Raw genomic sequence first — 72089 nt, forward strand, 5'->3', positions numbered from 1 at the left:
CAAACTAATATACAGAATGCTTCAAGACATCACGGATGACCTCAGAAATGAAATATGGCAATCTACAGAAAAAGCCAAAGAACACACTGATAAAGCAGTTGAAGAAATCAAAAAGATTATTCAAGGACATAGTGGAAAAATTAATAAGCTGCAAGAAACCATAGAGAGACAGCATTCAGATATACAAAAGATTAACAATAAAATTACAGAATTAGACAACACAATAGGAAGTCAGAGGAGCAGACTTGAGCAATTAGAATGCAGAGTGGGAAATCTGGAGGACCAGGGAATTAACACCAACATACCTGAAAAAAAATCAGATAAAAGAATTTAAAAAAATGAAGAAACCCTAAGAATCATGTGGGACTCTATTAAGAATAACTTGCATGTGGTTGGAGTTGCACAACAGGAAGGGATTAACAGAAACTACAGAGAGAATAGTTGAAGATTTGTTGGCAGAAAACTTCCCTGACATCATGAAAGACAAAAGGATATCTATCCAAGATGCTCATCGAAACCCATATAAGATTGATCCAAAAAGAAAACAACCAGGACATATTATCATCAAACTTGCCAAAACCAAAGAAAAAGAGAAAATTTTAAAAGCAGCCAGGGATAAAAGAAAGGTCTCCTACAAAGGAGAATCAATAAGAATATGTTCAGACTACTCAGCAGAAACCATGCAGTCAAGAAGGCAATGAGATGACATATATAGAGCACTGAAGGAGAAAAACTGCCAGCCAAGGATCATATAACCACCAAAACTCTCTCTCAAATATGAAGGTGGAATTAAAACATTTACCGATAAACACAAGCTTCGAGAATTTGCAAAACGAAACCAAAGATACAAGAACTACTAAAGGAAATTGTTTGGTCAGAAAATCAATTATATCAGATACCAACACAACACAAGATTACAGAACAGAACATAGGGATATCAACACAAATAGGGAAATAACGAAAACAAATTAAGATTAATTTTAAAAATAAAAAAATGCTCAAAACAGGAAATCTTTGAAGTTATTACGTAAAAGATCACAATAATCAAAAAGAGGGACTAAATACAGGAGGCATAGAACTGCCATATGGAGAGGAAAACAAGGTGATATAGGACGATACAGGTGAGGTTTTTACTTAGAAAAATAGGGGTAAATATTAAGGTGACTACAAAGAGGTCTAACAACTCCATAACTCAAAATAAAAAACAAGAAAAACATAACAACTCAGCAAACATAAATTCAACTACTATGAAAAAGAGGAACACACAATTTAAAATGAAAAACGTCTCAGCAGAAAAAAGTAAGTGGAAAAATGAAATTGTCAACAACACACACACAAAGGCATCAAAATGACAACACTAAACACATACTTATCTGTAATTACACTGAATGTAAATGGACTAAATGCACCAATAAAGAGACAGAGAGTCTCAGACTGGATAAAGAAACATGATCCTTCTATATGCTGCCTACAAGAGACACACCTTAGACTTAGAGACACAAACAAACTAAAACTCAAAGGATGGAAAAATATATATCAAGCAAACAACAAGCAAAAAAGAGCCGGAGGGGCAATATTAATTTCTGACAAAATAGACTTTAAAGTTAAATCCACCAAAAAGGATAAAGAAGGACACTGCATAATGATTAAAGGGACAATTCACCAGGAAGATATAACCATATTAAATATTTATGCACCCAATGACAGGGCTGCAAGATACATAAAACAAGCTTTAACAGAAATGAAAATTGAGATAGACACCTCCACAATTATAGTAGGAGACTTCAACACACCACTTTCGGAGAAGGATAGGACATCCAGTAAAAACCTCAGTAGAGACACGGAAGACCTAATTGCTACAATCAACCAACTTGATCTCATTAACTTATACAGAACACTGCACCCAATAGCTACACAGTATACTTTTTTTTCTAGTGCACATGGAAAATTCTCTAGAATAGATCGCATACTAGGTCATAAAACAAAACTTTGCAAAATCCAAAAATTCGAAATATTATAAAGCATCTTCTCAGACCACAAGGCCATAAATTTGGAAATCAATAAAAGAAAAATCAGGGAAAAGAAATCGAATACTTGGAAACTGAACAATACCCTGCTCAAAAAAGACTAGGTTATAGAAGATATTAAGGAGGGAATAAGGAAATTCATAGAATGCAACGAGAATGAAAACAATTCCTATCAAAACCTCTGGGACACAGCAAAAGCAGTGCTCAGAGGCAAATTTATATCGATAAGTGCACACATACATAAGGAAGAAAGAGCCAGAATCAGAGAACTGTCCCTACAAATTGAACAAATAGAAAGCGAGAAACAAAGGAATCCATCGGGCACCAGAAGAAAACAATTAGTGCTGAACTAAATGAATTAGAGAACAGAAAAACAGTTGAAAGAATTAACAAAGCCAAAAGCTGGTTCTTTGAAAAAATTAACAAAATTGATAAACCATTTGCCAGACTGACAAAAGAAATACAGGAAAGGAAACAAATAACCTGAATAAGAAACGAGATGGGCCATATCATAACAGACCCAACTGAAATTAAAAGAATCATATCAGATTATTACAAAAAATTGTACTCTAAGAAATTTGAAAAACTAGAAGAAATGGATGAATTCCTAGAAAAACTGTACCTAGCAAACTAACACAACCAGAAACAGAACAACTAAATAGACCCATAACAAAAAAAGAGATTGAAAAGGTAATCAGAAAACTCCCAACAAAAAAAAAACCCTGGCCTGGACGGCTTCACTGCAGAGTTCTACCAAACTTTCAGAGAAGAGTTAACACCACTACTACTAAAGGCATTTCAAAGCATAGAAAAGGATGGAATACTACCTAACTCATTCTATGAAGCCAGCATATCCCTGATACCAAAACCAGGTAAAAAAAAAAAAGACACCACAAAAAAGAAAAATACAGATCTATATCTCTCATGAACATAGATGCAAAACTCCTCAACAAAATTCTAGCCAACAGATTTCAACAACATTTCAAAAAAAATAATCCATGAAGACCAAGTGGGATTTATACCAGGTATGCAAGGTTGGTTCAATATTAGAAAAACCATTAATGTAATACACCCTATAAATAAAACAGAAGACAAAAATCACATGATCTTATCAATGGATGCAGAAAAGGCATTTCACAAAGTCCAACACTCTTTCATGATAAAAACTCTCAGCAAAATAGGAATTGAAGGAAAATTCGTCAACATGATAAAGGACCTCTATACAAAGCCAACACCAACATCATTCTAAATGGAGAGAGTCTGAAAGCATTTCCCTTGAGAAAGGGAACCAGACAAGAATGCCCTTTATCACCGCTCTTATGCAACATTGTGCTAGAGGTCCTAGCCAGAGCAATTAGGCTAGACAAAGAAATAAAGAGCATCCAGATTGGCAAGGAAGAGGTAAAATGATCTCTATTTGCAGATGACATGATCTTATACACTGAAAACCCCAAGGAATCCTCCAGAAAACTACTGAAACTAATAGAAGAGTTTGGCAGAGTCTCAGGTTATAAGAATCACTTGGATTCATCCATATCAACAAAAAGAACATCGAAGAGGAAATCACCAAATCAATACCATTCACAGTAGCCCCCAAGAAGATAAAATACTTAGGAATAAATCTTACCAATGATGTAAAAGACCTATACAAAGAAAACTACAAAGTACTAGTGCAAGAAACTAAAAGGGACCTACGTACGTGGAAAAACATAAATTGCTCATGGATAGGAAGAGTGAACATAGTAAAAATATCTATTCTACCAAAAGCCATCTATATATACAATGCACTTCCAATCCAAATGCCAATGTCATTTTTTAATGTGATGGAGAAAGAAATCACGAACTTCATATGGAAGGGAAAGAAACCCTGGATAAGTAAAGCATTACTGAAAAAGAAGAAGAAAGTGGGAAGCCTCACTCTACCTGATTTTAAAACCTATTATACAGCCACAGTAGTCAAAACAGCCTGGTACTCGCACAACAGGCACATAGACCAATGGAACAGAATTGAGAATCCAGATATAAATCCATCCACATATGAGCAGCTGATATTTGACAAAGGCCCAGTGTCAGTTAATTGGTGGAAAGATAGTCTTTTAAACAAACGGTGCTGGCATAACTGGATATCCATTTGCAAGAAAATGGAACAGGACCCATACCTCACACCATGCACAAAAACTAACTCCAAGTGGATCAAAGACCTAAATGTAAAGACTAAAACCATAAAGATCATGGAAGAAAAAATAGGGACAATGTTAGGAGCCCTAATACAAGGTATAAACAGAATACAAACATTACTAAAAATGATGAAGAGAAACCAGATAACTGGGAGCTCCTAAAAATCAAACACCTATGCTCATCTAAAGACTTCACCAAGAGAGTAAAGAAACCACCTACAGATTGGGAAAAAAATTCCAGCTCTGACATCTCCGACCAGGGCCTGATCTCTAAAATCTATAAGATTCTGTTAAAACTCAACCACAAAAAGACAAACAACCCATTCAAAAAGTGGGCAAAGGATATGAACACACACTTCACTAAAGAAGATATTCAGCCTGCTAACAGACACATAAGAAAATGCTCTCGATCATTAGCCATTAGAGAAATGCAAATTAAAACTACAATGAGATTCCATCTCACTCCGACAAGGCTGGCATTAATCCAAAAAACACAAAATAATAAATGTTGGAGAGGCTGTGGAGAGATTGGAACTCTTACTGCTGGTGGGAATGTAAAATGGTACAACCACTTTGGAAATCTATCTGGTGTTTTCTTAAAAGTTTAGAAATAGAACTACCATACAACCCAGAAATCCCACTCCTCGGAATATATCCTAGAGAAATAAGAGCCTTCACACGAACAGATATATGCACACCCATGTTTATTGCAGCACTGTTTACAAGAGCAAAAAGCTGGAAGCAACCAAGGTGTCCATCAATGGATGAATGGTTAAATAAATTATGGTATATTCACACAATGGAATACTACGCATCGATAAAGAACAGTGACGAATCTGTGAAACATTTCATAACATGACGGAACCTGGAAGGCATTATGCTGAGTGAAATGAGTCAGATGCAAAAGGACAAATATTGTATAAGACCACTATTATAAGATCTTGAGAAATAGTATAAACTGAGAAGAACACATTCTTTTGTGGTTATGAGAGGGGGAGTGAGAGAGGGTGGGAGAGGCTTATTTACTGATTAGTTAGTAGATAAGAACTACTTTAGGTGAAGGGAAGGGCAATACTCAATACAGGGAAGGTCAGCTCAACTGGAATGGACCAAAAGCAGTCTCCGGGGCAAACTGAACACTTTGAAGGTCAGAGGAGCAAGAGCAACGGTTTGGGGACTATGGCTTAAAGGGACTTCTAAGTCAATTGGCAAAGTAAATTCTATTATGAAAACATTCTGCGTCCCACTTTGAAGTGTCGCATCTGGGGTCTTAAATGTGAACAAGTGACCATCTAAGATACCTCAATTGGTCTCAACCCACCTGGAGCAAAGGAGAATGAAGAACACCAAGGTCACAGGATAACTATGAGCCCGAGAGACAGAAAGAGCCACATGAACCAGAGGCTTAACATCATCCTGAAAGCAGAAGAACTAGATGGTACCCGGCCACAATCGATGACTGCCCTGACAGGGAGCACAACAGAGAACCCCTGAGGGACCAGGAGAACAGTGGGATGCAGACCCCAAATTCTCATAAAAAGACCAAACTTAATGGTCTGACTGAGAATAGAAGAATTCTGGTGGTCAGGGTCCCCAAGCCCTCTTTTGGCCCAGGACAGGAACCATTGCTGAAGACAACTCATCAGACATGAAAGGGACTGGACAATGGGTTGGAGAGAGATTCTGATGAAGAGTGAGCTACTTGTATCAGGTTGGCATCTCCTGTCTGAAGGGGAGATGGGAAGGTAGAGAGGGTTAGAAACTGGCAAAATGGTCATGAAAGGAGAGACTGGAGGGAGGGAGCAGCTGACTCATTAGTGGGAGAGTAAATGGGAGTATATAGTAAGGTGTATATAGGCTTATGTGTTACAGACTGACTTGATTTGTAAAGTTTCACTTAAAACACAATAAAAATTATTAAAAAACAAAAACAAAACAGTACTAAAACAATTTAGGTAGTGCCTGTTGGATTAAAACTGCTCACCTTTTGGTTAGCAGCCAAACTCTTAAGCACTACACCACCAGGGTTTCTAAAAGAAAATAAAGATGACCTAAATAAATGGAAGGGCATTCTATGCTCATGGATTCAAAGACTCAATATTGTCAAGATGTCAATACTACCTACCACAATCTATAAATTCAATGCAATCCTGCTCAGAATTCCAATAGCTTTCTTTATAGAAATGGAAAAAAAAAATCATTCCTCAAATTTATATGTACCTCCCAAGGGCCCCCAAAAGCCTAAGCAATATTGGGGAGGGGAGAGGGAAATGGAGCAGGACTCTTATTTCCCAATTTCTTGACTTGCATTTTTATGGTACCAACATGGTCACAGGATGGCTGTTGGAGCTCTGGACAACTTGTATGAGATCTAGAGAAACATCAAGGAGAAAGGGTAAAAGGATATTTGACTTCCCAATGAATCATCTCTCTTCCTGCAAGTCACAATTAATGACTTAACTTGCACGTTACTGCACATTTTAACTATCAAAAGATGACGTGAAATGTGAGTTTTCATTCTGGGACTATTGCTTTCCCTGAAAATATAAGGTTTAATAAAAATGTAGAAAGGAGTCTGGGTGGTGTAGTGCTTCAGCACTGCTAACTGAAAGTCCAGAGGTTCCAAACTAACTGCCTTTCCAAGGAAGAAAGATGTGAGTCTCCTTCTGTAAAGACTTATGTCTTGGAAACCCTGTGGGGCAGTTCTACTCTGTCCTGCAGAGTTGTTATGAGCTGGAATTGACTCAACAGCAATGGATTTGGTTTGGATAGTCGAGGCAGAAAGGGAGAAAATGTAAAGAAAACAACCAGAACTCTACAAATCCTATTAGTCTTCCTTCTCTTTATGTACATTTCCAAGTGATGGAATTTCCTTTTCCCACACCAACACAGATCTTTGAAAATTTGTGTAGAAACAAAAAGTGGTAATATTTTCCTCAGAAAGGGCTGTATGATAAGGGCTAAGAACTCATGGATTTTGAAGTTACCCTTTAAATATTTTATACTTTTTTCTCCATGTTCAGTACAAATCTTACCAATTTGCCTGTCTGAAACTCTTTCTGTGACAAACTCAAGACTTTTATTGGTTGGGGATACAGTTTCCTCGGGACGCCATACTGCAAAGTGGGTAGATTTAAACAACAGAAATTTGTCATCTCACAGTTCTGAAGGCTGAGAATCCTACCTTAGGGTCACTTGATTACTTCTGAGGCTTTGACTGAAAAATAGTTCTACTCCTCTTTCCTAGTTTCTGATAGTTCCAGCCATCACTGGGCTTGCAACTGATGCATCACATGGTAACCTTCATGTCTGCCTGTCTGTGTGTATCTTCTCCTCATTTCTAGGAATACAGTGGGACCCAAACTCCTCCAGCAGGACCTAATGTTAACCTAATTCACAACATCTTCATAAACCTTATTTTCAAACAAAGTCACATTCACAGATATGAGGGTTATGATTTATCATTTTGAGGGACACAATTCAATTCACAGCAGGTGAGAACTCTGATTTATATGCATTTGAATCAAGTTTTCAACGACTTGCTCTGAAATCAGCTTTCATGGCCCTCTGGGAGTGAGTTCAGATGTCATCTGAAAATTTATAGCTTACACTTACAGATCCAATAGGACTGCCTATTTTGAAGGTGATGATTTTTGTATATTTAAATTCTGTCCACCCTGGACTCTCCCTTTTGGATGATTTGACCTCAGATTGTTCCATTGTGATTATTCCCCCTAGGACCTGGAGATGCAGAATCTATTCTCTGAATTATGATAAAAGTCCAAATGAGTTTAATTATGGTAGGTCACCCTTAGTGCTGTACCCATTGAATGACTCAACAATATCTGTTGCACTTCAAGTGTAAATAAAGTGTCCACAGACTTTTGCTTTTACCACAGAGCTTGTTTGTCTATACGAGTATTTACGTGACTGTTTTTTTCAAGAATTGAAATGATAGATTCCAAAAACAGACATGAAACTAATTTCCATCCTTCAGGCAAACCAAAGTTCAACTATGCTGTATAAAGTCAAGCTGGTATAATGGACTGAGAATCAAATCTGGACTTCTACTTACCAGGGCTGACTTGGTTACAGCCCCTGCTGAGTGCCCACTCTACCATCAGCAGAGACCAACACTGAGTCCCTGATATGGCACCACTCCTAGAGACGATGAACTGGTGGCAGTTGATTAAATTGGAACATTTCCATCATGGAATAAGCAGTGTTCTGTTCTTACTGGGATAGACACTTACTCTGGATATGGATCTGCCTTCTTTGTGCACAGTTACCAGACTGCTGATTTGCCTTCTCTGCCAAAATAACCATCCATGGACTTAACAGAATGCCTTATCCACTGTTGTGGTATCCCACACGGTGTCACCTCAGATCAAGGGACTTACTTCACAACAAAGAAAGTGTGGCAGTGGGCCCATCTTAGAGAATTCACTGGTGTGACTGCGTTTCCCATCATCCTGAAACTGCTGGCTTGGTAGAAAGATGGAATGGCCTCCTAAAGGCACAATATGGTATCAGCCAAGTGGCAATACCTTGCAGGGTTGGGGCAATGTTCTCTAGGAGGCTGTGTATGCTTTCAATCAGTGTACTATATTTGGTGCTGTTTCTCTCATAGCCTGGATTCAAGGATCCTGGAATCAAGGGGTGGAGATGGAAGTGGTATCACTATTACCCTGGAGACCCACTTGCAAAACTTTTGCTTTCCGTTCTTGCTAACCTATTTTCTGCAGGTCTAGAGGTCTTAGTTACAAAGGGAGGAATGCTCCTCCCTCCTGGAGACAAAACTTTGATTCCACTGGAAGTTAAGAATGCTGTCTGGCCACTTTGGGATCCTCATGCCTCCGGACCATCGGGCAAAGAAGGGTGTTACTGTATTGGCTGGTGTGGCTGATCCTGGTTACACAGATTACAAAGAGGCAATCTGATTGATATTGCATAATGGAGATAAAGAAGAGTATGTCTGAAATATAGGAGATCCCTTAGTACTACCATGCCCTGTGATGAAAGTTAATGGAAAACTACAGCAACCCACTTCCAGTATGACTACTAATGGCCCAGACCCTTCAGGAAGGAAGGTTTGGCTCACTCCACCAGGCAAAGAGCCACAATCAGCCTAAGTGCTTGCTGAGGGCAAAGAGAATACAGAATGGGTGGTGGAAGAAGGTAGTTCTAAATGCCAGCTATGACCATGTGACCAGTTGCAGAAACAAAAACTGTAATTGCTTTTAGTATTTCTTCCTTGTTTTGTTATATGTGTATGTGTGCATGTGTATAAATGTATATATACACACATATACATACATATATGTATACATGCACATGCATACGTACACACACATACATATATATAAAACCCTGTTGCAGTCAAGTTGATTCTGATTCATAGCAACACTGTAAGACAGACTGGAACTGCCCCTGTAGGGTTTCCAAGCAGTGCCTGGTGTATTTGAACTGCTGATCTTTTGGTTAGGAGCCAATTTCTTAACCACTGTGCCACCAAGGCTCCCTCTCTCTCTTTCTCTATGTATGTACGTACATATACATATATATGTAGCAATTAACTTTGTTTTCTTCCCTCCCTTATTCCATTACTTATAAAATATAAGGTGTAATATAAGATGTAACGGGGCTAATGCGTTTTCGATTGTACGCATGTTAGTAGTATCATGTTACATGTAATATGTTTTTTCTTAGAGATTATGATATGGTTTAAGGAGATGTGTACCGTTGTCAAGTTGATGAGAGGTGGACTGTGATGGTTAAGGTTAAGTGTTCCCTTTGCTAGGCCATGATTCTCAGTGATTCAGTAGATATGTAATTATTGTCCATGATGTGATCTGTTGTGAGCAGTCAATCAGCTGAAAATGGAGTCACACTGAGGGTGTGGATTGCATCAAATATATATGGATGTCCTGGCAGAGGTCTCTCCCTCTTGATCCTGCCTCTGACTCATCATCTTCTGATATCTGGTTCTTGGGATGTGAGATAGTAGCCTGCCATCTGGCCCACTGATTTTGGGTTTTTCAGCCCCTGCAATCGTGTGGGCAGAAGCCTCCAGCCTTGTGCCAGACCAATAGATTCGGGACTTGCCAGCAATCACCACTGAGTGAGCCATTTCACTGGTTTTGCTCCTCTAGATAACCCAGTCGACGGCAGTGGGCAGTGGGTAGATAACCTAGAATTTTGATTTTCCTTCTTGTAAAAGAAGTACAGGCTAGGTTGACTGAAGTTGGTCCCAAAATGCTTGTAGACATTGATTTCTTCAGCTCAGTAATTATTAGCTCTTAACTTCTAGGTTATTATTAACTTCTAGGTTATTTTATTATTTAGTTTTATTCATTTTGGTGGAAATATACAGAGCCAACATGCCTTATTTCAACAGTTTCTACATGTACAATTCAGTGACATGGGATACATTCTTCAAATTGTACCACCATTCAACTATACTTTTCCACATTAGGATTTCAAAACATCATTTTAGGGAACACAATTGAATCCATAACAGGTGAGAACCCTCCTTTTTATGCATTTAAATCAAGTTTTCAGTAACTTGTTCTGAAATCAACTTTCATGGTCCTCTGGAAGTGAGTTCAAATGATATCTACAAGTGCATAGCTTAAGCTTACACACCAAAAGACTGTCTGTTTTGAATGTCATGATTTTTACACATTCAGATTCTGCCCACCATGGACTCTTCCTTTTGTGTCATTTGTCATCATACTGTTCTGTTTTGATTTTTCTCTCCTGACAACCTGGTCATGTAAGACATGTTCTATGTCAGTGACTACCCTTGTGACATCTCTGGAGATGTATAATCTAGTCTTAGAATTATGATTAAGGTCCCAATGAGTTTAATTATGGTAGAGCCACCCTTGGTGTTGTATCCATTGAATGACTCAAAAAGATGTGTTGTAGTTAATATGTAAATAAAGTGTCCACAGACATTTGCCCTTACCACAGACAGTGTTTGTCTACTTGAGTATTTACATGACTGGCTTTTTCAGGAATTGAAATGATGAACTCAAAGCATAACAAAATATGGGTATGAAATTATTCTTCATCCTTCAGGCAAACCAAAGTTCATCTATGCTGTATGAAGCCAGGCCAATGTAACAAACTGAGAATCAGAATGTTGTGAAGGCTTTTTCACTATTTCACTTCCAAAACACAAACTGTAAAATATTTATATAAATAATTCATGATATTTTCTTTCACAGAATTGACTCATTTTTAAACCTCATATTAGTTGTTTGACATTTGTTTTTACAATCGAGTTCAGGCTTCTTTTGGTTTCAGGTCATTTTTTTTTTAAATAATTTTTATTCTGCTGTAAGTGAAAGTTTACAAATCAAATCAGTCTGTCACATATAAGCTTATATAGACCTTACTCCGTACTCTCACTTACTCTCCCCCCATGAGTCAGCCCGCTCCCTCCTTCCAGTCTCTCCTTTCGTGACACTTTTGCCAGTTTCTAACCCTCTCTACCTTCCTATCTCCCCTCCAGACAGGAGATGTCAACACAGTCTCAAGTGTCCACCTGATACAAGTAGCTCACTCTTCGTCAGCAACTCTCAACCCATTGTCCAGTCCCTTCCATGTCTAATGAGTAGTCTTTGGGAATGGTTCCTGTCCTGGGCCAGGAGAAGGTTTGGGGACCATGACCGCCAGGATTCTTCTGGTCTCAGTCAGACCATTAAGTCTGGTCACATATAAGCTGCTGTGATATGGCCCATCTCTTTTCTTATTCAGGTTATTTGTTTCCTTTCCTGTATTTCTTTGTCAGTCTGGCCAATGGTTTATCAATTTTATTAATTTTTTCAAAGAACCAGCTTTTGGCTTTGTTAATTCTTTCAATTGTTTTTCTGTTCTCTATTTCATTTAGTTCAGCTCTAATTTTTATTATTTGTTTTCTTCTGGTGCCTGATGGATTCTTTTGTTGCTCACTTTCTATTTGTTCAATTTGTAGGGACAGTTCTCTGATTTTGGCTCCCTCTTCTTTATGTATGTGTGCATTTATCGATATAAACTGAGCTCTGAGCACTGCTTTTGCTGTGTCCCAGAGGTTTTGATAGGAAGTGTTTTCATTCTCATTGCATTCTATGAATTTCTTTATTCCCTCCTTAATGTCTTCTATAACCCAGTCTTTTTTGAGCAGGGTATTGTTCAGTTTCCAAGCATTTGATTTCTTTTCCCTGATTTTTCTCTTATTGATTTCCACTTTTATGGCCTTGTGGTCTGAGAAGATGCTTTGTAATATTTGGATATTTTGGATTCTGCAAAGGTTTGTTTTATGACCTAATATGTGGTCTATTCTACAGAATGTTTCATGTGCACTAGAGAAAAAGTATACTTTGCAGCTGTTGGATGGAGTGTTCTGTATAAGTCTATGAGGTCAAGTTGGTTGATTGTTGCAATTAGGTCTTCCGTGTCTGTATTGAACTTCTTAGTGGAAGTCCTGTCCTTCTCCGAAAGTGGTGTGTTGAAGTCTCCTACTATAATTGTGGAGGTGTCTATCTCACTTTTCATTTCTGTTAAAGTTTATTTTATGTATCTTGCAGCCCTGTCACTGGGTGCATAAATATTTAATATGGTTATATCTTCCTGGTGAATTGTCCCTTTAATCATTATGTAGTGTCCTTCTTTATCCTTTTTGGTGGATTTAACTTTAAAGTCTATTTTGTCAGAAATTAATATTGCTACTCCTGCTCTTTTTTGCTTGTTGTTTGCTTGATATGTATTTTCCCATCCTTTGAGTTTTAGGTTGTTTGTGTCTCTAAGTCTAATGTGTGTCTCTTGTAGGCAGCATATAGTTGGATCGTGTTTCTTTATCCAGTCTGAGACTCTCTGTTTCTTTACCGGTGCATTTAGTCCATTTACATTCAGTGTAATTATAGATAAGTATGTGTTTAGTGTTGTCATTTTGATGCCTTTTTTATGTGTGTTGTTGACAACTTCATTTTTCCACTTACTTTTTTCTGCTGAGACGTTTTTCTTTGTAAATTGTGTGTTCCTCATTTTCAAAGTAGTTGAATTTATGTTTGCTGAGTTGTTATGTTTTTCTTGGTTTTTATTTTGAGTTATGGAGTTGTTAGACCTCTTTGTAGTTACCTTAATATTTACCTCTATTTTTCTAAGTAAAAATCTAACTTGTATTGTCCTATATCACCTTGTTTTCCTCTCCATATGGCAGTTCTATGACTCCTGTATTAAGTCCTTCTTTTTGATTATTGTGATCTTTTACATAATGACTTCAATGATTCCCTGTTTTGAGGCTTTTTTTTCATTTAAAAATTAATCTTTATTTGTTTTTGGTATTTCCCGGTTTGAGTTGATATCCAGATGTTCTGTTCTGTGACCTTGTGTTGTGTTGGTATCTGATATTATTGATTTTCTGACCAAACAATTTCCTTTAGTATTTCTTGTAGCTTTGGTTTGGTTTTTGCAAATTCTCTAAGGTTGCGTTTATCGGTAAATGTTTTAATTTCACCTTCATATTTGAGAGAGAGTTTTGGTGGATATATGATCCTTGGCTGGCAGTTTTCTCCTTCAGTGCTCTATATATGTCATCCCATTGCCTTCTTGCCTGCATGGTTTCTGCTGAGTAGTCTGAACTTATTCTTATTGATTCTCCTTTGTAGGAGACCTTTCTTTTATCCCTGGCTGCTTTTAAAATTTTCTCCTTATCTTTGGTTTTGGCAAGCTTGATGATAATATGTCTTGGTGGTTTTCTTTTGGGATCAATCTTATATGGGGTTTAATGAGCATCTTGGATAGATATCCTTTTGTCTTTCATGATGTCAGGAAGTTTTCCGCCAACAGATCTTCAACTATTCTCTCTGTATTTCCTGTTATCCCTCTCTGTTCTGGAACTCCAATCACACACAAGTTCTTCTTCTTGATAGAGTCCCACATAATTCTTAGTGTTTCTTCATTTTTTTTAAATTCTTTTATCTGATTTTTCTTCAACTATATTGGTGTCAATTTCCTTATCCTCCACCTCCCCCACTCTGCATTCCGATTGCTCGATTCTGCTTCTCTGATTTCCTATTGAATTCTCTCATTTTACTGTTAATCTTTTGTACTTCTGAATGCTGTCTCTCTATGGATTCTTGCAGCTTATTAATTTTTCCACTGTGTTCTTGAATAATCTTTTTGATTTCTTCAACTGCTTTATCAGTGTGTTCCTTGGCTTTTTCTGTAGATTGCCATATTGCATTTCTGAGGTCATCTGTGATGTCTTGAAGCATTCTGTATATTAGTTTGTTATACTCTACATATGGCAATTCCAGGATTGTCTCTTCATTTGGGAAAGATTTTGATTCTTTAATTTGGGGATTTATAGAAGCAACCATGGTCTGCTTCTTTATGTGATTTGATATTGACTGCTGTCTCTGAGCCATTTATAAGATATTGTATTGATTTATTGTATATTTGCTCACTGAGTCTTATCTTGTTTTATTTTCTTTCAATATACGTAGACGGGCTACTAGATTGTGCTGTCTTGATTGTTGTAGCCCTTGAATCACTTATGTCATATTACCAGCTGGTTTGGGCTGTTACCAGATATATAAGCCTAAGAGTCCATTTACTGTTCTTGAGTAGATTCTGATTTTGTGTCACCAAGTGTGTGGTGCAGACTGTTACCTGTCCACCTAGAGGAGTATTGGTGATAGTTGTGTGCACCAGATTTTAGTAGAAGCAGGGGGTCACACTTTGGGGGGGCAGGCTTCCCCCAAGTGCCAGTGAGGTAGGTGTGTCTCTATTCCTAAAGCACGTTAGTGGGTAGGCTCTGCAGCTGTACCTTAGGCACCCAATGCATATACCTCTACTGATTGGTAGGTGTCATCATCCTCAGGCCTCTATGGCAGGAGGCTAGGTTGTCTGGGGGATGCTTCAGCCCTCAGTTCCCCTTTGTGGGTCACTGAGGGCTCTGTTTAATACACAGAGATATCAGGCCTGGGAAACTTGTCTTTCTAGTAATCCACTAAAACAATTACAGTCAGATCCCTATCAGAATTGCCTTTGCATTATAATAGCCACTTTGTTGCCTGTAAAAAAAAAAATTTTTTTTTTTTTTTTTTTGCCTGTAGGGATGAAAGCCCAAGACCATGGATCTCATATGCTTGGCTTGAGCTGGTTCTGTATTTTTAGTTCAATTTCAGGAAGTCAGGGAAGGATTTTTGATCCCTGGGTTTTTTGTAGCTACTTCTCTCAGGCCAGGAGAATGGGTTAGGTAAAGACAACAACAACAAAAAAAAAAAACCCTCAGAGCACTTCACTCTCTGGCTCATGAAATTCCAATGTTAATGAAGCCACCTGGGAAGAGGAGGGGGGGATCAGATAGATAGGAGAGAGTAGCACCCAGGAATATAGACAAAGTTACTTATCTTGCTTGGTGATGACTGTTTTGTCTGAGATTCCCGAGGGGTAGCCTGTGTGCATTGGCTGGGTTGAGATTGCCCTCAAGGGTCAGGCCCACATCTTGTGCTTGTGCTGTCTCAGAAGCCATGGTCAGTTCCTCCGCTCCCAGTCCAAAGCCCAGCGCCAGAGTTTTCTGGCTGGGATGTTGCACTCCAGGCTCCAAAACCAGTTGCTGCCTCCCAGTGCCTTCTCCTCCTGTCAGCCACGTCTCTGCACTGCCTGTGTGCACTGGCTGGGCTTCCCCTGAGGTCACTTCTGGGGGCTAGGGCTGTTACCCATGTTTGCACTGTCTCAGGATGTCGTGCTCAGCTCCCCTGTGCCCAGTCTATCAGAATTGTCTTTCCACTATAATAGCCACCTTGTTCCCTGTAGAGATGAAAGCCAAAGACTGTGGATCTCATATGCTTGGCTGGAGCTGGTTCTGTATTTTTATTCCAATTTAGGGAACTCAGGGAAGGAACTTTTCATCCCTGGGTTTTTAGTAGCTGCTTCTCTCAGGCCAGGAGAATGGGTTAGGAAAAGAAAAAACAACAAAAAACTGCAGAGCACTTCACTCCCTGGCCAGGAAATTCCAATGTTAACAAAGCCGCCTGTGGCAGGGAGGGGAGGGATCAGATAGATGGGAGAGAGTAGCACCCAGCCATATAGACAAAGTTACTTACCTTGCTTGGTGATAACTTTTTTATCTGAGATTTCCGAAGGGCCAGGGGCTCGTAGCCTGTGTGCGTTGGCTGGGTCGAGATTGCCCCTGCGGGTCATGCCCACGGCTGGTGCTTGTGCTGTCTCAGAAGCCATGGTCTGCTCCTCCTCTCCCAGTCCAAAGCCCAGTGCCAAGTTTCCCGTGCTGGGACACAGCACTCCAGGCTCCAAAACCAGTCACTGCCTCCTGGTGACTTCTCCTGTCAGCCGTGTCCTTGTGCTGTCTGCCTGTGCTGGCTGGGCTTCCCCCGAGATCACATCAGGGGTCCAGGGCTGCATCCCGTGTTTGTGCCGTCTCAGGAAGCCGTGCTCAGCTTCCCTGTGCCCAGTCCAAAGCCAGGAACCAAGGTTTTCTGACTGGGACGCTGGCTCCAGGCTTCGAAAACAGTCGTTGCTTCCCCATGGTTGCTAGTTCTCAATCTCTGTCGCTCAGGTCAACTCTTTAGATCTGTGTTTAATGGTCAGGGTTTGTAGATTGTCATGTATGTGATCGATTCACTTTGTTGCAAGAGGGATACAAGGTAGCTTCTACCTAGTCAGTCATCTTGGCCCTGCCTCAGGTTTCAGGCCATTTTTGATATCCATCTTGAAAATATGAACAATTTAAAAGGTTTCATTTTTCTGAAAGTCTGAGATGAGACAGACTTCTTGCAATATGAAAATAGTTGGTCACATGGAAACATTTCTTGATCCGGATATGGTGTGTGTACCATCTTACTCTCTGTGTTCACAGAGATGACATCAGGACATGAAGATATTATCTTTTAGGACACAGGAGAAGCACCACAATCCAGAATTTGTGCTGAATGACTGCCTCATTATGCAGGTAACTGAGGAAGTGTTTTTGTACATAAGAGTCTTCACTAGGCTTTAGGTTATGCAAGGGCACATTGGTAGTGTGATTTGGAATGTCGTAGACTTTTGAAAATTCTTCTATGTGATTCTGATAGTCAGGTGTGTTAGAGATGCTTTTTGGTCAATAAAATATATGAGGTTTGACTCAATTCTGTAATTTTCCCTTGGATATTTTCATCCTATAAAGACCCAGAGTACATTTACTTTCTCTAACATTAGTATTCTTAGAAACTAATTTCAGGGTAAGTATTTGGGGGCTATTTTAATGGGCAGAGATTTGTAAATATCATTGTAGGATGAACTGTAGTGTTCTGAAGCATTGCTTGTTAATACTTGAGTTCTTAGAAAGTGATGCAAGAACCTAAGGTGCTATTATGTAAGCAAGCTATCACTTTAATTTGTAGAAATGATAGGCTGGGTAAGAAAAAAAGTGTAATTAACCATTGGATTTAGCAAGGTGAAGGTGTTTTTTACGAAGAAGAGACAATTGGGTTGCTCATTCGAAAGAGATGTAGAGTTGGCAAATAGATTAGTTAACCAATGGAGATATTATACTGTATAAATATGTGGACAGAATAATGCAAAACAGAGAGGAAAACTAATGATGTAGAATGGAGGAGACAGTTACAGGAGCACTGCTTTGAGTGCAATAAAGACTATGGAACCTACTGCACATGCAGAAGGCTTGGCCATACTTAGAAACACAGACAATCCATATATTGTGAAGAGGAGGTCAGGCAGAATTACGAAGTCTGATATTGAAGTCAATGTCAACAGAGACTTAGAGAGTATCTGAATATCATCCCTAGGATCGCTTTAAGAGATAAAAGAGCTAGTGAATATCAACAATATTTTGACATAATTTTTTTTTAATTTGTGCAGTTTTCTTTATTTTGAAATCTACCTTCTCATCATTTTCATTCTTTCATATACATCATCAGCATAAATGGAACCTGTTTATAACAACAACAAAAATGTTCCCTTCCATATTTTTCCCATACTTATATACTCATATGCAAACATTTATAAACTGATGCATTTATGTTTTTATTTTATGATAATATATTATGGGTAGTTTTATGTTCATTTCTCTCTTACTCAACAGTACCTTGTAGGAATTTCTCTAATGGTACCAGCATAGTTCTAATTCATTCTTTCAAATGCATTATTCCATTTAATGGATTTTTTTTTTTAGATATATTCAACCATAATTCACTTAAATTATTTTTCTTTCATGTTTGTTATTTAATGCCATTATAGATAATGCAGCAAAAATATACCATGAGCATATTCTTAGGTACTGTTGCCTTACTTCCCATGGATAGGTTTTAAAGAGTGTAATTGTTGTGATGAAAAGTAAATGCATTTTTGTTTTCAATAGAGTTGGCTAGATAAATATTATAAAATTAACATTTTTACTAGCAATGGAAGAGAAGGCCCTTTTCTCTATTTTTGCCAGTTATAGCTGTTAATACTTTTTTAAAAGCTTTTTTGTCAATGTGGGTGCAGAGCAATATCTGTTATTTTATTTTACATTTCACTATTTATAGGTGAGTTTCAGCATCCTATCATATGTTTATTGGCCATTTGGATGTACTCTTCATTTAATTACTTGTTTATATCCTTTGCCATTAGGTTGTTTCTCTTTTTCTGGTTAACTAGTTAGAATTATTTTAGACATATTTTGTATTAGGTGTTTGTCTTTTTGTGATTAACTAATTAGAATTACTTGTCTATTTTAGACATATTTTCCACCAAGGTATTTTTGTCTGTAGACTGTGTTTATTGTATATTTAAAAATCCTTTTAAAAAATTTGAAATGTTCAAATGTGTCTAATTGGGATTTCAGTTATTAATTAGGAAGATTCTTCTATTCCTAGAATGTAGAAAATAATTTATTTTACTGACTTGAAAATAAAGTAAATTGTACTTTATTTTAGCATTAAATCTTAACTGGATTTCTATTTTATTTCTGTTTATTGTACTAGCTATAGATACAATTTTATTTTCTTCCAGATGGAAATTAGTGTTACAGTCCCAATATTTAATAACCTCTACTTTTCCCATGCATATTTGTAATTTGTCTCTCCATTAGTCTATACGATCACTGAAGTCAGGGACCATATTTTAATAAATCAGCCTTGCAGTCTTATCATCTGGGACAGTGATGGAGCCTGGCAAATCATTAAACCTATTTGTTGAATGAATAAACAAATTATCTGGAGATTTCAAAAAGTCACTACTCATCATATATTCACAGGTAAATTTATTCTGAACTCTGAAATAAGGACACACAGAAGAACATATGGAACAAAGGAACAATGTGACTGAATTTGTCCTCTTGGGGCTCACTCAGAATCTCCAGGGTCAGAAAATATTTTTTGTTTTGTTCTTGTTCATCTACATTGTGACAATGGTGGGCAACCTCCTCATTGTTGTGACTGTGGTGGTCAGCCCAACACTGGATGCCCCTATGTACTTCTTTCTTGGCTACTTATCATTTATGGATGCTGTTTATTCTACTACAGTTACTCCAAACATGATTATAGACTTTATGGGAAGAAAATATTTTCTTTCCAAGCTTGCATGACTCAGCTTTTTATAGGACACTTATTTGGTGGTGCTGAGATTTTACTTCTGGTGGTCATGGCTTGTGACCGCTACATGGCTATCTGTAAACCCCTGCATTATATGATGATCTTGAGCCAACGAGTATGTGCTCTGCTGCTGTTGGTGGCCTGCATTGGAGGTTTTGTGCATGCTGTAGTTCAGCTTCTCTTTATTTACCACCTTCCCTTCTGTGGCGCCAATGTCATAGACCACTTCATCTGTGACATGTACCCCTTATTAAAACTTGCCTGCACTGACACTTATATCATTGGCCTCACTGTGATTGCCAATGATGTGGTAATATGTATGGTCATTTTTACGGTGTTACTCATCTCCTACGGAGTCATTCTACATTCCCTAAAGAATCTTAGTCAGGAAGGGAGGCGCAAAGCCTTATCCACCTGTGGCTCCCACATCACTACGGTGGCCCTCTTCTTTATCCCTTGTATTTTTATGTATGTGAGACCTCCCTCCACCTTACCAGCAGATAAAATTTTGACTGTATTTTACACTGTCATCACTCCTATGCTGAACCCCTTAATCTATACTCTGAGAAATGCAGAGATGAAAAACGCCATGAAGAAGCTCTGGACCAGAAAACACAAATGATCTGGGAGATAAATGCATCATCTACTTTCAGTTAAAAACTCCTCCTTCAGAAACGCCCTGTGTAATTATAAGTGTGGTAAAACTTTCTTCCCATTTAGTAACTTATAAATGATTAAAAATATTTATTATGTATATACTTCCAATGACTAGTTTTGTTCAAAATATATTTTTAAGATTTTCATTTCTTGACAAATACATGTCATTGGGGGGGTAAAATGGTTCCATTGAGGCTATAGATTTATACTCTATGTGATGAGTTATACTACAGTTAACACCAGAAATTTATTTTAGTTGATGGAAAATTTTCTGATGTCTCTTTCTTAAGTACATTTAAACCTTTTTGAGAATTAATAGGTCTCATTTCACAATAATAAAATAAGATGTAAAAACATGATTCAACCCTCCCGTCATGGATTTAATTGTGTCCTAGAAAAATGTGTGTCAACTTGGCTATGCCGTGATTCCCAGTATTGTGTGATTGTCCACCATTTTGTCATCTGATACAATTTTCCTATGTGTTATAAATCCTACCTCTATGACATTAGTAAGGCAGGAATAGAGGCAGTCATAATAATGAGGCAGGACTCAGTTTAAAATTTTAGGCTGTTTCTTGAATGAACCTCTTTTGAGATATAAAAGAGAGAAGCCAGTAGAGAGACAAAGGGACCTCATAATACCAAGAAAATAGTGCCAGGAGCTGAACATGTCCTTTGGACCCTGTACTGAGAGGCTCGTAGACCAGGGCAAGGTTGATAACAAGGATCTTCCTACAGAGCTGACAGAGAGAGAAAGCATTCTCCTTGACTGGCACCCTGAATTTGGACTTCTAGCCTACTAGACTGCGAGAACCGTCCACTTGTGGTATTTATGTTATAGCAGCACTAGATGACTAAGACTCTTCCCTGCACAGAGATAGTCCATATTAACATTTGAACTATGTATTTTTATTTTTGTATCAGTACGGTTTTTTAAATATTTAGTTTTGCTTATTTTGCTTAGTATGTTGAGGTTGAAGAGGAAGGTGGCTTCAGAGTTCTAACATTAATCACTGAGTTACATTTGGGTCAATTTTGACTTATGGCGACCCCATGTATTATATAGTAGAACTGCACTCCTTTCAGTTTTCATAGCCCTGAACTTTCAGACAGAGATCTCCAGAACTTTTTCCTGAGGCACCTCTGATTGTGCTTGAACTGATTTTTGTTACTAGTTGAGCATGTAGCCATTCACCTCCCTAGAAACCTGCTATTATTCATAATAATCATAAGAAGGTTAAATATACAAAAAGAATCAAAATGAACAAGGCAGATAGGCAGGTAAATGACTAAATCTTACTTTTTTTCCCAATTGGGAAATCATCTTATTTCCTTAAGTGGAGCAGCTTTGTTTTGCATTAAATTTTTCTAAAGATGATCCATTCATCATCCCTGAAAGTTTAAAGTAGCTGATGATAGCTTTATTATTTTTAATATCCCCATCTCCTTCTTGTTTATAGTGTCTCATGACTTTCTAATGGGGACAAAGGCCCTGCCTTTCACACATAAAAGTAGAAAAAACCCATAATCAATGAGCTTCAAATATAAAATACAGAAATTGACACTGGATTATTTTACATGATTTCAATGTCAGGAAAGATGTTGACAATTCCTACTGTCTCCATTCTCACCTCCATTACTAAGGGAATGCAGATTATTAGGTAATACAGAGATCAGAATATATTGTTCTGTTTCACAAAGGTCTCAATCATAAAATCTTTGTGAGCCTTTCTCTCTTTGAATCAGGTTTAAAATAAAACATTATCTATCCCTAATATTGTAGGAACATATGATCAAAGAAACCTATGGTTCCTGCCTTCCGTATTAGTTTGGTTTCATGAGGGGTTAAGGGCACAGAAGACAGGGCCTTTTTCACTGGAAAAAGATACGGTGTATGTGACTCTGTAAACTTATTTTTATTCCTAATATCATTACATGGATATTTCTTATATCATCTCAAACTCTTCCTAAAAAAAAAAGCATACCATTATTCACCAAATAATATTGAGATTTGGTTGAACCGGAGTTAGCATAACTAAGTTCTCCACTTTTGGAAATTTAGTTAATTTTCAAATTTGCATAGCTATATGGAGTGATATATAAAAATCTTGGTCTGTTGTCTATGTTCATAGTGTATAAGTCAGCAGAAGGCAGGGTTATTCCTTAGTTGTCTTTGTGCTTTCTTTTTCTTTCACAGTGTCTGGGACATAGAGTTCCCTCCATAACCTTTGCAAATTATTTGTGTTCATTCAGTCTTTTCACCATTTCTTCTACTTTTTTTTTTCAACTCTCTACCACTAACACACTATGTCAGTTATCAAAGATTTTTAATGTGTATTTATATTATCTGGTGGGATAATCTCCCCTATTACTCACCCATTTAAAACATTTTTATGCAATTCCCAAATATTAATTATTCCTGATAAATCTTAAAGTCATTTTATAAGGCTTAGAAATTCCTAATGTCTTGAAATACTTCTATTGTGAAAAAGGGTATATCATAGTAATCTGGATTTCTCATCCTGAATAAGAAGCATATTGTGCAGGCTTGCTTTAAAAATCTCAATAAAATTTGTAGTTAGTTCCACAGAGTGTACACACAACTTGCCTTTCTGCTTTCTGATTTACAAAGAGAATTCTCTTATTTACATTTGATTCACATTTTCAATGAGTTGATCTGAAAGGATTCAGTGTCTTTTGCTGCATGAGTTACTGCACAATCCTCAAAGTCAAAGACACAAGTCTGTACCAAACACACATAGACTTGTATCTGTCTACGCATGGGTCTAAGGTCACACATGGGTCTATATATAAACATGCAAGTGTCTGTATCTGACCACACAGGGGTCTATATCTGATCACACATGAGTCAATATGTGAACACATAACGGTCTAAGTCTGACAAACCATAAGTCTGTGTCTAGCCACAGACAGATCTGTATCCAACCATTCAGATATCTGTATCTACCATACTAAGGTCTGTGTCTACCACAAACGATGCTGTATCTGTTTACATGTGATTAAATCTTTTTAAATTTTACTGTGCTTTAGCTGAAAGTTGACAGCATGAATTATTTTCTCACTCAAATTTTATACATAAATTGTTTTGTGTCCTTGGTTGTAATTCCCACAAAGTGTCAACCCTCTCCTTCTTCCCCATTACACCCCTGGTACCCTTTGTCCATTCCAACACTTTTCTTGTCCCTTCCTGCCTTCTTATCTTTGCTTTTGGGCCGGGGGGGTTACCCATTTAGTCTCCTGCAATTGACTGAACTAAGAAGCATGTTCCTCACATGTGTTATTGTTTGTTTTATAGGTGTGTCTAAAACTTTGGCTGAAACAAGGACTTCAGGATTGGCTTCAGTTCTGAGTTAGCAGGGTGTCTAGGGGCCATAGTCTTGGGGGTTCCTCAAATCTCTGTCAGACCAGTAAGTCGGGTCTTTTTTGTGAATTTGAATTTTGCTCTACATTTTTCTCCCGCTCTGTCTGGGATCCTCTATTGTGATCCTTGTCAGAGCAGGCAGTAACGGTAGCCAGGCATCAGCTAATCATTCTGGGATCAGGCTGATAGAGGCTGTGGTTCATTAGTTCTTTGGACTAATATTGTCCTTAAGTGTTTGGTTTTCTTCATTCTCCTTTGCTCCACACAGGATGGGATCAGCAAATGTATCTTAGAGGGCACTCACAAGATTTTAAGACCCCAGGTGCCACTACTCAGCAAAGCAGGATTTAAAACCTTTTGTTTATGAGCTATGTTATGCCAATTGTGCCACATGTCCCCAGAGACCATGGCCCCCAGCCCTCAAGACCAGTAACTCTGCTCCTCGAGGTGTTTGGGTTTCTCTAGGAAGCTTCTAAGACTTTGCCTTAGTCAAGATATACCAGCTTCCCTTATATTGTGTGTTGTCTTCCCCGTTACCAAAGTTAACACTTGTCTACTGTCTAGTTAATGGTTCTCCCAACACATCCCTCTCCTCCCTCGTAATCATCAGATTGGTTTTTTTTGTATGTGTATAAACATTTTCTTGGGTGATCTCATACAATATTCATCCTTTTTGATTGACTGATTTCACTAAGCATAATGCGCTCCAGATTCATCCATGTTGTGAGATGTTTTGAGGATTTATCATTGTTCTTTATTATTATGTAGAATTCTAATATGTGTATGTACCATAATTTGTTTATCCATTCATCTGCCAATGGGCACATAGGTTGCTTCCATTTTTTTCTGTTACGAATAATGCTGCAATGAACATGAGTGTGCATATGTCTATTCTTGTGACAGTTCTTATTTCTCTAGGATATATTCCTCGGAATGGGCTTACTAGATTGTATGGTATTTTATTTCTAGCATTTCAAGGAGGCATCATATTTTACATTTCCTCCCAGTAATGCATAAGAGATCCAATCTCCCCACAACCTCTCCAACTTTTGTTATTTTCTGTTTTTATTTTTATTAGTTCCAGTAATGTCAGGGTGACATAATTTCTCATTGTAGTTTTCATCTGCATTTCTCTGATGGCTAATGAATGATGAAGAAGAGTTGAACAGACAATTTCAAAGGCCAGCTTGAGAAGACAACATTTCACTCTTGGTAGCTACTACTAACAAGTCAAAGCTGGCATCCACTTTAAAAACTATTTGTCATCCCTAACACATGTGAATGGTTCACTTCCCCCTATTGAAACTCTGACTGTTTTAAAGAGTTTAACCTCAGTTCTGACTGATGGCTCAAGAAATTTCTAATTTTATGTTCTTAACAACAGCAGAAGCATTTAAAATAATTTTGATTACGGATGCACCAATACTTTGATGACTACGCTAATATCATAAACTGGTTTGAGACAAATATGTTTCTCATAATTTCAGATTCTACTTGGTCACTGTGTTAGCTTCCACCTTTTCCTCTGAAATATGCAAAACCAAAGCTTTGTAACTGAGTTTGTTCTCTTGGGTCTTTCATGGAATCCAAGTGTTCAGAAAATAATATTTATTGTATTTTTGTTCTGCTACATTGCAACTCTTGGGAGCAATTTGCTAGTTGTGGTGACAATTGTCAGCAGCCCAGCACTCCTGGGATCCCCGATGTACTTCTTTCTGGCATTCCTGTCCTTCCTGGATGCCTGCTATTCCTCTGCATTTGCGCCAAAGATGATTGTGGACTCCCTCTATGAGAAGAAAACCATCTCCTTCAAGGGCTGTATGACCCAGGTCTTTGCTGATCACTTCTTTGCTGGAGTGGAGGTGACTGTCCTGACCGCCATGGCCTATGACCGTTATGTGGCCATTTGCAAGCCATTGCACTACCCCTCTATCATGAACTGGAAGCTCTGTGGCATTCTGATGGGGGTAGCCTGGACAGGGGGCTTCTTGCATTCTGTGATACAAATTCTCCTTATTTTCCAGCTGTCCTTCTGTGGCCCCAATGTTATCGATCACTTCCTATGTGATTTGAACCCATTATTGAAGCTTGCCTGTACTGACACTTGCATCAGCAGCTTTTTGGTCGTTGCCAACAGTGGGTTTATCTGCATCATAATCTTCTCCTTGTTGCTTATCTCCTATTTTGTCATCTTGCTCTCACTAAGAACTCATAGCTCTGAAGGACGGCTGAAAGCTCTCTCCACCTGTGGATCTCACACTGCTATCGTGGTTTTGTTTTTTGTCCCATGCATAATTATCTATGCCCGACCTCCATCTGCTTTCTCCTTCGACAAGATGGTGACCATAGTTTATGCCTTCGTAACTCCCTTGCTCAATCCTTTGATTTATACTTTCAGGAATAAGGAAGTGAAAAATGCTATGAGGAAATTATGGACCAGATTGCTGGGTTTCTGATGAAAAATAAAACATTAAACTTAAAAATTTAAATTTCAAGGGGAAAGAATTCAAAATGGGCTTAACAAAATGCTTTATAGGGGTGGGAACTTGTAAGGCAGAAAGTAATGTAATGCCACAGAAAAATATTGATGGGTAGGTCAGGAAATGCTATTACCACCCTCAGATCACTCATATCTTGGAGTTGGCAGCTAAGTATCCTTATAGGTAATTAATGGAAAGTTGAATTTTATGTTTGTTTCGAATATAGTAAAGAAAAGAAATCACTAAAAAAGAGGAATCAGATTATATTCTAAACTTCTTGCCATGTACACCATACTTTGAAAAGCCCTTAAGGATAGTAGAAAAAAAATCTTAGATATCAGGAATAGGAACTTCATGAAACTATTTTAACTGAAGAAAAAGTTCACTTTTAGGGTCCTGATCCCAGTTAAGCAGCTCTGGTGGCACACAAGGTAAGCCCTCAGGTGCTGACATAAAGTGTGGTGGTTCAAAATCACCACCTACTCTATGTCAGAAAGATGTGGCTTCTGCTTTCCTTATAAATATCACAAATCTGGAAACCTTCTGAGTCCAAACTCAGGGGATGGTAATGGTTTTTGTTGTTGTTTGTTGCTGTTGTTCTTTTTTTAAGAATCATTGCTTCCTAGCTAAAAGAGATTCCCCAGCATCCAATGTAGTTAGGTGTGATCATGTGATCAATTATGGTGAACAAAATGTAAATGAAAGTGATATATTAAATGGTAATTCTGTAAATATGGAATTGTGGTGGGAATTCAGGCAATCATCTTGGACTTTGAGGATGTGTGTTAAGGTTAGTGGAAACGCAAGACTGAAGGATTCTAAAACCCTAATGTTGTAGAGTTGTAATAGCAGCCCCATATTACTTGGCTCAGAATTCCTATATGTAAGAGGTAAATAAATTTCCAACTTGCTTAAGTCACTGTTAAAAAATAAAGTAATATCTGAATCTACATCATCTATTACAGTTATGAGCTATTCTGTTCATTAATGATGCAGTATTCCATGTTCATTTGTTCTCACAAATTTCTTATAGTTCTATAGGATCTCCAAATTAGTTCACATTAAATAGCCTTTACCCATTAAACATGTTATTTAACAGCTTAATGTCTGACTTTTTTTTTTTTGACACCCTGACATCTGAAACAAATCTTGTTCATACTGTTTTGTTATGGAGACTTGTTTTTACTAATACTACCTGGTAAATTGTATGATTACCTCTGTATTAGAATTTGAAAAATTCTCAACTGTTTATGATACTGAGTTTTAGCAAAGTAGGAATTGAAAGATACTTCAATTTGAAGAAAGGTATCTGCTTAAAAAATTACTACAAGCATCAAACTTAATGGGAAGCATTGATGTACTTTCTCCCTATTTCAATGAAATAATTTAAATTATCAAAAGAGAATTTCCAGACTCCTGTAGCTATATCTATCAATCTGACAGCATCCATTCACTTATATGCTGCCTTTTAAGTGCTACTGTAAGTGACGTATCTGTAACCCGTACCAAAGACAACCAGCGTCTCTTTACTTTTACATGGGAACTCATCTCCTCACTGCTTACACAAGGACTGTTGCCTAAGAATCTCTTCTGACTCTTATTTCATCCACGTTTCCCTCTCTACTGCAACAGTTGCATCATCAAAGAAGCAATCCATTACGTCTCTCATTGTTAAAAGTATTTTTTTTTTACTCTGCTTCCTTTGTATCTAATACCCCATTTCATTCTCCCTCCTTGGAAGGAAAAATAAATGGGATCTCTAAAATGTCCAGCCCCGCTTTCTCTCCTTCCAACCTCTTTAAACTCCCTTCAGTCACATGTAAATAACTAGAACTATCTGAAAATCCTCTCTTCAAGGTCACCACAGACCTCTGCATCATTATATTTAACAGCAGTTTTTCATTTCTCATCTTATTAAATCAATTAACATCGTTTAACCCAGTTGCTCTATTCACTTTTCCTTTACATAATCTCTTACATGACCAAGGTGCCCAAATTAATATTTCCAGCCCAGGCTTCTTCTTTGAGGTTGAGATCTGGACATCCAACTGCTTCCATGGTATTTCCATCTAAATGACAAGTTGGTTTCTTAAACTGAATAAATCCAAAGCAGTATTTCTGGTTGTTCTGGCCCAATCCCCAAACAGACTCCACTCACATCATCCTCCATCTCTACTGAGGGCTCATTTGGTTTGTTTTTCTCCCTGCCCACATCCTCTCTATCAGGAAATGCTGTTAGCTTTAACCTATATATCCCCAATTCAAAAACTTCTTATCATTTTTTAGAGCTGTCACTTAATTCCAAGCCACCATCCTCTTTCACCTCGATTATTGCAAGTCCCTCTTACTTAGTCTCCCTACTTTTACCTTTGTATACAATACCCCAGTTCTATCCTCAGCAAGACATTTGTAGTTATCCTTTAAACCCGTAAGTCAGATCATATTATGAATCTGCTTAACTGCAGTGGTGCTCAGGATAAAAGCTAAAACCTTACAATTGCTAAAGATCAGGCAGCATTAATCTTGCTACCCTCCCACCTCTCTGAACTCCTCTCTCAGGGCTGACCCCTCACTGATCCCCCAGTCCATGTGACGCTTTCTCTTCTGCTTGCTAATCACATATACTCTTGCCGTAGAGCCTTAGCGTCCATAAGTTATTTCTTCTGTCTGGAATACTTTTCCTCCCCTGAACTCTCTAAATGGCTTACAATCTCATTTTATATTCACAGATTTGAAGAACTGATATTTTACAGGAAACTACCCTTGGACCTGGACAAGCAGAACCCTGTCCCTGCTTCCATGCTTTGGAGAGCCTGCTGTAAAATGTCCAACATTCTCCAGTGCCTGTGACTGGGAAGTCTGTAGTGCCTTCTGGGTATAGCATCCCAACTTGGACATGACTCTATGGACCCCTGACCATTTATAATTTTCATGCTGCTCTTCCATACTCTATCCCATCCATGGAGTCAAACAGTATCTTCCAGGGGCTCTTATTCAGCCCCAATCAACTTATGACTGGTCCTGCTGCTGGGACCCCAGTTCCAGTTACATGGACTGGCATCCAAATGGCTTCAGAAGGCTAGATCTTTGTTTATTTTTTCCACAGGATTACACTACTTTGGGTTATCAGAGTTTTGCTGAGATGCTCAGTTCCGGGGACGGAAGTTCAGGGCTCTGGGATAAAAACAGTCCCCTGCTGATCCTTGTCCTTGGGCCTTTTGTGTGGGCCCTTATAAAGCTCTCATCTGTCCATGCTCTGACTGAGGGTGTTGAGAGTGGAGGAAGACCTCCTAAAGGAGTGTCCATCTTCATGGTACCTAACAAGAACACCCAGTTTCTCCACAGAATCCAGGCCCTGTATCAGGCAGTTTTCTGTGGATTTCTGTCCTTGAATCACAAGGAATGTATCCATGTCAGGTAGTTCTTCTGGTCAGGGCAAACCTCTAAAATTTTGATAAAAAGAAAGCAACCCTTGTTCTTTGTTCCCATAGGTGCTTGATTTGAAGGTGCTTCTGGGCCTTAACTTTTCTGATGAATCACTTCAATTTTACATCTTTTGTGGGGTATGAACTGCCATAGAAGTAGGTAGATTAAAATGTTTAAATACCGAATGAAACAACGTATTGTTTGGTTTGGCCCCTTTCTGAAGCGGCCTGATGGGGGATCTCCAGGTTTTCCCTCAAACTTCAATCACAATGCTACATTTCATCAGAGCAAACTGATCTGTCATTCATTCTTTTCATATAACATGACAAAAGAAGAAAATATTAAACAAACCAACAAAGTCCAGTTACTGTCAAGTTGATTCTGACCATGGGGACCCCATGTGTGTCAGAGTAGAGCTATGCCTCATAGAACTTTCAAGTACTAATTTTTTGGAAGTAAATGGCCAAGACCTTGTTCTGAGGTACCTCGAGGTGGACGTTAACATCCATCCATTTGGTTAACAGGTGTGTGCATTAACGATTTGTACCACCCAGGGACAGAAATCAGGCTTTTAGTTTTAAAGTCATGGAATATCAAGATCAGGTATGTAGAGAAAAAGGTAACATTTGGGTTAATCTACGTAGTTTTGCATATTTCTATATGAAATATGTTATTCCTTAATAAGCACTCATTGCTACCCCAGCCCAAGAACAGCACATGCTGTCCTCATGTATAGATGCTGTGCCTGATCCCAGAACTGAGCTCTTGCGTTTAGTAAGAACATAGGCATTTCCATCCCAGCATACACATTGTTATATTCCTGAACATAAAGGGAAGTGAAAACATCTTCACATAGAATCTCAGGAGTAGTTATGAAAGAAGGAGATTAAAACAAAAAAAAAATCCTGATTGATTTGGGACATAGAAATTTGCCAATGCTTAAGTACTTCAAACCACATTAAACTGTCTTGGAGAATCATGCTGATGGAAAATTTTCAAACCCCGGAGGGCAACTGAGAGGCAGTTCTACAGGTTCATGTCCTCTCAGGGAAACCTCTTTAAATTCCAGTTGGAAATAAAGGACAAATCTTTTCCTTCTCTATTTTTTGTTCCATGACATCAAATTGGAAACAGCACTTGAGAAGCAGTGGGGAACATTCTCTGCCTTGTGTGCCTGTGAGACTTTCTCTCTCTCTTAGATGTAGAAATAAGACTTGGAAATGGCATTCACATTTTATCCAGGCACTGAATGAACTTTTCTCCACAAAGAATAGGAGATTGGCAACACCAGAATTTTCAAAAAAAAAAAAAATGATGTATGGTGAGATTTATAATTCACATTTTTGCATTCTTAGAACTATTTAATCATCAATATAAATTAGCATTAATTAATTTACAGACAACTTGATTTTCTTTGTGTAAAGAAGCTGCCTGAAGTAGAAGTGGACTCATGGGTATTTGAGAGGTACTAAAGGATTACAAAGGTCATTCAATAGTGCTATGCATTAAAACAATTGGCATACCTACACTGTGACCAAATAAAATAATTTCCATTTTTAAATTAGTAAAACAAAGAGTCAAAGAGCTTATCAGTAAAAGCACTTGTCAGCCCTGTTCATGGTAAAAGGGGAATTAAGCATAAGAAAAAATGTTGCCAATTCCCTGTGTCAGTGGTCTGGGGGCTTGATCTCCTGTTGAATGTATTTATGCATATTGTGTTACCTGATTCTATGAATAGGCATTCTTAGTATACTCACTTTTCAGAAGTGGAAACCAAGGATTGGAAGTAACTTGTTCCATGAGCCATAACTAAATAGAAGAGCTTGGATTTGAATCCAAGCCTGTATGAGTCTGGAGTTGATGTTCTTACTTATTTCACTTCATTGTCTCCCTTACTTTTGTCCTAGGCTAAACTGACCACTATTGGGTCCTATATCTGTTGTAGAGTGATAACTTTCACTAAAGCCTTCTGCAACAGAGTTTTTTATTGTGACTTATCAGAAAACACAAAAAGGGAAATTGGCTGCAAGCACTCAGGCTACAAAGAAACCAAAATCCAAAGAAGAATAATCAATAAGTGCTTTTTGTACAATTTTGACAGGTGCAGATTCCTTACGAGTAATAGTGTTTCAAGGAGATCTTCACAGCCATTAGTGTAATTGCCTATAAGAAAATTACTTACAGACTATCTTTGTTTTAAGTAAATACAAAGAACTAAGGTCATGACTGGGTGACCTTTTCTTGTTTATCTTTTCTGACAGTTTGGTCTATTGGCTCAGGGGTCCAGGGTCTGTCATATGATAATTGCTGTCTGTGATGTGGGCTATGTGTGATGTTGGGTAGATCTCTAACTCACTTCCGGGGGTAAATTTTCACTTTGTTTTGGTAGACACTTCCACAGTCCATCGAACAAGTTAGAGCATTCAGTCCTACCCCTTTGATACAGTTTCTTAGAGTTTGAAGCCCTATGGATCCTGAGAAATAAATTGACCTGTTGTGGTTATGGCCTTCTGTGGTTAGGTTAACCCTTTATTGATAATCTTTATATTTTAAGATATGTTTGTTGACAGACCCAATGACCCTTTTGGGTTGGTTTTATGTTTTTATTTTTTGTTTGTTTCTGGATAACACCTTGCAGCTAGATATGGAGTTAACAGTGCTGGCACAATTTAGGATTGCCAAGGTCCCTGGGAACATAAGGAAAATGTTTTTTTAAAAGCAAACAAATAGATGACATAAACCTGTAAAATTGTATATTCATTAGTTTTGTTTGTCAATTCTAAGTGGCATTTAACAAAATCACTTTACCACTATAAGCCCCACAAGTATTTTTTTCGTCTCTTTAGCAAACATATAATTACGTAAATGATTTGAGTGATAAATTTCTATTACAGGTACAAAGACACATTCATCCTTCAAAGCTTTGTCTATCTACGGAAAATGGAGTCAGAAGTTGAAATAATTATTTGGTTGAGTCGTGGAAATGCTTTCCATGGGGAAAGCAGCTGGTTTATTAAGTGAGACAATAATGACCACAGTTTGCAACAACAGTTCTTTGAAATAAGCAATGCTTTCACATCTTCAAAATTGGCCCTCATCATAGTCTTGTGAGATGCTTAGGTAAGCAATATATGAACTATTTTACAATAATGTTATATAATTTTGAAATGAATATACCTTGAGGAGTTGCACTTGATTGTGTTAGGTCACATGGTTTGAACAATTGGTTAAGAATAAATTAAGTCTTAAGACTGGCTTATGTTGAATATGTTGTTTCTATTCTTCACTTCCATAGTTGTTGCCCTTTGTATATGTATTTGATATGTATTGTGTATGGTAGGGCCATTACCTTCTGATTATAAATCATCTGGAGTTTTTTTTCCCTGAGGTGTCTAATTTAAACATGAACAAATGAATCAGAAGGTTTTAACCTTGAGAGGTGTGTGGAGAGTGTAGAAAGGCCATCCTTACTCTGAAGTTCTCCCAGAAAAGAAACATTCTCACTGCTTGTTATTGATCCAGTGGAATGGACATTGGCTGTGGAGACAGAAAATCCAAGATCTACATGTTTTTTTATTTCCTGAACTCTCAAACCATAACTTAGCTGATACTAGAATAGGGATAATAAGACCTCACATGGACAGTATCCTAGACACTAGGCACTGAGCAATTGCTTTTTTCCTTGCATTATTTCACTCAGTCATCAGCAGAACACTTTGAAGTAGGTATTATTATTTTTGTCAGCTTCTGTTTACATCCTAAAATGAAGACTAAAACAAAAACAAAGACAACCCAAAACTTAATGCATCCTTATTTTTGTTAAGCATACAGTTAGGCAATGTTCCATTGGCCTTTATTTTTGATAAGAAATGAATTAATTCATCTTGAAGGCCCAGTTCAACTCAAATTTTTAAAGAAATATTTGGGGGAATAGGCATGATTTCCAGTTGCCTGTTAAAATGCATGTTAGCTATTCCTTTATTTGTAGGTAGGACAGTCTCCTGGAGAGAGATGCATTTCCCATGCGAGTCATCCTGGTTCCCATGCCATGTCAATGGGAGGCATAACTAATACATTACAGTCCTCCTTTCCTCAGAGCTTGGATGTGCTTCAGAATCTTTCTCAACATTTCACTCTAGGTAGCCACACCTAACAAGTCAAAGCTGGCACCCACTTTAAAAACCATTTGTCATCCCTACCACATGTGAATGGTTCCCTTCCCCCTATTGAAACTCTGACTGTTTTAAAGAGTTTAACCTCAGTTCTGACTGATGGCTCAAGAAATTTCTAATTTTATGTTCTTAACAACAGCAGAAGCATTTAAAATAATTTTGATTACGGATGCACCAATACTTTGATGACTACGCTAATATCATAAACTGGTTTGAGACAAATATGTTTCTCATAATTTCAGATTCTACTTGGTCACTGTGTTAGCTTCCACCTTTTCCTCTGAAATATGCAAAACCAAAGCTTTGTAACTGAGTTTGTTCTCTTGGGTCTTTCATGGAATCCAAGTGTTCAGAAAATAATATTTATTGTATTTTTGTTCTGCTACATTGCAACTCTTGGGAGCAATTTGCTAGTTGTGGTGACAATTGTCAGCAGCCCAGCACTCCTGGGATCCCCGATGTACTTCTTTCTGGCATTCCTGTCCTTCCTGGATGCCTGCTATTCCTCTGCATTTGCGCCAAAGATGATTGTGGACTCCCTCTATGAGAAGAAAACCATCTCCTTCAAGGGCTGTATGACCCAGGTCTTTGCTGATCACTTCTTTGCTGGAGTGGAGGTGACTGTCCTGACCGCCATGGCCTATGACCGTTATGTGGCCATTTGCAAGCCATTGCACTACCCCTCTATCATGAACTGGAAGCTCTGTGGCATTCTGATGGGGGTAGCCTGGACAGGGGGCTTCTTGCATTCTGTGATACAAATTCTCCTTATTTTCCAGCTGTCCTTCTGTGGCCCCAATGTTATCGATCACTTCCTATGTGATTTGAACCCATTATTGAAGCTTGCCTGTACTGACACTTGCATCAGCAGCTTTTTGGTCGTTGCCAACAGTGGGTTTATCTGCATCATAATCTTCTCCTTGTTGCTTATCTCCTATTTTGTCATCTTGCTCTCACTAAGAACTCATAGCTCTGAAGGACGGCTGAAAGCTCTCTCCACCTGTGGATCTCACACTGCTATCGTGGTTTTGTTTTTTGTCCCATGCATAATTATCTATGCCCGACCTCCATCTGCTTTCTCCTTCGACAAGATGGTGACCATAGTTTATGCCTTCGTAACTCCCTTGCTCAATCCTTTGATTTATACTTTCAGGAATAAGGAAGTGAAAAATGCTATGAGGAAATTATGGACCAGATTGCTGGGTTTCTGATGAAAAATAAAACATTAAACTTAAAAATTTAAATTTCAAGGGGAAAGAATTCAAAATGGGCTTAACAAAATGCTTTATAGGGGTGGGAACTTGTAAGGCAGAAAGTAATGTAATGCCACAGAAAAATATTGATGGGTAGGTCAGGAAATGCTATTACCACCCTCAGATCACTCATATCTTGGAGTTGGCAGCTAAGTATCCTTATAGGTAATTAATGGAAAGTTGAATTTTATGTTTGTTTCGAATATAGTAAAGAAAAGAAATCACTAAAAAAGAGGAATCAGATTATATTCTAAACTTCTTGCCATGTACACCATACTTTGAAAAGCCCTTAAGGATAGTAGAAAAAAAATCTTAGATATCAGGAATAGGAACTTCATGAAACTATTTTAACTGAAGAAAAAGTTCACTTTTAGGGTCCTGATCCCAGTTAAGCAGCTCTGGTGGCACACAAGGTAAGCCCTCAGGTGCTGACATAAAGTGTGGTGGTTCAAAATCACCACCTACTCTATGTCAGAAAGATGTGGCTTCTGCTTTCCTTATAAATATCACAAATCTGGAAACCTTCTGAGTCCAAACTCAGGGGATGGTAATGGTTTTTGTTGTTGTTTGTTGCTGTTGTTCTTTTTTTAAGAATCATTGCTTCCTAGCTAAAAGAGATTCCCCAGCATCCAATGTAGTTAGGTGTGATCATGTGATCAATTATGGTGAACAAAATGTAAATGAAAGTGATATATTAAATGGTAATTCTGTAAATATGGAATTGTGGTGGGAATTCAGGCAATCATCTTGGACTTTGAGGATGTGTGTTAAGGTTAGTGGAAACGCAAGACTGAAGGATTCTAAAACCCTAATGTTGTAGAGTTGTAATAGCAGCCCCATATTACTTGGCTCAGAATTCCTATATGTAAGAGGTAAATAAATTTCCAACTTGCTTAAGTCACTGTTAAAAAATAAAGTAATATCTGAATCTACATCATCTATTACAGTTATGAGCTATTCTGTTCATTAATGATGCAGTATTCCATGTTCATTTGTTCTCACAAATTTCTTATAGTTCTATAGGATCTCCAAATTAGTTCACATTAAATAGCCTTTACCCATTAAACATGTTATTTAACAGCTTAATGTCTGACTTTTTTTTTTTTGACACCCTGACATCTGAAACAAATCTTGTTCATACTGTTTTGTTATGGAGACTTGTTTTTACTAATACTACCTGGTAAATTGTATGATTACCTCTGTATTAGAATTTGAAAAATTCTCAACTGTTTATGATACTGAGTTTTAGCAAAGTAGGAATTGAAAGATACTTCAATTTGAAGAAAGGTATCTGCTTAAAAAATTACTACAAGCATCAAACTTAATGGGAAGCATTGATGTACTTTCTCCCTATTTCAATGAAATAATTTAAATTATCAAAAGAGAATTTCCAGACTCCTGTAGCTATATCTATCAATCTGACAGCATCCATTCACTTATATGCTGCCTTTTAAGTGCTACTGTAAGTGACGTATCTGTAACCCGTACCAAAGACAACCAGCGTCTCTTTACTTTTACATGGGAACTCATCTCCTCACTGCTTACACAAGGACTGTTGCCTAAGAATCTCTTCTGACTCTTATTTCATCCACGTTTCCCTCTCTACTGCAACAGTTGCATCATCAAAGAAGCAATCCATTACGTCTCTCATTGTTAAAAGTATTTTTTTTTTACTCTGCTTCCTTTGTATCTAATACCCCATTTCATTCTCCCTCCTTGGAAGGAAAAATAAATGGGATCTCTAAAATGTCCAGCCCCGCTTTCTCTCCTTCCAACCTCTTTAAACTCCCTTCAGTCACATGTAAATAACTAGAACTATCTGAAAATCCTCTCTTCAAGGTCACCACAGACCTCTGCATCATTATATTTAACAGCAGTTTTTCATTTCTCATCTTATTAAATCAATTAACATCGTTTAACCCAGTTGCTCTATTCACTTTTCCTTTACATAATCTCTTACATGACCAAGGTGCCCAAATTAATATTTCCAGCCCAGGCTTCTTCTTTGAGGTTGAGATCTGGACATCCAACTGCTTCCATGGTATTTCCATCTAAATGACAAGTTGGTTTCTTAAACTGAATAAATCCAAAGCAGTATTTCTGGTTGTTCTGGCCCAATCCCCAAACAGACTCCACTCACATCATCCTCCATCTCTACTGAGGGCTCATTTGGTTTGTTTTTCTCCCTGCCCACATCCTCTCTATCAGGAAATGCTGTTAGCTTTAACCTATATATCCCCAATTCAAAAACTTCTTATCATTTTTTAGAGCTGTCACTTAATTCCAAGCCACCATCCTCTTTCACCTCGATTATTGCAAGTCCCTCTTACTTAGTCTCCCTACTTTTACCTTTGTATACAATACCCCAGTTCTATCCTCAGCAAGACATTTGTAGTTATCCTTTAAACCCGTAAGTCAGATCATATTATGAATCTGCTTAACTGCAGTGGTGCTCAGGATAAAAGCTAAAACCTTACAATTGCTAAAGATCAGGCAGCATTAATCTTGCTACCCTCCCACCTCTCTGAACTCCTCTCTCAGGGCTGACCCCTCACTGATCCCCCAGTCCATGTGACGCTTTCTCTTCTGCTTGCTAATCACATATACTCTTGCCGTAGAGCCTTAGCGTCCATAAGTTATTTCTTCTGTCTGGAATACTTTTCCTCCCCTGAACTCTCTAAATGGCTTACAATCTCATTTTATATTCACAGATTTGAAGAACTGATATTTTACAGGAAACTACCCTTGGACCTGGACAAGCAGAACCCTGTCCCTGCTTCCATGCTTTGGAGAGCCTGCTGTAAAATGTCCAACATTCTCCAGTGCCTGTGACTGGGAAGTCTGTAGTGCCTTCTGGGTATAGCATCCCAACTTGGACATGACTCTATGGACCCCTGACCATTTATAATTTTCATGCTGCTCTTCCATACTCTATCCCATCCATGGAGTCAAACAGTATCTTCCAGGGGCTCTTATTCAGCCCCAATCAACTTATGACTGGTCCTGCTGCTGGGACCCCAGTTCCAGTTACATGGACTGGCATCCAAATGGCTTCAGAAGGCTAGATCTTTGTTTATTTTTTCCACAGGATTACACTACTTTGGGTTATCAGAGTTTTGCTGAGATGCTCAGTTCCGGGGACGGAAGTTCAGGGCTCTGGGATAAAAACAGTCCCCTGCTGATCCTTGTCCTTGGGCCTTTTGTGTGGGCCCTTATAAAGCTCTCATCTGTCCATGCTCTGACTGAGGGTGTTGAGAGTGGAGGAAGACCTCCTAAAGGAGTGTCCATCTTCATGGTACCTAACAAGAACACCCAGTTTCTCCACAGAATCCAGGCCCTGTATCAGGCAGTTTTCTGTGGATTTCTGTCCTTGAATCACAAGGAATGTATCCATGTCAGGTAGTTCTTCTGGTCAGGGCAAACCTCTAAAATTTTGATAAAAAGAAAGCAACCCTTGTTCTTTGTTCCCATAGGTGCTTGATTTGAAGGTGCTTCTGGGCCTTAACTTTTCTGATGAATCACTTCAATTTTACATCTTTTGTGGGGTATGAACTGCCATAGAAGTAGGTAGATTAAAATGTTTAAATACCGAATGAAACAACGTATTGTTTGGTTTGGCCCCTTTCTGAAGCGGCCTGATGGGGGATCTCCAGGTTTTCCCTCAAACTTCAATCACAATGCTACATTTCATCAGAGCAAACTGATCTGTCATTCATTCTTTTCATATAACATGACAAAAGAAGAAAATATTAAACAAACCAACAAAGTCCAGTTACTGTCAAGTTGATTCTGACCATGGGGACCCCATGTGTGTCAGAGTAGAGCTATGCCTCATAGAACTTTCAAGTACTAATTTTTTGGAAGTAAATGGCCAAGACCTTGTTCTGAGGTACCTCGAGGTGGACGTTAACATCCATCCATTTGGTTAACAGGTGTGTGCATTAACGATTTGTACCACCCAGGGACAGAAATCAGGCTTTTAGTTTTAAAGTCATGGAATATCAAGATCAGGTATGTAGAGAAAAAGGTAACATTTGGGTTAATCTACGTAGTTTTGCATATTTCTATATGAAATATGTTATTCCTTAATAAGCACTCATTGCTACCCCAGCCCAAGAACAGCACATGCTGTCCTCATGTATAGATGCTGTGCCTGATCCCAGAACTGAGCTCTTGCGTTTAGTAAGAACATAGGCATTTCCATCCCAGCATACACATTGTTATATTCCTGAACATAAAGGGAAGTGAAAACATCTTCACATAGAATCTCAGGAGTAGTTATGAAAGAAGGAGATTAAAACAAAAAAAAAATCCTGATTGATTTGGGACATAGAAATTTGCCAATGCTTAAGTACTTCAAACCACATTAAACTGTCTTGGAGAATCATGCTGATGGAAAATTTTCAAACCCCGGAGGGCAACTGAGAGGCAGTTCTACAGGTTCATGTCCTCTCAGGGAAACCTCTTTAAATTCCAGTTGGAAATAAAGGACAAATCTTTTCCTTCTCTATTTTTTGTTCCATGACATCAAATTGGAAACAGCACTTGAGAAGCAGTGGGGAACATTCTCTGCCTTGTGTGCCTGTGAGACTTTCTCTCTCTCTTAGATGTAGAAATAAGACTTGGAAATGGCATTCACATTTTATCCAGGCACTGAATGAACTTTTCTCCACAAAGAATAGGAGATTGGCAACACCAGAATTTTCAAAAAAAAAAAAAATGATGTATGGTGAGATTTATAATTCACATTTTTGCATTCTTAGAACTATTTAATCATCAATATAAATTAGCATTAATTAATTTACAGACAACTTGATTTTCTTTGTGTAAAGAAGCTGCCTGAAGTAGAAGTGGACTCATGGGTATTTGAGAGGTACTAAAGGATTACAAAGGTCATTCAATAGTGCTATGCATTAAAACAATTGGCATACCTACACTGTGACCAAATAAAATAATTTCCATTTTTAAATTAGTAAAACAAAGAGTCAAAGAGCTTATCAGTAAAAGCACTTGTCAGCCCTGTTCATGGTAAAAGGGGAATTAAGCATAAGAAAAAATGTTGCCAATTCCCTGTGTCAGTGGTCTGGGGGCTTGATCTCCTGTTGAATGTATTTATGCATATTGTGTTACCTGATTCTATGAATAGGCATTCTTAGTATACTCACTTTTCAGAAGTGGAAACCAAGGATTGGAAGTAACTTGTTCCATGAGCCATAACTAAATAGAAGAGCTTGGATTTGAATCCAAGCCTGTATGAGTCTGGAGTTGATGTTCTTACTTATTTCACTTCATTGTCTCCCTTACTTTTGTCCTAGGCTAAACTGACCACTATTGGGTCCTATATCTGTTGTAGAGTGATAACTTTCACTAAAGCCTTCTGCAACAGAGTTTTTTATTGTGACTTATCAGAAAACACAAAAAGGGAAATTGGCTGCAAGCACTCAGGCTACAAAGAAACCAAAATCCAAAGAAGAATAATCAATAAGTGCTTTTTGTACAATTTTGACAGGTGCAGATTCCTTACGAGTAATAGTGTTTCAAGGAGATCTTCACAGCCATTAGTGTAATTGCCTATAAGAAAATTACTTACAGACTATCTTTGTTTTAAGTAAATACAAAGAACTAAGGTCATGACTGGGTGACCTTTTCTTGTTTATCTTTTCTGACAGTTTGGTCTATTGGCTCAGGGGTCCAGGGTCTGTCATATGATAATTGCTGTCTGTGATGTGGGCTATGTGTGATGTTGGGTAGATCTCTAACTCACTTCCGGGGGTAAATTTTCACTTTGTTTTGGTAGACACTTCCACAGTCCATCGAACAAGTTAGAGCATTCAGTCCTACCCCTTTGATACAGTTTCTTAGAGTTTGAAGCCCTATGGATCCTGAGAAATAAATTGACCTGTTGTGGTTATGGCCTTCTGTGGTTAGGTTAACCCTTTATTGATAATCTTTATATTTTAAGATATGTTTGTTGACAGACCCAATGACCCTTTTGGGTTGGTTTTATGTTTTTATTTTTTGTTTGTTTCTGGATAACACCTTGCAGCTAGATATGGAGTTAACAGTGCTGGCACAATTTAGGATTGCCAAGGTCCCTGGGAACATAAGGAAAATGTTTTTTTAAAAGCAAACAAATAGATGACATAAACCTGTAAAATTGTATATTCATTAGTTTTGTTTGTCAATTCTAAGTGGCATTTAACAAAATCACTTTACCACTATAAGCCCCACAAGTATTTTTTTCGTCTCTTTAGCAAACATATAATTACGTAAATGATTTGAGTGATAAATTTCTATTACAGGTACAAAGACACATTCATCCTTCAAAGCTTTGTCTATCTACGGAAAATGGAGTCAGAAGTTGAAATAATTATTTGGTTGAGTCGTGGAAATGCTTTCCATGGGGAAAGCAGCTGGTTTATTAAGTGAGACAATAATGACCACAGTTTGCAACAACAGTTCTTTGAAATAAGCAATGCTTTCACATCTTCAAAATTGGCCCTCATCATAGTCTTGTGAGATGCTTAGGTAAGCAATATATGAACTATTTTACAATAATGTTATATAATTTTGAAATGAATATACCTTGAGGAGTTGCACTTGATTGTGTTAGGTCACATGGTTTGAACAATTGGTTAAGAATAAATTAAGTCTTAAGACTGGCTTATGTTGAATATGTTGTTTCTATTCTTCACTTCCATAGTTGTTGCCCTTTGTATATGTATTTGATATGTATTGTGTATGGTAGGGCCATTACCTTCTGATTATAAATCATCTGGAGTTTTTTTTCCCTGAGGTGTCTAATTTAAACATGAACAAATGAATCAGAAGGTTTTAACCTTGAGAGGTGTGTGGAGAGTGTAGAAAGGCCATCCTTACTCTGAAGTTCTCCCAGAAAAGAAACATTCTCACTGCTTGTTATTGATCCAGTGGAATGGACATTGGCTGTGGAGACAGAAAATCCAAGATCTACATGTTTTTTTATTTCCTGAACTCTCAAACCATAACTTAGCTGATACTAGAATAGGGATAATAAGACCTCACATGGACAGTATCCTAGACACTAGGCACTGAGCAATTGCTTTTTTCCTTGCATTATTTCACTCAGTCATCAGCAGAACACTTTGAAGTAGGTATTATTATTTTTGTCAGCTTCTGTTTACATCCTAAAATGAAGACTAAAACAAAAACAAAGACAACCCAAAACTTAATGCATCCTTATTTTTGTTAAGCATACAGTTAGGCAATGTTCCATTGGCCTTTATTTTTGATAAGAAATGAATTAATTCATCTTGAAGGCCCAGTTCAACTCAAATTTTTAAAGAAATATTTGGGGGAATAGGCATGATTTCCAGTTGCCTGTTAAAATGCATGTTAGCTATTCCTTTATTTGTAGGTAGGACAGTCTCCTGGAGAGAGATGCATTTCCCATGCGAGTCATCCTGGTTCCCATGCCATGTCAATGGGAGGCATAACTAATACATTACAGTCCTCCTTTCCTCAGAGCTTGGATGTGCTTCAGAATCTTTCTCAACATTTCACTCTAGGTAGCCACACCTAACAAGTCAAAGCTGGCACCCACTTTAAAAACCATTTGTCATCCCTACCACATGTGAATGGTTCCCTTCCCCCTATTGAAACTCTGACTGTTTTAAAGAGTTTAACCTCAGTTCTGACTGATGGCTCAAGAAATTTCTAATTTTGTATTCTTAACAACAACAGAAGGACTTAAAATAATTTTGCTTATGGATGCACCAATAATTTTGATGACTACACTAATATAATAAACTGGTTTAAGACAAATATATTTCTCCTAATTTCAGATTCTACATGGTCACTGTGTTAGCTTCCAACTTTTCCTCTGAAATATGCAAAACCAAAGCTTTGTAACTGAGTTCATCCTCTTGGGTCTTTCATGGAATCCAAGTGTTCAAAAAATAGAATTTGTTGTATTTTTGTTCTCTTACATGGCCACTGTTGGGGGCAATTTGCTAGTTGTGGTGACCATTGTCAGCAGCCTGACAGTCCTGGGATCCCCGATGTACTTCTTTCTGGCCTTCCTGTCCTTCCTGGATGCCTGCTATTCCTCTGCATTTGCACCAAAGATGATTGTGGACTCCCTCTATGAGAAGAAAACCATCTCCTTCAAGGGCTATACGACCCAGGTCTTTGCTGACCACTTCTTTGCTGGAGTGGAGGTGACTGTCCTGACCGCCATGGCCTATGACCGCTATGTGGCCATTTGCAAGCCATTGCACTACCCCTCTATCATGAACTGGAGGCTCTGTGGTATCCTGATGGGGGTAGCCTGGACAGGGGGCTTCTTGCATTCTTTGACACAAATTGTCTTTACTTTCCAGCTGCCCTTCTGTGGCCCCAATGTTATTGATCGCTTCCTATGTGATTTGAACCCATTATTGAAGCTTGCCTGCACTGACACTCACATCCTTAGCCTTTTGGTGGTTGCCAATAGTGGGTTTATCTGCATCATAATCTTCTCCTTGTTGCTCATCTCCTATTGTGTCATCTTGCTCTCACTACGAACTCATAGCTCTGAAGGACGGCTGAAAGCTCTCTCCACCTGTGGATCTCACATTGCTGTGGTGGTTTTGTTTTTTGTCCCATGCATAATTATCTATGCCCGACCTCCATCTGCTTTCTCCTTCGACCAGTTGGTGGCCATAGTTTATACCATTGTAACTCCCGTGCTCAATGCTTTGATTTATACTTTCAGGAATAATGAAATGAAAAATTCCATGAGGAAATTATGGACCAGATTGCTGGGTTTCAGATGAAAAATAAAATATTAAACTTAAAAGTTAAATTTCAAGAGGAAAAAATTTAAAGTGGGCTTAAACAAAATACTTTATAGGGACTGGAACTTGTAAGGCAGAAAGCAATGTAATGCCACAGAAAAATACTGACGGGTAGGTTAGGAAATGCTATTACTACTCTCGGATCACTCATATCTTGGAGTTGGCAGCTAAGTAGCCTATAGGGATTGCCTATAAGGTAATTTAAGGAGAGTTGAATTTTGTGTTTGTTTAGAGTATAGTAATGAAAAGAAATCACTAAGAAAGAGAAATCAGATTATCTACTAAACTTCTTGTCAAGCACACCACAGTTTGAAAAACCCTTAAGGAAAGTAGAAAAAAAAATCTTAGATATCAGGAATAGGAACTTCATGAAATTATGTTAACTGAAAAAAAAGTTCACTTTTAGGGTCCTGACCCCAATTAAGCAGCTCTGGTGGCACACAAGGTAATCTCTTAGCTGCTGATGTGAAGTGTGGTGGTTCAAAACCACCACCTACTCTACATTAGAAAGATGTGGCGTCTGCTTTCCTTATAAATAACACAAATCTGGAAACCTTCTGAGACCCAACTCAGGGGATGGCAATGATTTTTGTGGTTGTTTGTTGCTGTTGTTGTTTTTCTGATAAACTCACTTCCTAGCTAAAAGAGATTTCCCAACATCCAATGTAGTTATGTGTGATCATGCAAACAAATTACGGCAGATAAAATGTAAATGAAACTGTGCCCAAAACCCGAAAGTGGTATATTAAATGGTAATTCTGTAAATGCGGAATTGTAGTGGGAATTCAGGCACCCATCTTGTACCATGAGGATGTGTGTTAAGGTCAGTGAAAGCAAGACTGAAGGATCCTAAAACCCTCATGTTGTAGAGTTGTAATAGCAGCCTCATACTACTTGGCTCAGACTTCTTATATGTAAGAGGTAAATAAATTTCCAACTTGTTTAAGTCACTACTAAAAAAATAAAGTAATATCAGAATCTACATCATCTAGTACAATTCTGTTTATTAATGATGCAATATTCCATGTTCATTTGTTCTCACAAATTTCTTATAGTTCTATAGGATCTCCGAATAAGTTCACATTAAATAGCCTTTAACCATTAAACATATTATTTAACAGCTCAATGTCTAACATTTTTTTTTTTTTGACACCCTGACATCTGAAACAAATCTTGGTCATACTGTTTTGTTATGGAGACTTGTTTTTACTAATACTACCTGGTAAATTGTATGATTACCTCTGTATTAGAATTTGAAAAATTCTCAACTTTTTATGATACTGAGGTTTAGCAAAGTAGGAATTGAAGGATACTTCAATCTGAAGAAAGGCATCTGCCTAACAAATTACCACAAGCGTCAAACTTAATGGGAAGCATTGATATACTTCCTTCTTATTTCAATGAAATAATTTAAATTGTCAAAAGAGTATTTCCAGACTCCTACAACTATATCTTTCAATCTGACAGGATCCATTCACTCGTACGCTGCCTTCTAACTGCTGCCGTAAATGAAGTATCTGTGACCCTTACAAAGGCAACCAGTCTCTCTTTACTTTTACATGGTACCTCATCTCCTCACTGCTTACACAAGGACACTTGCCTAAGAATCTCTTCTGACTCTTATTTCATCCATGTTTCCTCCTCTGCTGGATCAGTTACATCATCAAGGAAGCAATCTGTTACCTCTCTCATCGTAAAAACATTTTTTTGACTCCATGTCCTTTGTGTCTAATACCCCATTTCATTCTCCGTCCTTCAAGGAAAAATACATGGGATCTCTAAAATGCCCAGCCCCCATTTCTCCCCTTCCAACCTCTTTAAACTCCCTTCAGTCACATGTCAATAACTAAATCTATTTGAAAATCCTCTCTTCAAGGTCACCACAGACCTCTGCATCATTGTATTTAACAGCAGTTCTTCATTTCTCATCTTATTAAATCATTTTACATCTTTTAACCCAGTTGCTGTATTCCCTTTTCCTTTACATAATCTCTTATATGATCAAGGTGCCCAAATTAATTTTTCTAGCCCAGACTTCTTCCTTGAGGTTGAGATCTGGACATCCAGCTGGTTCCATGGTATTTCCATCTAAATGACAAATGGATTTCTTAAACTGAATAAATCCAAAGCAGTATTTCTGGCTGTTCTGACCCAATCCCCAAGAAGTCTCCACTCACGTCATCCTCCATCTCTACTGATGCCTCATTTGGTTCATTTGTTTTTCTCCTTGCCCACATCCACTCTATCAGGAAATCCTGTCAGCTTTAACATATATCTCAAATTCAAGAACTTCTTTTCATTTTGAGAGCTGTCACTTAATTCCAAGCCACCATTCTCTTTCACCTCGATTATTGCAAGTCCCTCTTACTTAGTCTTCCTGCTTTTACCTTTGCATTCAATATCCCAGGTCTATCCTCACCAAGCCAGTTAGAGTTAACCTTTAAACACATAAGTCAGATCATATCATGACTCTACGCAATTACACTGGTGCTCAGGATAAAAGCTAAAACCTTACAATTGCTAAAGATCAGGCAGCAGTAATCTTGCTACCCTCCTACCTCTCATAACTGCTCACTCATGGCTGATCCCTCACTGATCTTCCAGTCCATGTGGTCCCTTTCTGTTCCACTTTCTGACCAGGTATACTCTTGCCATAAAATTTTTTTTTTTTTTTTTATGGCATAGGGCCTTTATATCCATAGGCTATTCCTTCTGTATGGAACACTTTCCCTTCCCCTGAACTCTCTAAGTGGCTTACAATCTCATTTTATATTCACATATTTGAAGAACTGATATTTTACATAAAAATATCCTTGGCCCTAAACAAGCAGAATCTTGTCCCTGCTTCCATGTTTTGGAGTGCCTGCTGTAAAATGTTCAGCATTCTCCAGTGCCCGTGACTGGGAAGTCTGAAGTGCCTTCTGGGTATAGCATCCCAACTTGGACACTCTATGGACCCCTGGCTATTTATATTTTTCATGCTGCTCTTCCATACTCTATCCCATCCATGGAGTCAAACAGAATCCTCCAGGAGCTCTTATTCAGTCCCAATCAATTTATGACTGTTCCTGTGGCTGGGACCCCAGTTCCAGTTACATGGTCTGGCATCCAAATGGCTTCAGCAGGCTGGATCTTTATTTGTTTATTTATTTCCACAGGATTGTACTACATTGGGTTACCAGAGTGGTACTGACATGCTCAGTTCAGGGAACACAAGTTCAGGGCTCTGGGATAAAAATAGTCCCCTGCTGATCTTTGGCCTTGGGCCCTTTGTTTGGGCCCTTTTCAAGCTCTCATCTGTCTATGCTCTGAGGGTTTTGAGAGTGGCAGAAGATGTCCTTTACCCTGAGTATCCATCTTGATGGTACCTAACAAGATCACCCAGTCTTTCCACAGACTCCAGGCCCTGTGTCAGGCAGTACTCTGGGGATTTCTGTCCTTGAATCACAAGGAATGTGGTCCATGTCAGCCAGTTCTTCTGGTCAGGGCAAACCTCTAAAATTTTAATAAAAAGAAAGCAACCCTTGTTCTTTGTTCCCATAGGTGCTTGATGTGAAGGTGCTTCTAGGCCTTAACTTTTCTGATGAATCACTTCAACTTTACTTCTTTTGTGGGGTATGAATTGCCATAGAAGTAGTTAGAGTAAAATGTTTAAATACCGAATGGAGCAACATATTGTTTGGTTTGGCCCCTTTCTGAAGTGGCCTGATGGGGGATCTCCAGGTTTTCCCTCAAACTTCAATCACAATGCTACATTTCATCAGAGCAAACTGATCTGTCATTCATTCTTTTCATATAACATGAGAAAAGAAGAAAATATTACACAAACAAATGAACCAAACCCAGGTATTGTTGATTTGATTCTGACTGACGGGAACCTCATGTGTGTCAGAGTAGAACTATGCTTCATAGTGTTTTCAAGTACAAAGTTTTTGGAAGTAGATGGCCAGAACCTTGTTCTGAGGTGCCTCGAGGTAGACTTTTACATCCATCTTTTCAGTTAACAGGTGCGTGCATTAACGATTTGTACCACCCAGGGACAGAAATCAGGCTTTTAGTTTTAAAGTCATGGAATATCAAGATCTGGTATGTAGAGAAAAAAATAACATTTGGATTAATCTATGTAGTTTTTCATATTTGTATATGAAAAATTTTATTCCTTAATAAGCACTCATTGCTACCCCAGCCCAAAAATAGCACATGCTGTCCTCATGTACAGATGCTGTGCCTTATTCCAGAACTGAGCTCTTGCGTTTAGTAAGAACATAGGCGTTTCCATTCCAGCATACACATTGTTATATTCCTGAACAGAAAGGGAAGTGAAAACGTCTTCACATAGAATCTCAGGAGTAGTTATAAAAGAAGGAGATTAAAAAAAAAAAAAATTCACAATTGATTCGGGATGTCGCAATGCTGCCAATGCTTAAGTACTTCAAACCACGTAAAAGTGTCTTGGATAATCACGCTGACTGAAAATTTTCAAACCCCCGGGGGCAACTGAGAGGCAGTTCTACACGTTCATGTCCTCTCAGGGAAAACTCTTCAAATTCCAGTTGGAATTAAAGGAGGAGACCTTTGCTTCTCTGTGTTTTGTTCCATGATACCAAATTGGAAACAGCACTTGAGAAGCACTGGGGAACATTCTCTGCCTTGTGTGCCTGTGAGACTTTCTCTCTCTTAGATGTAGAAATAAGAATTGGAAATGGCATCCAGATTTTCTCTAGCCACTGAATGGACTTTTCTCCACAAAGAATAGGAGATTGGTCACGCTAGAATTAAAAAAAAAAAAAAAAAAATGATATATGGTGAGATTTATAATTCACATTTTTGCATTTTCAGAATTATGTAATCATTAATATAAATTAGCATCAGTTAATGTACAGACAACTTGATTTTCTTTGTATAAAGAAGCTGCCTGAAGTAGAAGTGGACTCATGTATGTTTGACAGGTACTAAGGGATTACAAAGGTTATTTAAAGGTGCTATGCATTAAAAAAAAAAATGGCGTACCTACACTGTGACCAAATAAAATAATTTCCATTTTTAAAGTAATAAAAGAAAGAGTCAAAGAGTTTATCACTAAAAGCACTTGTCAGCCTTGTTCATGGTAAAGGGGGAATTAAGTGTAAGTAGAAATGTTGACAAATCTTCTTTGTGTCAGTGGTCTGGAAGCTTGATCTCCTCTTGAATGTATTTGTCTGTATTGTGTTATCTGATTCTATCAATAGGCATTCTTATTAGCTCACTTTTCAGAAGTGGAAAACAAGGATTTGAAGTAACTTGTTCCGTGAGACATAACTAAATAGAAGAGCTTCGATTTGAACCCAAGCCTGTATGAGTCTGGAGTTGATGTTCTTACTTATTTCACTTCATTGTCTCCCTTACTTTTGTCCTAGGCTAAACTGACCACTGTTGAATCCTATATCTGTTGTAGAGTGATAACTTTCACTAACGCCTTCTGCAACAGAGTTTTTTATCATGGCACATCTGAAAAAAAAAAGGGAAATTGTCTGCAAGCACTCAGGCTACAAACAAACTAAAATCCAAAGAAGGATAATCAATAAGTGCTTTTTATGCAATTTTGACAGATGCTGATTCCTCATGAGTAATAGTGATTCTGGGGGTTCTTCACAGCCATTGGTATAATTGCCTAAAAGAAAATTACTTACAAACTGTCTTTGGTTTAAGTAAATACAAAGAACTAAGATCGTGATTGGGTGAACTTTTCTTGTTTATCTTTTCTAACGGTTTGGTCTGTTGGCTCAGGGGTCCAGGGTCTGTCATATGATAATTGCTGTCTGTGATGTGGGCTATGTGTGATATTGGGTAGATCTCTAACTCGCTTCCTGGGATAAATTGTCATGTAGTTTTGGTAAGCACGTCCACAGTCCATTGAACAAGTTAGAGCATTCAGTCCTACCCCTTTGATACAGTTTCTTAGTGTTTGAAGCCCTATGGATCCTGAGAAATAAATTGACCTGTTGTGGTTATGGCCTTCTGTGGTTAGGTTAACCCTTTATTCTATTGATAATCTTTATATTTTAATATATGGTTGTTGACAGACCCAATGACCCTTTTGGGTTGGTTTTATGTTTTTTTGTTTGTTTCTGGGTAACAGCTTGCAGCTGGATATGGAGTTAACAGTGCTGGCACAATTTAGGATTGCCAAGGTCCCTGGGAACATAAGGAAAATGGTTGTTTAAACACAAAGAAACAGATGACATTAACCTGTAAAATTGTATATTCATTAGTTTTATTTGTCAATTCTAAGTGGCATTCAGCAAAATCAGTTTACTGATATAAGCCCCACAAGTATTTTATTCATCTCTTTAGCAAATATATAATTATGTAAATGACTTGAGTGATGAACTTCTATTATAGGTACAAACAAGGACACCCTCATCCTTCAAAGCTGTGTCTACCTATGGAAAATGAAGTCAGAAGTTGAAATAATTATCTGGTTGAGTCGTAGAAATGCTTTCTATAGGGAAAGCCGCGGGTTTATTGAGTGAGATAATAATAACCACAGTTTGCAACAACAGTTCTTTGCCATAAGCAACACTTTCACATTTTCAAACTTGGCCCTCTTCAGAGTCTTGTGAGATGCTTAGGTAAGCAATGTATGAACTATTTTACAATAATGTTATATGATTTTGAAATGAATATACCTCGAGGAGTTGCACTTGATCGTATTGAGTCACACTGTTTAAATAATTGGTTAAGAACTAATAAAGTCTTAAGACTGGCTTATGTTGAATATGTTGTTTCTATTCTTCACTTCCATGGTTGTTGCCCTTTGTATGTGTATTTGATATGTACGTATATGGTAGGGCCATTACCTTCTGATTATAAACCATGCGGAGTTTCTTTTCCTTGAGGTTTCTAATTTCAGCATGAACAAATGAATCAGAAGGTTTTAACCTTGAGAGGTATATGGAAACTGTAGAAAGGCCATCCTTTCTCTGAAGTTCTCCCAGAAAAGAAACATTCTCCTTGCTTGTTATTGATCCAGTGGAATGGACTTTGGCTTTGGAGCCAGAAAATCCCAGATATACCTTTTGTTAATTTTTTGACTTAACCTCCCCAATTAGGGCTATTGGGGATAATAAAATCTAACATGGACTGTATCCTAGTAACTAAAGGCACTGAGCAATTGCTTTCCTTGCATTATTTCACTTATTCATCAACACAACATTTTAAAGTAGGTATTATTATTTTTGTCAGTTTCAGTTCTCATTTTAAAATGATGAATTAAAAAAAAACAGCACTTAATATATGCTCATTTTCTTTAAGCATACAGTTAGGCACTTTTTCCATTGGTCTTTATTTTTTATACGGAATGAAGTAATTCGTCTTAAAGGCCCCATTCAGCTCAAACTTTTAAAGAAACATTTGGGGGAGTAGGCATGATTTCCAATAGCCTCTTAAAATGCATGTTATATTTTCTTTTATTTGTGGGTAAGGCAGTCTCCTGGAGAAAGATACATTTCCCATGCAAGTCATCCTGGTTCCCATGCCATGCCAATGGGAGGCATAACTAATACATTATAGTCCTCCTTTCCTCAGAGCTTGGATGTGCTTCAGAATCCTCCTCAACATTTCACTCTAGGTAGCCACTCCTAACAAGTCAATGTTGGCACCCACTTTAAAAACTATTTGTCATCCGTACCACGTATGAATGTTTCCATTCCCACATATTGAAACTCTGACTGTTTTAAAGAGTTTAAAGAGTTTTAAAGAATTTAAGTTCTGACTGATGGCTCAAGAAATTTCTAATTTTGTATTTTTAACAACCACAAAGCACTTAAAATAATTTTGGTTATGGATTCACCAATACTTTGAATACTATGCTAATATCATAAACTCTTTTGAGACAAACATCTTTCTCCTAATTTCAGATTCTACATGTTTACTGTGTTAGCTTCCACCTTTTCCTCTGAAATATGCAAAACCAAAGCTTTGTAACTGAGTTCATCCTCTTGGGTCTTTCATGGAATCCAAGTGTTCAAAAAATAGAATTTGTTGTATTTTTGTTCTCTTACATGGCCACTGTTGGGGGCAATTTGCTAGTTGTGGTGACCATTGTCAGCAGCCCGACAGTCCTGGGATCCCCGATGTACTTCTTTCTGGCGTTCCTGTCCTTCCTGGATGCCTGCTATTCCTCTGCATTTGCGCCAAAGATGATTGTGGACTCCCTCTATGAGAAGAAAACCATCTCCTTCAAGGGCTATACGACCCAGGTCTTTGCTGACCACTTCTTTGCTGGAGTGGAGGTGACTGTCCTGACCACCATGGCCTATGACCGCTATGTGGCCATTTGCAAGCCATTGCACTACCCCTCTATCATGAACTGGAGGCTCTGTGGTATCCTGATGGGGGTAGCCTGGACAGGGGGCTTCTTGCATTCTTTGACACAAATTGTCTTTACTTTCCAGCTGCCCTTCTGTGGCCCCAATGTTATTGATCGCTTCCTATGTGATTTGAACCCATTATTGAAGCTTGCCTGCACTGACACTCACATCCTTAGCCTTTTGGTGGTTGCCAATAGTGGGTTTATCTGCATCATAATCTTCTCCTTGTTGCTCATCTCCTATTGTGTCATCTTGCTCTCACTACGAACTCATAGCTCTGAAGGACGGCTGAAAGCTCTCTCCACCTGTGGATCTCACATTGCTGTGGTGGTTTTGTTTTTTGTCCCATGCATAATTATCTATGCCCGACCTCCATCTGCTTTCTCCTTCGACAAGGTGGTGGCCATAGTTTACACCTTCGTAAGTCCCTTGCTCAACCCTTTGATTTATACTTTCAGGAATAAGGAAGTGAAAAATACCATGAGGAAATTGTGGACCAGATGGGTGGTGGTTTCTGATGAAAAATAAAACATTAAACTTAAAAATTTAAGTTTCAAGAGGAAAGAAATCAAAATGTGCTTAACCAAATACTTTATATGGGTTGGAACTTGTAAGGCAGAAAGTAATGTAATGCCACAGAAAAATACTAACGGGTAGGTCAGGAAATGCTATTACCACCCTCGAATCACTCACATCTTGGAGTTGGCAGCTCAGTATCCTTATAGGTAATCTAAGGAGAATTGAATTTTATGTTTGTTTATAATATAGTAATGAAAAGAAATCACTAAAAAAGAGGATTCAGATTATCCATTAAACTTTTTGCCATTGACACCATACTTTGAAAAACCTTTAGGGAAAGAAGAAAAAAAATCTTAGATATCATTAATAGGAACTTCCTGAAACTATTTTAACTGAAAAAAAATTTACTTTTAGGGTCCTGATCCCAGTCAAGCAGCCCTGGTGGTACAGTAGGTAAGCCCTTGGCTGCTGACATAAAGTGTGGTGGTTTGAAACCACCACCTGCCCTACAGCAGAAAGATGTGGCAGTCTCCTTTCCTTACAAAGATCAAAAATCTGGAAACTTTTGAGTCTGAGTTCAGGAGATGGCAATGGTTTTGTTGTTGTTGTTGTTGTTGCTGCTGTTGTTTTTTCAGAAACTGTGTTTCCTAGGTAAAAGATATTTCTGAGCATCCAGCGTAGTTAGGTGTGATCATGCAAACAAATTATGATGAATAAAATGTAAATGAAAGTGGTATATTAAATGGTAATTCTGTAAATGTGGAATTGTGGTGGGAATTCAGGCAGCCATCTTGGACTTTGAGGATGTGTGTTAAGGTTAGTGGAAAAGCAAGACTGAAGGATCCTAAAACCCTAATGTTGTAGAGTTGTAATAGCAGCCCCATACTACTTGGCTCAGACTTCCTATATGTAAGAGATAAATAAATTTCCAAGTTGTTTAAGCCACTACTAAAAAAATAAAGTAATATCTGAATCTACATCGTCTATTACATTTATGAGCTGTTCTGTTCACTAATGCTGTGATATTTCCTGTTAATTTATTCTCACAACTTCTTACAGTTCTATAAAAAAGATCCCTAAATTAGTTCACATTAAGTAGCCTTTACCCATTAAACATATTATTCAACAGCTCAATGTCTGGCTTTTTTTTTTTTTTTTTTTTTTGACACCCTGACATCTGAAACAAATCTTGGTCATACTGTTTTGTTATGGAGATTGGTTGTTACTAATACTAACTGGTAAATTATATGATTACCTCTGTATTAGAATTTAAAAAAATCTCAACTCTTTATGATTCTGAGGTTTTGCAAAGTAGGAATTGAAGGATACTTCAATTTGAAGAAAAGTATCTGCTTAAAAAATTACCACAAGAGTCAAACTTAATGGGAACCTTAATGCACCGCCTTCCTATTTCACTGAAATAATTTAAAACATCAAAAGAGAATTTCCAGAGTCCTACAAGTATATCTATCAATCTGCCAGCATCCATTCACTTATATGCTGCCTTCTAACTGCAGCCGTAAATGAAGTATCTGTGACCCTTACCAAAGACAACCAGCTTCTACTTTTGCATGGAACCTCATCTCCTCACTGCTTACACAAGGACACTTGGCTAAGAATCTCTTCTGACTCTTATTTCATCCATGTTTCCTTCTCTACTGGATCAGTTATATCATCAAAGAAGCAATCTGTTACCTCTCTCATCGTTAAAAATATTTTTTTGGCCCTACTTCCTTTATGTCTAATACCCCATTTCATTCTCCCTCCTCTGCAGCAAAACTAAGGGATCTCTATAATGCCCATCCCCCATGTCTCTTTACTCCTTTCAGTCACATGTCGGTAATCAAAATTATTTAAAAATCCTCTCTTCAAGGTCACCACAGACTTCTGCCTTGTTGAATTTAACAGCACTTTTTCATTTCTCATCTTATTAAATCCATTAACAGCATTTAACCCAATTGATCTATTCCCTCTTCCTTTACATAATCTCTTAAATGACCAAGGTGCCCAAATTAATATCTCCAGTCCAGACTTCTTCCTTGAGGTTGAGATCTGGACATCCAACTGCTTCCATGGTATTTCCATCTAAATGGCAAGTTGGTTTCTTAAACTGAATAAATCCAAAGCTGTATTTCTGGTTGTTCTGACCCAATCCCCAAACAGACTCCACTCATGTCATCCTCCGTCTCTACTGATGCCTCATTTGGTTCATTTGTTCTTCTCATTGCCCACATCCACTCTATCAGGAAATCCTGTCAGCTTTAACCTACATCTCAAATTCAAGAACTTCTTTTCATTTTGAGAGCTGTCACTTAATTCCAAGCCACCATTCTCTTTCACCTCGATTATTGCAAGTCCCTCTTACTTAGTCTTCCTGCATTACCTTGTATACTTATCTCCAATTCTATCCTTAGCAAGGAAGTTAGAGTTATCTTTTAAACACATAAGTCAGATCATCTCATGACCCTGCTCAACTGCACTGGTGCTCAGGATAAAAGCTAAAACCTTAAAATTGCTAAAGATCAGGCAGCAGTAATCTTGCTACCCTCCCACCTCTCTGGACTGCTCACTCATGGCTGATCCCTCACTGATTCTCCAGTCCATGTGGTCCCTTTCCGTTCCACTTAAGGACCAGGTATACTCTTGCCATAGGGCCTTTATATCCATAGGCTATTCCTTCTGTCTGGAACACTTTTCCTTCCCCTGAACTTCCTAAATGGCTTACACTCTCATTTTATGTTCATAGCTTTGAGGAGCCGATTTTTTCATAAAACTCTGTTTCACGTGGACAAGCAGAACCCTGTCCCTGCTTCCATGCTTTGGAGTGCCTACTGCAAAATGTCCAACATTCTCCAGTGCCTGCGACTGAGAAGTCTGTAGTGTCTTCTGGGTATAACATCCCAACATGGACATGACTGTATGGACTCCTGACTCTTTCTACTTTTTATGTTGCTCTCCCATATTCTATCCCATCCATGGAATCAACCAGAATCCTCAAGGAGCTCTTAATCAGCCCCAATCAAGTTATGACTGTTCCTGTGGCTGGGACACCAGCTCCAGTTACAGGCTCTGACAAGAAAATGGCTTCAGCAGGCTGGATCTTTATTATTTTGTTTATTTTTTCCACAGGATTGCACTACATTGGGTTGCCAGAGTGGTGCTGACCTGTTCAGTTCAGGGGACACAAGTTCAGGACTCTGAGATAAAAATAGTCCCCTGCTGATCCTTGGCCTTGGGCCAAGTGTGTGGGCCCTTATCAAGCTCTCACCTGTCCTTGCTCTGACTGAGGATGTTGAGAGTGGAGGAAGACATCCTTTACCCTCAGTATCTGTCTTGATGGTACCTAATGACATCACCCATTCCTTCCACAAGCTTCAGGCCATGTGTCCGGCAGTTCTCTGGGGATTTCTGTCCTTGGATCACAAGGAATGTAGTCCATGTCAGCCAGTTCTTCTGGTCAGGGCAAACTTCTAAAATTTTAATAAAAAGAAAGCAACCCTTGTTCTTTGATCCCATAGGTGCTTGATGTGAAGGTGCTTCTGGGCCTTAACTTTTCTGATGAATTATTTCAATTTTACATCTTTTGTGGGGTATGAATTGCCGTAGAAGTAGGTAGAGTAAAATGTTTAAATTCTGAATGGAGCAACAAAGTGTTTGGTTTGGCCCCTTTCTGAAGTGGCCTGATGAGGGATCTCCAGGTTTTACCTCAAACTTCAATCACAATGCTACATTTCATCAGAGTAAACTGATCTGTCATTCATTTTTTTTCATATAACATGAGAAGAGAAGAAAATATGCAACAAACAGTTGAACAAAACCCAGGTACTATTGATTTGATTCTGACTCACGGGGACCTCATGTGTGTCAGAGTAGAACTCTGCCTCATAGGGTTTTCAGGTACTAAGTTTTTAGAAGTAGATGGCCAGGACCTCGTTCTGAGGTGCCTCGAGGTAGACTTTTACATCCATCTTTTCAGTTAACAGGTGTGTGCATTAACGATTTGTACCACCCAGGGACAGAAATCAGGCTTTTAGTTTTAAAGACATAGAATATCAAGATCAGGTATGTAGAGAGAGAGAGAGAGAGAGAAAAACAACATTTGGATTAATCTACATATTTTTGCATATTTATTTTTAAAATATGTTATTCCTTCATAAGCACTCACTGCCACCCTAGCCCAAGAACAGCACATGCTGTCCTGGATCGATGCTGTGCCTTATCCCAGAACTCAGCTCTTGCATTTAGTAAGAACATTAGGCGTTTCCATTCTAGCATAAACATTGTTATATTCCTGAACATAAAGGGAAGTGAAAGCATCGTCACATAGAATCTCAGGAGTAGTTATAAAAGAAGGAGATTTAAAAAATATCCTAATTGATTTGGGACATAGATATTTGCCAATGCTTAAGTACTTCAAACCACATTAAACTGTCTTGGAGAATCATGCTGATGGAAAATTTTCAAACCCCAGAGGGCAACTGAGAGGCAGTTCTACAGGTTCACATCCTCTCACGGAAACATCCCTAAATTCCAGTTGGAAATAAGTGACGAACCTTTTCCTTCTCTATTTTTTGTTCCATGACATCAAATTGGAAACAGCACTTGAGAAGCAGTGGGGAACATTCTCTACCTTGTGTGTATGTGAGACTTTCTTCTTAGATGTAGAAATAAGACTTGGAAATGGCATTCACATTTTATCCAGCCACTGAATGGACTTTTCTCCATAAAGAATAGGAGGCTACCATGACCAGAATTTTCAAGAAGAACTTGATATACGGTGATATTTATAGTTCACATTTTTGAATTTTCAGAATTATGTAATCATTAACATAAATTATCATCAATTAAGGTACAGACAACTTGATTTTCTTTGTATAAAGAAGCTGCCTGAAATAGAATTGGACTCATGTATGTTTGACAGGTACTAAGGGATTATGAAGGTCATATAAAACTGCTATGCATTAAAAAAAAAAATTGGCATACCTACACTGTGACCAAATAAAATAATTTCCATTTTTAAAATAATAAAAGAAAGAGTCAAAGAGCTTATCAGTAAAAGCACTTGTCAGCCCTGTTCATGGTAAAGGGGGAGTTAAGTACAAGTAAAAATGTTGACAATTCTTCCCTGCGTCAGTGGTCTGGGGGCTTGATCTCCTGTTGAATGTATTCATGTGGATTGTGTTTGAGTCTATCAATAGGCATTCTTAGTATACTCACTTTTCAGAAGTGGAAACCAAGGATTGGAAGTAACTTGTTCCATGAGACATAACTAAACAGAAGAGCTTGGGTTTGAACCCAAGCCTGTATGAGTCTGGAGTTGATGTTCTTACATATTTCACTTCATTGTCTCTCTTCCTTTTGTCCTAGGCTAAACTGACCACTGTTGGATCCTATATCTGTTGTGGAGTAATAATTTTCATTAAAGCCTTCTGTGACAGAGTTTTTTTTATTGTGACATCAGAAAACAAAAAATGGAAATTGGCTGTAAGCACTCAGGCTACAAACAAACCAAAATCCAAAGAAGGATAATCAATAAGTGCTTTTTATACAATTTTGACAGGTGCTGATTCATTAAGAGTAAGGGTGTTTCAATGGCCTCCTTACAATCCTTGGAATAATTACCTATGAGTAAATGACTTACAGACTATCACTGGTTAACGTAAAGACAAAGAACTAAGATCATGATTGGGAGACTTTTTCTTGTTTCCCTTTTCTAACAGTTTTGTCTGTTGGCTCATGGGTCCTGGGTCTGTCATACGATAATTGCTTTCTGTGATGTAAGCTACCTGTGATATTGGGTAGATCTCTAACTCCCTTCCTGGGGTAAATTTTTACTTAGTTTTGGTAGGCACTTCCACAGTCCATTGAACCAGTTAGAGCACTCAGTCCTACCCATTTGGTATAGTTTCTTAGTGTTTGAAGACCTATGGATCCTGAGAACCAATTCGGCTTGTTGTAGTTATAGCTTTCTGTGTTTAGGTTAATCCTTTATTATATTGACTCTCTTTATATTTTAATATACGGTTGTTGGCTGACCCCTGGACCCTTTTGGGTTTGTTCTATGCTTTTTTTGTTTGTTTGTTTCTGGGTAACAGCTTGTAGCTGGATATGGAGTTAACATTGCTGACCCAATTTAGGATAGCCTAGCTCCCTGGGAACATAAGGAAAATGCTTGTTTAAAAGCAAAGACATGACATTAACCTTATAAATGTATATTCACTAGTTTTATTTGTCAATTCTAAGTAGCATTCAACAAAATCAGTTTACTGACATAAGCCTCACAAGTATTTTATTCATCTCTTTAGCAAATATGTAGTTATGTAAGTGATTTCAGTGACAAATTTCTTTTATAGATACAAACGAGGATGCATTCATCCTTCAAAGCTGTGTCTACCTATGGAAAATGAAGTCAAAAGCTGAAGTACTTATCTGGTTGAGTCATGGAAATGCTTTCTATGGGGAAAGCAGGTGGTTTATTGAGTGAGATAATAATAACCACAATCTGCAACAGCTCTTTGACATAAGCAATGTTTTCACATTTTTAAAATTGGGCCTCATCATAGTCTTATGAGATGCTTAGGTAAGCAATGTATGAACTATTTTTTAATAAAGTTATATAATTTTGAAACGAATATACCTTAAGGAGTTACGCTTAATCATATTGAGTCACACTGTTTAAATAATTAGTTAAGAATTAGTAAAGTCTTAAGACTGGCTTATGTTGAGCATGTGGTTTCTATTCTTTACTTCCGTGGTTGTTGCCCTTTGTATGTGTATTTGATGTGTACGTGTATGGTAGGGCCATTACCTTCTGATTATAGATCATGTGGAGTTTCTTTTCCCTGAGGTGTCTAATTTAAACATGAACAAATGAATCAGAAGGTTTTAACCTTGAGAGGTGTGTGGAGACTGTAGAAAGGCCATCCTTACTCTGAAGTTCTCCCAGAAAAGAAATATTCTCGCTGCTTTCTTTATTGATCCAGTAGAATGGACGTTGTCTGTGGAGACAGAAAATCCCGGATCTACCTGTTTTTTATTTCTTAAACTCTCAAACCATAACTTAGCTAATAGTAAACTAGGGATAATAAGACCTCATATGGACCGTATCCGAGACACTACGCACTGAGCAATTGCTTTTTTCCTTGCATTATTTCACTCAGTCATTAGCAGAACACTTTGAAGTAGGTATTATTATTTTTGTCAGCTTGTGTTTACATTTTAAAATGATGACTAAAACAAAAACAAAGACAACCCAAAACTTAATGCATCCTTATTTTTGTTAAGCATACAGTTAGGCAATGTTCCATTGGCCTTTATTTTTGATAAGAAATGAATTAATTCATCTTGAAGGCCCAGTTCAACTCAAAATTTTAAAGAAAAACTTGGGGGAATAGGCATGATTTCCAATTGCCTGTTAAAATGCATGTCAGCTGTTCTTTTATTTGTAGGTAAGGCAGTCTCCTGAGAGAGATGCATTTCTCATGCAAGTCATTCTGGTTCCCATGCCATGTCAAGGGGAGGCATAACTAATACATTACAGTCCTCCTTTCCTCAGAGCTTGGATGTGCTTCAGAATCCTCCTCAACATGTCACTCTAGGTGGCCACTCCTAACAAGTCAAAGCTGGCACCCACTTTAAAAACCATTTGTCATCCCTACCACGTGTGAATGGTTCCCTTCGCCCATGTTGAAACTCTGACTGTTTTAAGATTTTAACCTCAGTTCTGACTGATGGCTCAAGAAATTTCTAATTTTGTATTCTTAACAACAACAGAAGGACTTAAAATAATTTTGCTTATGGATGCACCAATAATTTTGATGACTACACTAATATAATAAACTGGCTTAAGACAAATATATTTCTCCTAATTTCAGATTCTACGTGGTCACTGTGTTAGCTTCCACCTTTTCCTCTGAAATATGCAAAACCAAAGCTTTGTAACTGAGTTCATCCTCTTGGGTCTTTCATGGAATCCAAGTGTTCAAAAAATAGAATTTGTTGTATTTTTGTTCTCTTACATGGCCACTGTTGGGGGCAATTTGCTAGTTGTGGTGACCATTGTCAGCAGCCCGACAGTCCTGGGATCCCCGATGTACTTCTTTCTGGCCTTCCTGTCCTTCCTGGATGCCTGCTATTCCTCTGCATTTGTGCCAAAGATGATTGTGGACTCCCTCTATGAGAAGAAAACCACCTCCTTCAAGGGCTATACGACCCAGGTCTTTGCTGATCACTTCTTTGCTGGAGTGGAGATGATTATCCTCACCGCCATGGCCTACGACCGCTACGTGGCCATTTGCAAGCCATTGCACTACCCCTCTATCATGAACTGGAGGCTCTGTGGTATCCTGATGGGGGTAGCCTGGACAGGGGGCTTCTTGCATTCTGTGATACAAATTGTCTTTGCTTTCCAGCTGTCCTTCTGTGGCCCCAATGTTATTGATCACTTCCTATGTGATTTGTACCCATTATTGAAGCTTACCTGAACTGACACTCAGATCCTTAGCCTTTTGGTGGTTGCCAATAGTGGGTTTATCTGCATCATAATCTTCTCTTTGTTCTTCATCTCCTATTGTGTCATCTTGCTCTCCCTAAGAACTCATAGCTCTGAAGGACGGCTGAAAGCTCTCTCCACCTGTGGAACTCACGTTGCTGTCGTGGTTTTGTTTTTTATTCCGTGTATAATTATGTATGCCCGACCTCCATCTGCTTTCTCCTTCGATAAGATGGTGGCCATAGTTTGCACTTTCATAACTCCCTTGCTCAATCCTTTGATTTATACTTTCAGAAATAAGGAAGTGAAAAATGCCATGAGGAAATTATGGACCAGATTGCTGGGTTTCTGGTGAAAAATAAAACACTAAACTTAAAAATTCAAATTTCAAGTGGAAAGGAATCAAAATGCACTTAACCAAATACTTTATGGGGGCTGAAACTTGTAAGGCAGAATGTAGTGTAATGCCACAGAAAAATATTAACGAGTAGGTCAGGAAATGCTATTACCACCCTCGGATAGCTCATTTCTTGGAGCTGGCAGCTCAGTATCCTTTTAGGTAATCTAAGGAGAATTGAATTTTATGCTTGCCTAGAATATAGTAATGAAAAGAAATCACTAAAAAAGAGTATTCAGATTATCCATTAAACTTTTTGCCATTGACGCCATACTTTGAAAAACCTTTATGGAAAGAAAAAAAAAATCTTAGATATCATTAATAGGAACTTCCTGAAACTATTTTAACTTAAAAAAAAGTTTACTTTCAGGGTCTTGATCCCAGTCAAGCAGACCTGGTGGCACAGCAGGTAAGCCCTCGGCTACTGACATGAAGTGTGGTGGTTTGAAACCACCACCTGCTCTACAGCAGTAAGATGTGGCAGTCTCCTTTCCTTATAAAGATCAAAAATCTGGAAACTTTTGAGTCCAAATTCAGGAGATGGCAATGGTTTTTTTTTTGTTTGTTTTTTGTTGCTGCTGTTGTTTTTTAAGAAACATTGCTCCCTAGCTAAAAGACACTTCCTGGCATCCAATGTAATTAGGTGTGACCATGTGAACAAATTATGGTGAGTAAAATGTAAATGAAAGTGGTATATAAATGGTAAATCTGTAAATGTGGAATTGTGACGGGAATTCAGACAGCCATCTTGGACTTTGAGGATGTGTGTTAAGGTTAGTGGAAAAGCAAGACTAAAGGATCCTAAAACCCTAATGTTGTAGAGTTGTAATAGCAACTCCATACTACTTGGCTCAGACTTCCTATATGTAAGAGGTAAATAAATTTCCAACTTGTTTAAGTCACTGCTAAAAAATTAAGTAATATCAGAACCTATGTCATCTATTACATTTATGAGCTATTCTGTTCATTAATGCTGTAATATTCCCTGTTAATTTGTTCTCACAAATTTCTTAGTTCTATAGGATCTCTGAATTAGTTCACATTAAATAGCCTTTACTCATTAAGCATGTTTTTTGACAGCTCAATGTTTGACTTTTTTTTTTTTTGACATCTTGGCATCTGAAAGAAATCTTGTTCATACTGTTTTGTTATGGAGACTTGTTGTTACTATTACTAACTGAAAATTTGTATGATTACCTCTGTATTAGAATTTGAAAAATTCTCAACTGTTCATGATTCTGAGGTTTAGCAAAGTAGGAATTGATGGATACTTCAATTTGAAGAAAGATATCTGCTTTAAAAATTACCACAAGGGCGGGGCCAAGATGGCTGACTAGGTAGAAGCTACCTTGGATCCCTCTTGCAACAAACACTCAGAAAAACAAGTGAGTCGATCACATACATGAAAATATACGAACCCTGACCATCAAACACAGATCTAAAGAGTTGATCTGAGTGACAGAGACTGAGAACTAGCAACCATGGGGAAGCAACGACTGTTTGCGAAGCCTGGATCCAGCATCCCAGTCATAAAACCTTAGTGCCGGGCTTTGGACTGGGCACAGAGAGCTGAGCACGGCATCCTGAGATGGCACAAACACAGTGCATAGCCCTAGCCCCCAGAAGTGACCTCGGGGTAAGCCTATCCAGTGCAAGCAGGCAGCACAGTGACATGGCTGACAGGATGAGAAGTCACCGGGAGGCAGTGACTGGTTTTGGAACCTGGAGTGTGACTTCCCAGCCAGGGAACCTTGGCCCTGGGCTTTGGACTGGGAGAGGAGAAACTGACCAGGGCTTCTGAGACAGCACAAGTAAAGGACATGGGCCTGACCCTCGGGGATAATCTGGACCCAGCCAACACACACAGGCTACACACCCCTCGGGAATCTTAGATAAAACAGTCATAACCAAACAAGATAAGTAGCTTTGTCTATATTCTGGGTTACTACTCTCTCCTATCTATCCAATCCCTCCCCTCCCTTTCCCAGGAGACTTCATTAACATTGGAATTTCCTGAACCAGAGAGTGAAGTGCTCTGCAGTTTTTGTTTTGTTTTTTTGGTCTTTTTCTAACCCATTCTTCTGGCCTGAGAGAAAATTTTTTTTTTTTTTTTTTTTAAGCAGCTACAAAAAACCCAGGGACCAAAAATCCTTCCCAGACTTCCCAAAATTGGACTAAAAAAACAAAACCAGCTCTAGCCAATCATATGAGACCCACATTCTTGGGCTTTCATCCCTACAGGGAACAAGGTGGCTATTATAATGCAAAGGCAATTCTGATAGGGATCTGACTGTAATTGTTTAAGGAGATTACTGGAAAGACAAGTTTCCCAGGTCTGATATCTCTGCATATTCAACAGAGCCCTCACTGACCCACAACAGGGAACTGAGGGCTGAAGCTCCCACCGGACCACATAGCCTCCTGCCTTAGGGGTCTGAGGATAGTGATATCTACCAATGTGTAGAGGTACATGCATTGGATGCCTAAGGTACAGGTGCAGAGCCCACCCACCAAAGTGCTTAAGGAATAGAGACACACCTACCTCACTGGCAATTGGGGGAAGCCTGTCAGCATCCTGCCTCCCCTGGAGTGTGACCACCTGCTGCTACTAGAATCTGGTGCACACAGCTAGCACCACCACTCCTCTAGGTGGATAGGTGACAGTCTGCACCACACACTTGGTGACCCAAAATCAGATTCTACTCAAGAAGAGTGAATGGACTCTTAGGCTAATATATCTGGTAACAGCTCAATCCAGCTGATAATAGGACATAAATGATTCAAGGGCTACAACAATCAAGTCAGCACAATTTAGTAGCCCATCTACTTATATTGAAAGAAAACAAAACAAGATAAGACTCAGTGAGCAAATATAAAATAAACCAATACAATATCTTAGAGATGGCTTGGAAACAGCAGTCAATATCAAACCACATAAAGAAGCAGACCGTGATTGATTCTACAACTCCCCAAATTAAAGAATCAAAATCTTTCCCAAATGAAGATACAATCCTGGAATTGCCAGTTGCAGAATATAGAAAACTAATTTACAGAATGCTTCAAGACATCAGGGATGACTTCAGAAATGAAATAAGCCAATTTACAGAAAAAGCTAAGGAACACACTGGTAAAACAGTTGAAGAAATCAAAAAGATTATTCAAGAACATAGTGGAAAAATTAATAAGCTGCAATAATCCATAGACAGCATTCAGAAATCCAAAAGATTAATAGTAAAATTACAGAATTAGATTATTACTCAATAGGAATTCAGAGGAGCAGAATAGAGCAATTGGAATGCAGAGTGGAGAACCTGGAGGATAAGGGAATTGATATAGATTTTAAAAAATCAGATAAAAGAATCAAAAAAAAAAATGAAGAAACCCTAAGAATCACGTGCTACTCTATCAAGAAGAATAACTTCCGTGTGATTGGAGTCCCAGAACAGGGAGGGATAACAGAAAATACAGAGAGAAAAGTTGAAGATCTGTTGGCAGAAAACTTCCCTGACATCATGAAAGATGGAAGGATATCTACCCAAGATGCTCATCGAACCCCATTTAATAAGATTGATCCAAAAAGAAAATCACCAAGACATATTATCAACAATCTTGCCAAAACCAAAAATAAAGAGAAAATTTTAAAAGCAGCCTGGGATAAAAGAAAAGTCTCCTACAAAGGAGAATCAATGAGAATAAGTTCAGACTACTCAGCAGAAACCATGTAGTCAAGAAGGCAATGGGATGACATATACAGAGCACTGAAGGAGAAAAACTGCCAGCCAAGGATCATATATCCAGCAAAACTCTCTCTCAAATATGAAGGTGAAATTAAAACATTTACAGATAAACACAAGCTTAGAGAATTTGCAAAAGCCAAACCAAAGCTACAAGAAATACTGAAGGAAATTGTTTGATCAGAGAATCAATAATATCAGATACCAACACAACGTCACAGAACAGAACATCCTGATATCAACTCAAATAGGGAAATCACAAAAACAAATTAAGATTAATTTTTAAAAAGAAAAAAATGCTCAAAACAGGGAATCATTGAAGTCAATATGTAAAAGATCACAATAATCAAAAAGAGGGACTAAATACAGGAGGCATAGAACTGCCATATGGAGAGAAAAACAAGGCAATATACCACAAGTTAGGTTTTTACATAGAAAAATAGGGGTAAATATTAAGGTAACCACAAAGAGGTATAACAATTCCGTAACTCAAAAACCAAGGAAAACATAAAGACTCAGCAAACGTAAATTCAACTACTATGATAATGAGGAACACACAATTTACAAAGAAAAACAACTCAGCACAAAAAGGTAAGTGGAAAAATGAAATTGTCAACAACACACACAAAAAGGCATCGAAATGATAGCACTAAACACATATTACACTGAATGTAAATGAACTAAATGCACAAATAAAGAGACACGATCTGTCTATATGCTGCCTACAAGAGACACACCTTAGACTTAAAGACGCAAACAAACTAAAACTCAAAGGATGGAAAAAAATATATCAAGCAAACAACAAGCAAAAAAGAGCAGGAGTAGCAATATTAATTTCTGACAAAATAGACTTTAAAGTTAAATCCACCACAAAAGATAAAGAAGGACACTACATAATGATTAAAGGGGCAATTGACCAGGAAGATGTAACCATATTAAATATTTATGCACCCCAAGACAGGGCTGCAAGATACATAAAACAAATTTTAACAGAACTGAAAAGTGAGATAGACACCTCCACAATTATAGCAGGAGACTTCAACACACCACTTTCTGAGAAGGATAGGACTTCTGGTAAGAAGCTCAACAGAGACACAGAAGACCTAATTGCTACAATGAACCAACTTGACCTCATAGACCTATACAAAACGATCCATCCGACAGCTGCAAAGTATACTTTTTTTTCTAGTGCACATGGAACATTCTCTAGAATAGATCACATATTAGGTCAAAAACAAAACTTTGCAGAATCCAAAACTTCAATATATTACAAGGCATCTTCTCAGACCACAAGGCCATAAAAGTAGAAATCAATAAGAGAAGAATCAGGGAAAACAAATCAAATACTTGGAAACTGAACAATACCCTGCTCAAAAAAGACTGGGTTATAGAAGACATTAAGGAGGGAATAAAGAAACTCATAGAATACAATGAGAATGAAAACACTTCCTATCAAAACCTCTGGGACACAGCAAAAGCAGTGCTCAGAGGTCAATTTATATTGATAAATGCACACATACATAAAGAAGAAAGAGCCAAAATCAGAGAACTGTCCCTACAACGTGAACAAATAGAAAGCGAGCAACTAAAGAATCCGTCAGGCACCAGAAGAAAACAAATAATAAAAATTAGAGCTGAACTAAATGAAATAGAGAACAGGAAAACAATTGAAAGAATTAACAAAGCCAAGAGCTGGTTCTTTGAAAGAATTAACAAAATTGATAAACCATTAGCCAGACTGACTAAAGAAATACAGGAAAGGAAACAAATAACCCGAATAAGAGACGAGATGGGCCATATCACAACAGACTCAAATGAAATTAACAGAATCATATCAGATTATTACAAAAAATTGTACTCTAACAAATTTGCAAACCTAGAAGAAGTAGGTGAATTCCTAGAAAAACACTACCTACCTAAACTAACACAATCAGAAGTAGAACAACTAAATGGACCCATAATAAAAAAAAGAGAGTGAAAAGGTAATCAAAAAACTCCCAACAAAAAAACAGCCCTGGCCCGGATGGCTTCACTGCAGAATTCTACGAAACTTTCAGAGAAGAGTTAACTTCACTATTACTAAAGGTATTTCAAAGCATAGAAAAGGATGGAATACTACCTAACTCATTCTATGAAGCCACCATATCCTTGATACCAAAACCAGGTAAAGACACCACAAAAACAGAAAATTACAGACCTATATCCCTCATGAACATCGATGCAAAAATCCTCAACAAAATTCTAGCCAATAGAATTCAACAACATATCAAAAAAATAATCCACCATGACCAAGTGGGATTTATACCAGGTATGCAAGGCTGGTTTAGTATTAGAAAAACCATTAATGGGCAATAGGTTTAGAATCCACCATATAAATAAAACAAAAGACAAAAACTACATGATCTTATCAATTGATGCAGAAAAGGCATTTGACAAAGTCCAACACGCATTCATGATAAAAACTCTCAGCAAAATAAGAATTGAAGGAAAATTCCCCAACATAATAAAGGGCATCTATACAAAGCCAACAGCCAGCATCATTGTAAATGGAGAGAGCCTGAAAGCATTTCCCCTTGAGAACGGGAACCAGACAAGGATGTCCTTTATCACTGCTCTTATGCAACATTGTGCTAGAGGTCCTAGCCGGAGCAATTAGGCTAGACAAACAAATAAAGGGCATCTGGATCGGCAAGAAAGAAGTCAAATTATCTCTATTTGCAGATGACATGATCTTATACACAGAAAACCCTAAGGAATCCTCCAGAAAACTACTGAAACTAATAGAAGAGTTCGGCAGAGTCTCAGGTTATAAGATCAACATACAAAAATCACTTGGATTCCTCTACATCAACAAAAAGAACATCGAAGGGGAAATCACCAAATCAATACCATTCACAATAGCCCCCAAGAAGATAAAATACTTAGGAATAAATCTTACCAAAGATGTAAAAGACCTATACAAAGAAAACTACAAAGTGCTAGTGCAAGAAACTAAAAGGGACCTACATAAGTGGAAAAACATACCTTGCTCGTGGATAGGAAGACTTAACATAGCAAAAATGTCTATTCTACCAAAAGCCCTCTATACATACAATGCACTTCCGATCCAAATTCCAATGTCATTTTTTAATGTGATGGAGAAACAAATCACCAACTTCATACGGAAGGGAAAGAAGCCCCGGATAAATAAAGCATTACTGAAAAAGAAGAAGAAAGTGCAAGGCCTCACTCTACCTGATTTTAGAAACTATTATACAGCCACAGTAGTCAAAACAGCCTGGTACTGGTACAAAAACAGGCACACAGACCAATGGAACAGAATTGAGAACCCAGATATAAATCCATCCACATATGCGCAGCTGATATTTGACAAAGGCCCAGTGTCAGTTAACTGGGGAAAAGATAGTTTTTTTAAGAAATGGTGCTGGCATAACTGGATATGCATTTGCAAAAAAAAAGAAACACGACCCATACCTCACACCATGCACAAAAACTAACTCCAAGTGGATCAAAGACCTAAACATAAAGACTAAAACGATAAAGACCATGGAAGAGAAAATAGGGACAACCCTAGGAGCCCTAATACAAGGCATAAACAGAATACAAAACTACAATGAGATTCCATCTCACTCCGACAAGGCTGGCGTTAATCCAAAAAACACAAAATAATAAACGTTGGAGAGGCTGTGGAGAGATTAGGACTCTTATACACTGCTGGTGGGAATGTCAAATGGTACAACCACTTTGGAAATCTATCTGGTGTTTTCTTAAAAAGTTAGAAATAGAACTATCGTACAACCCAGAAATCCCACTCCTCGGAATATATCCTAGAGAAATAAGAGCCTTTACACAAACAGATATATGCACGCCCATGTTTATTGAAGCACTGTTTACAATAGCAAAGAGCTGGAAGCAACCAAGGTGTCCATCAACAGAGGAATGGTTAAATAAATTATGGTATATTCATACAATGGAATACTACGCATCGATAAAGAACAGTGACGAATCTGTGAAACATTTCATAACATGGAGGAGCCTGTCAGGCATTACGCTTAGTGAAATTAGTCAGATGCAAAGGAGCAAATACTGTATAAGACCACTATTATAAGTTCTTGAGAAATAGTATAAACTGAGAAGAACACATTCTTTCATGGTTACGAGAGGGGGGAGGGAGGGTGGAAGAACTTTATTTATGGATTAGTTAGTAGATAAGAACTACTTTAGGTGAAGGGAAGGACAATACTCAATACAGGGAAGGTCAGCTCAACTGGACTGGACCAAAAGCAAAGAAGTTTCCGGGATAAACTGAATGCTTCGAAGGTCAGCGGAGCAAGGGCAGGGGTTTGGGGACTATGGCTTAAGGGGACTTCTAAGTCAATTGGCATAATAAAGTCTATTATGAAGACATTCTGCATCCCACTTTGAAGTGTGGCATCTGGGGTCTTAAACGCTAACAAGCGGCCATCTAAGATGTCTCAATTGGTCTCAACCCACCTGGAGCAAAGGAGAATGAAGAACACCAAGGTCACGCGATAACTATGAGCCCAAGAGACAGAAAGGGCTACATGAACTAGAGACTTACATCATCCTGAGACCAGAAGAACTAGATGGTGCCCGGCCACAACCGATGACTGCCCTGACAGGGAGCACAACAGAGAACCCCTGAGGGAGCAGGAGAACAGTGGGATGCAGACCCCAAATTCTCATAAAAAGACCAGACTTAATGGTCTGACTGAGACTAGAAGAATCCTGGCAGTCATGGTCCCCAAACCTTCTCTTGGCCCAGGACAGGAACCATTCCTGAGGACTACTCATCAGCCATGGAAGGGACTGGACAATGGGTTGGAGAGAGATGCTGATGAAGAGTGAGCTACTTGTATCAGGTGGACACTTGAGACTGTGTTGGCATCTCCTGTCTGGAGGGGAGATGGGAGGGTAGAGAGGGTTAGAAACTGGCAAAAGGGTCCCGAAAGGACAGAGTGGAAGGAGGGAGCGGGCTGACTTATTAGGGGGAGAGTAAATGGGAGTATGTAGTAAGGTGTATATAAGCTTATATGTGACAGACTGACTTGATTTGTAAACTTTCACTTACAGCAAAATAAAATTTATTTAAAAAAAGGTTTAAATACAGAAGAAAACATTCTTTGATAGTTACGAGGGTGGGGATGGAGGGAAAGCAGCATTAACTAACTAGATAGTAGACAAGAATTAGATGAAGGGAAGGACAGCACACAATACGGGGGTCATCAGCACCACTGGACTAAACCAAATGCTAAGAAATTTCCTGAATACAACCAAACACTTTGAGGGACAGTGTAGCAGGGGCAGGGTTCTAGGGACCATGGTTTCAGGGGACATCTAGGTTAATTGTCATAACAAAGTTTATTAAGAAAATGTTCTGCATCCCACTTTGGTGAGTGGTGTCTGAGGTCTTAAACGGTAGCGAGTGGCCATTTATCATACCTCAGTTGATCACAACCCACCTGGAGCAAAGAAGAATCAAGAACACCAAAGACACAAGGAAAATATTAGCCCAGGAGACAAAAGGGGCCACGTAAACCAGAGACTCCATCAGCCTGAGACCAGAAGAACTAGATGGTGCCCAGCTACCACCAATGACCACCCTGACAGGGAACACAACAGAGTATCCCTGATGGAGCACGAGAAAAGTGGGGTGCAGAACTCGAATTCTAGTAAAAAGACCAGACTTAATGGTCTGACTGAAACTGGAGGAACTCCAGAAGATATAGATCCTGGACTCTCTGTTAACCCAGAACTAAAACCATTCCCGAAGCCAACTCTTCAGACAAAAAATAGACTGGGCTATAACATAAAATGATACTTTTGAAGATTGTGCTTCTGAGTTCAAGTAGATACCCAAGATAAATGTGCAGCTTCTGTCCACAGACAAAAAGGGAAAGGATCTGGTTGAATGCAAATGGACAATCTGGAGTGGGAAGGAACAATGTGCAGTCACATTATAAGGGATAGCAACTAGGGTCACATAACAATGAGTGTATAAATTTTCACATGAGAAACTAACTTGAGCTATAAACAGTCACCTAAAGCATAATTTAAAAAAAAAATTAGGAAGCATTGCTTTGGGCAAATCTGTTGCAAAAGGCCTTTTTGTTGAAAAGCAAAAATGTCACCTTGAGGATATACGTGCACCTGACTCAAACCATGGATTTTTCAGTAGCCTCATAGGCATGTGAAAGTTAAACAATGAATAAGGAGGCCAAGAAGATTTGATGCCTTTGAATTTTGTTGGTGGGGAAGAATATTGAATACGTCATGGACTGCTAGAAGAACCAAAAAATCTGTCTTGGAAGAAGTACAGCCAGAATTCTCCTTAAAAGCAAGGATGGCAAGACTTTTTCTCATATACTTTGGACATGTTATAAGGGGAGATCAGTCCCTGGAGAAAGATATCACACTAGGTAGAGAGCGAAAAAAGGATATCATACTAGGTAGTCAGCGAAAAAGAAAAAGATACTCAAAAGAGATGGATTGACCCAGTGGCTGCAACAATAGGCTCAAGCATAACAACTATTGTGAGGGTGGTGCAGGACCAGGAAGTGTTTTGTTCTGTTGTACATAGGGTCAATATGGGTTGGAAC

At 38.2% G+C, this 72089-nt stretch overlaps 4 protein-coding genes and 2 pseudogenes across 4 annotated transcripts; all 6 read left to right on the forward strand.

The window, feature by feature from the left end:
• Positions 1-18987: 18987 nt before the first annotated feature.
• On the forward strand, positions 18988-20615 carry LOC135229137 (olfactory receptor 4A47-like; annotated as a pseudogene).
• Positions 20616-25362: 4747 nt separating this feature from the next.
• LOC100671713 (olfactory receptor 4C15-like) lies at positions 25363-26286 on the forward strand. Its single transcript, XM_064278912.1, has one exon. The coding sequence runs from the start codon at positions 25363-25365 to the stop codon at positions 26284-26286; it is 924 nt and encodes a 307-aa protein (XP_064134982.1).
• A 7909-nt stretch (positions 26287-34195) lies between these two features.
• Positions 34196-35119, forward strand: LOC100671427 (olfactory receptor 4C15-like). The gene has a single exon (XM_064278913.1). The coding sequence runs from the start codon at positions 34196-34198 to the stop codon at positions 35117-35119; it is 924 nt and encodes a 307-aa protein (XP_064134983.1).
• Positions 35120-42888: 7769 nt separating this feature from the next.
• LOC135229122 (olfactory receptor 4C15-like) lies at positions 42889-44099 on the forward strand. Its single transcript, XM_064278908.1, has one exon. It carries the CDS (start codon positions 43030-43032, stop codon positions 43954-43956), a length of 927 nt encoding a protein of 308 aa, XP_064134978.1. The 5' UTR covers positions 42889-43029; the 3' UTR covers positions 43957-44099.
• A 7721-nt stretch (positions 44100-51820) lies between these two features.
• On the forward strand, positions 51821-52856 carry LOC100656384 (olfactory receptor 4C15-like). Its single transcript, XM_010602724.3, has one exon. It carries the CDS (start codon positions 51921-51923, stop codon positions 52854-52856), a length of 936 nt encoding a protein of 311 aa, XP_010601026.1. The 5' UTR covers positions 51821-51920.
• Positions 52857-60766: 7910 nt separating this feature from the next.
• LOC135229123 (olfactory receptor 4C15-like) lies at positions 60767-62009 on the forward strand (annotated as a pseudogene).
• The last annotated feature ends 10080 nt before the right edge of the window (positions 62010-72089 follow it).

Source organism: Loxodonta africana, unplaced genomic scaffold (assembly GCF_030014295.1).
Source record: "Loxodonta africana isolate mLoxAfr1 unplaced genomic scaffold, mLoxAfr1.hap2 scaffold_100, whole genome shotgun sequence".
In the NCBI taxonomy this organism is placed as follows: Eukaryota; Metazoa; Chordata; class Mammalia; order Proboscidea; family Elephantidae; genus Loxodonta; species Loxodonta africana.

What these genes read in the sequence shown, in the direction of transcription:
- LOC100671713 (XM_064278912.1), top strand. Translation starts at nt 25,363, where the DNA reads ATGCAAAACCAAAGCTTTGTAACTGAGTTTGTTCTCTTGGGTCTTTCA.
- LOC100671427 (XM_064278913.1), top strand. Translation starts at nt 34,196, where the DNA reads ATGCAAAACCAAAGCTTTGTAACTGAGTTTGTTCTCTTGGGTCTTTCA.
- LOC135229122 (XM_064278908.1), top strand. Translation starts at nt 43,030, where the DNA reads ATGCAAAACCAAAGCTTTGTAACTGAGTTCATCCTCTTGGGTCTTTCA.
- LOC100656384 (XM_010602724.3), top strand. Translation starts at nt 51,921, where the DNA reads ATGCAAAACCAAAGCTTTGTAACTGAGTTCATCCTCTTGGGTCTTTCA.